The 71862-nt window shown below is 41.2% G+C and overlaps 1 protein-coding gene and 3 non-coding genes across 11 annotated transcripts; all 4 read left to right on the forward strand.

Annotated features, from left to right (window-relative positions):
* Positions 1 to 1011: 1011 nt before the first annotated feature.
* On the forward strand, positions 1012 to 1121 carry LOC114111886 (U6 spliceosomal RNA). The gene has a single exon (XR_003587616.2). It is a non-coding gene; the product is annotated as a U6 spliceosomal RNA (small nuclear RNA).
* A 7277-nt stretch (positions 1122 to 8398) lies between these two features.
* Positions 8399 to 32200, forward strand: PABIR2 (PABIR family member 2). Of its 8 annotated transcripts, none has more exons than XM_012107295.4 (11): positions 8399 to 8783; positions 9304 to 9441; positions 11584 to 11662; positions 17132 to 17188; positions 17492 to 17535; positions 17620 to 17674; positions 17925 to 18026; positions 18329 to 18414; positions 18951 to 19015; positions 21483 to 21579; positions 29482 to 32200. In XM_012107295.4, exons 1-11 carry the CDS (start codon positions 8671 to 8673, stop codon positions 29624 to 29626), a joined length of 981 nt encoding a protein of 326 aa, XP_011962685.2. In that variant the 5' UTR covers positions 8399 to 8670; the 3' UTR covers positions 29627 to 32200. The 8 variants fall into 8 exon arrangements, with proteins under 8 accessions (XP_011962685.2, XP_027818749.1, XP_027818746.1 ...); XM_027962948.2 differs by having other exon boundaries at positions 30439 to 32200; XM_027962945.2 differs by having other exon boundaries at positions 18954 to 19015.
* LOC114111847 (small nucleolar RNA U109) lies at positions 21257 to 21346 on the forward strand. Its single transcript, XR_003587584.1, has one exon. It is a non-coding gene; the product is annotated as a small nucleolar RNA U109 (small nucleolar RNA).
* LOC114111846 (small nucleolar RNA U109) lies at positions 25098 to 25237 on the forward strand. The gene has a single exon (XR_003587583.1). It is a non-coding gene; the product is annotated as a small nucleolar RNA U109 (small nucleolar RNA).
* Positions 32201 to 71862: the final 39662 nt, after the last annotated feature.

Genomic DNA, 71862 nt, shown 5'->3' on the forward strand with positions numbered 1-71862 from the left:
CTAAGAAAATAGGTATAATCAAACAAGGAAAGAGCAACTAAGAGAAAGTTTTGAGAAAAGGGATTAAGAATATGAAATGATTAAATACATGAGATAACAATAGTTTCCAGCTACTACCAAAAAGGAGGGATTCTCTTTAACTTAAGTTCAGCTATATGACAGGAACCTAAAACCTGTAAAAATAGAAACAGGACATACTCAAGTTGGAAAGTCAAAAGGAACAAGTACTACAAAAACAAACATTTCTATATACTATAGTGGCAAACACAATATTTAAAGAAATTATTTTTACTTCCCATTTTTACCCACACATTATTATACCAACCTGGCTGTGTTCCCTGATCAATATTTGCTGTTCTGCAGTCATGTGCCATGATCTTGAGTTGTTGTTTTGCTTAGATGTATACCTTGACCCTTGTGGTGCTCTTCTCTGTGTCCCAGTCTGCTGCCATCTGCCCCTTGCCTCTTTCCTGTGAAAGGTGTCCCACAAACATGTCATAATCAGTTCTTTATTTTGTCCGTTGTCATGGCAACTTTAAAGCAACATGTTAGCCTTTAGTTATCACAAGACCAATACAGATTCAAGTTGATCCCAAGCCCACAAACCACAAACACCAAAACCTTTCAAAAGATTTACATAAAGAGTAAAAGGAACTAGATAGAATGATATGAATAATGAATAAAACCTGAAAATGATCGTCAAGACAGCATCTGTCTTCTCACATATCCTTGAATTTCTCCTAATTGTTCAGCCCCAGAAAGTTAAGGATTCTTTTAAATTGTTTGGCTCTTCAGAGTTAGGGACTGTGTACTTGGTCAATAAATGATTCTTTGGTAGCTATTGTGAACAATAAAATGTACTATAATTTTTTTTGAGCAGATTGATGGGGAGTGGGGTATGGCTGAAACACTGAGATAAAAAGAGAAACATAAATTGATTAAAAAAGAACAGAGCTTGCTTTTATAATCCAGTTGGCAGGAAAATATAGGCAATTTAAAAGAAACTATCTTGTGCTTGCTTCAGCAGCACAAATATCCCAAATTGGAATAATAAAGAGAAGATTAGCATGGCCTCTGGACAAGGATGACATGCAAAACTTTGTGAAGTGTCTGATATTTTTTCATCTCACACTGGTCAGAATCAGTTCAGTTCAGTTCAGTTCAGTCACTCAGTCGATTCTGACTCTTTGTGACCCCATGAATTGCAGCACGCCAGGCCTCCCTGTCCATCACCAACTCCCGGAGTTCACTCAAACTCGTGTCCATCGAGTCCGTGATGTCATCCAGTCATCTCATCCTCTGTCGTCCCCTTCTCCTCCTGCCCCCAATCCCTCCCAGCATCAGAGTCTTTTCCAATGAGTCAACTCTTCCCATGAGGTGGCCAAAGTATTGGAGTTTCAGCTTCAGCATCAGTCCTTCCAATGAACACCCAGGACTGATCTCCTTCAGAATGGACTGGTTGGATCTCCTTGCAGTCCAAGGGACTCTCAAGAGTCTTCTCCACCACCACAGTTCAAAAGCATCAATTCTTCAGCGCTCAGCTTTCTTCACAGTCCAACTCTCACATCCATACATGACCACTGGAAAAACCATAGTCTTGACTCTACGGACTTTTGTTGGCAAAGCAATGTCTCTGCTTTTGAATACGCTATCTAGGTTGGTCATAACTTTTCTTCCAAGGAGTAAGCGTCTTTTAATTTCATGGCTGCAATCACCATCTGCAGTGATTTTGGAGCTCCCCAAAATAAAGTCTGACACTGTTTCCACTGTTTCCCTATTTCCCATGAAGTGATGGGACCAGATGCCATGATCTTCGTTTTCTGAATGTTGAGCTTTAAGCCAAATTTTTCACTCTCTTCCCTCACTTTCATCAAGAGGCTTTTTAGTTCCTCTTCACTTTCTGCCATAAGGGTAGTGTCATCTGCATATCTGAGGTCATTGAGATTTCTCCTGGCAATCTTGATTCCAGCTTGTGCTTCTTCCAGCCCAGCGTTTCTCATGATGTACTCTGCATAGAAGTTAAATAAGCAGCGTGACAATATACAGCCTTGACATACTCCTTTTCCTATTTGGAACTAGTCTGTTGTTCCATGTCCAGTTCTAACTGTTGCTTCCTGACTTGCATACAGGTTTCTCAAGAGGCAGATCAGGTGGTCTGGTGTTCCCATCTCTTTCAGAATTTTCCACAGTTTATTGTGATCCACACAGTCAAATGTCCATCATCAAAAAACAATCTACAAACAATAAATGCTTAAGAGAGTGTGGAGAAAAGGGAACCCTCCTACTCTGTTTGTGGGAATGTAAATTGATATGTCCACTATGGAGAACAGTGTGGAGCTTCCTTAAAAAAACTAAAAATAGAACTACCCTATGTTCCAACAATCCCACTACTGGGCATATACCCTGAGAAAACCATAATTCAAAAAGATACATGCATCCCAATGTTCACTGCAGCATTATTTACAATAGCCAGGACATTGAAGCAACCTAAATGTCCATCAACAGATGAATGGATAAAGATGTGGTACATATGTACAATGGAATATTACTCAGCCATAAAAAGGAATGAAATTAGGTCATTTGTAGTGATGTGGATAGACCTAGAGTCTGTCATACAGGTGAAGTCAGAAAGAGAAAAACAAATATCTTATATTAATGCATATATATGGAATCTAGGGGGCTTTGCAGGTGGTGCTAGTGGTAAAGAAGCTACCTGCCAATGCAGGAGACATAAGAGACCCGGTTCTATCCCTGGGATGGGAAGATCCCCTGGAGGAGGGCATGACAACCCACTTTAGTATTCTTGCCTGGAAAATCCCATGGATGGAGGAGCCTGGCAGGCTACAGTTCTTAGGGTCTCAAAGAGTCAGACATGACTGAAGTGACTTAACACACACACGGAATCTAGAAAAATAATACAGATTAACCTATTTGCGGGGCAGTAATAGAGATGTAGATGTACCGGACATGTGGACGTGGTGGAATGGGGAAGGGGAGGGTGGGATGAACTGGAAGAGTAGCACTGACATATGTATACTGTTGCTGTTCAGTCACCCAGTCCTGTCTGACTCTTTGCGACCCCATGGACTGCAGCATACCAGGTCTCCAAATCCCTCACTATCTCCTAAAGTTTGACCAAATTCATGTCCATTGATTGGTGATACATCCGGCCATCGCATCCTCTGATGCCCTCTTCTCCTTGTGCCCTCAATCTTTCCCAGCATCTGGGAAATTAGTTAGCTGTTTGCATCAGATAACCAAAACACTAGAGCTTCAGCTTCAGTATCAGTCCTTCCAATGAGTATTCAGGGTTGATTTCCCTTAAGATTGACAGGTCTGATATCCTTGCTGTCCACGGGACTTTCAGGAGTCTTCTCCAGCACCAAAGTTTGAAAGCGTCTATTCTTTGGCATTCTGTCTTCTTTACTGTCCAGCTCTCATAACTGTACATGACCACTGGGAAGACCACTGTTGTTCAGTTGCTCAATGGTGTTCCAATTATTTGCAACCCCATGGACTACAGAATGCCAGGCTTCCCTGTACTTCACCATCTCCTGGAGTTTGCTCAAACTCATGTCCATTGCATCAGTGATGCCATCCAACCATCTCATCCTTTGTTGTCCCCTTCTCCTCCTGCCTTCAATCTTTCCCAGCATCAGGGTGTTTTCCAATGAGTCAGGTCTTCGCATCAGGTGGCCAAAGTTTTGGAGCTTCAGCTTGAGCATCAGTCCTTCCAATGAATATTCGCCTTGACCTTTGTCAGCTGAGTAATGTCTCTGCTTTTAAACACACTGTCTAGGTTTGTCATAGCTTTCCTTCCATGAAGCAATTGTCTTCTGATTTCATGGCTGCGGTCACCGTCTGCAGTGATTTTGGAGCCCAAGAAGAGGAAGTCTGTCACTACTTCCACCTTTCCCCCTTTATTTGCCATGAAGTAATGGGGGTGGATGCCATGATCTTAGTTTTTTTTAATATTTAGTTTTAAGCCAGTTCTTTCACTCTCCTCCTTCACTCTCATCAAGAGGCTCTTTAGTTCCTCTCTGCTTTCTGCCATTAGAGTGGTATCATCTGCATACCTGCCTGCAAGTTAGGAAACCAGGGTTCTATTCCTGGGTCGAGAAGATCCCCTGGAGAGGGAATGACAACCCAAACCAATATTCTGGAGAATTCCATGGACAGAGGAGCCTGGCAGGCTACAGTCTATCGGGTTGCAGAGAATCAGACATGACTGAGCGACTAACACACACACACGTGCATGCACGCACACGCGCGTGCACACACACACACATATCTGAGGTTGTTGATGTTTCTCGAATCTATCTTGATTCCAGCTTGTAACTCATCCACTCCAGCATTTCTCATGATGTGCTCAGTGTATAGGTTAAACAAACAGGGTGACAGCAGACAGTTCTGTCGTCCTCCTTTTTCAATCTTGAACCAATCAGTTGTTCCATACAGGGTTCTAACTGTTGCTTCTTGACCCACATACAGGTTTCTCAGGAGATAGGTAGGATAGCCTGGTATTCCCATCTCTTTAAGAGATTTCCACAGTTTGTTATGATCCACACAGTCAAAGGCTTTAGCGTAGTCAATGAAACAAAGGTATATGTTTTTCTGGAATTACCTGGCTTCCTCTATGACTCAGCGAATGTTGGCAACCTGATCTCTGGTTCCTCTGCCTTTCCTAAACCCACCTTGGACATCTGGAAGTTCTTGGTTCATATAATGCTGAAGCTCAGCATGCAAGATTTAAGCATGACCTTACTAGCATTGGAGATGAGTGCAATTGTTCAATGGTTAGCACATTCTTTAGTATTACCCTTCTTGGGAACTGGGATGAGGATTGACCTTTTCCAGTCCTGTGGCCAGTGCTGGGTCTTCCAGATTTGCTCACATATTGAATGCAACACCTTGATGGCATCATCCTTTAGGATTTTGAATAGCTCTACAGGAATTCCATCGCATCCACTAGCTTTATTTCCTAAGGCCCACTTGACCCCAGAATGTCTGGCTCTGGGTAACTGACTACACCATCGTAGTAATCTAGTACATTAAAATCTTTTTTGGACAGCTCTGTATATTCTTTCCATCTCTTCTTGATCTCTTCGGCATCTATTAGGTCTCTACCATTTCTGTCCTTTATTGTGCCCATCTTTGGGTGAAATGTTCACTTGATATTTCCAGTTTTCCTGAAGAGCTCTCTAGTCTTTCCCCTTCTGTTGTTTTATTCTACTTTTATGCACTGTTCACGGAAGAAAGCCTTCTCCATGCTGTTCTTTCGAACTCTGCCTTTAGTTGGATGTACCTTTCCCTTTCTCCCTTGCATTTCACTTCTCTTGTTTCTTCACGTATTTGTAAACCTCTTCAGATGACCACTTTGCCCTCCTGCTTTTCTTTTTCTTTGGGATGGTTTTGTTCGCTGTCTCCTGTACAATATTATGGACCTCCGTTCATAGTTCTTCAGGCACACTGTTAACTAGATTTAATCCCTTGAATCTATTCATTACCTCCACTGCATATTCATAGGGGATATGATTTAAGTCGTACCTCATGATTTTCCCTGCTTTAGTTTAAGCCTGAATTTTGCTATGAAAAGCTGATTATCTGAGCCACAGTCAGTTTTTGCTGACTGTATACAGCTTCTCCATCTTCAGCTACAAAGAATGTAATCAATTTGATTTTAGTATTGACCATTTGGTGATGTCTATGTGTAAAGTCATCTCTTGTGTTGTTGAAAAAGAATATTTGCTATGACCAGTAGCAATATTTGCTATTGCCCTGATTCATTTTGTTCTTCAAGGCCAATCTTGCCTGTTACTACACGTATCTCTTGACTTCCTACTTTTGCATTACAATCCCCAATGCTGAATAGAACATCTCTCTCTCTCTTTTTTTTTTTTTTGGTGTTAGTTCTAGGCAGTCTTCTAGGTCTTCATAGAACTGATTAATTTCAGCTTCTGGGCATAGACTTGAATTACTGTGATGTTGAATGGCTTGCCTCGGAACCAAATCGAAATCATTCTGTCATTTTTGAGGTTGCACCCAAGTACTGCATGAAATTAAAAGATGCTTACTCCTTGGAAGAAAAGTTATAACCAACCTAGAAAGCATATTCAAAAGCAGAGACATTACTTTGCTGACTAAGGTCCGTCTAGTTAAGGCTATGGTTTTTCCAGTAGTCATGTATGGATGTGAGAGTTGGACTGTGAAGAAAGCTGAGCGCCGAAGAATTGATGCTTTTGAACTGTGGTGTTGGAGAAGACTCTTGAGAGTCCCTTGGACTGCAAGGAGATCCAACGAATCCATTCTGAAGGAAATCAGCCCTGGGATTTCTTTGGAAGGAATGATGCTAAAGCTGAAACTCCAGTACTTTGGCCACCCCATGTGAAGAGTTGACTCATTGGAAAAGACTCTGATGCTGGGAGGGATTGGGGGCAGGAGGAGAAGGGGATGACAGAGGATGAGATGGCTGGATGGTGTCACTGACTCAATGGAAGTGAGTCTGAGTGAACTCCAGGAGATGGTGATGGACAGGGAGGCCTGGCATGCTGCGATTCATGGGGTCGCAAAGAGTTGGACACGACTGAGTGACTGAACTGAACTGAACTGCATTTTGGACTCTTTTGTTGATTATGAGGGACACTCCATTTCTTCTACGGGATTCTTGCCCACAGTACTAGATATAATGATCATCTGAATTAAATTTGCCCACTCCCATCCATTTTAGCTCACTAATTCCTACTAAAAAGTCAATGTTTATTCTTACCATCTCCTGCTTGACCACATCCAATTCACCTTAATTCATGGACCTAACATTCCAGGTTCCTATGCAATACTGTTCTTTGCAGCATTGGATTTTACTTTTATCACTAGACACATCCACAACTGAGTGTCGCTTCCTCTTTGGCTCAGCCGCTTCTTTCTTTCTGGAGCTATTAGTAGCTCTCCTCCACTCTTCTCCAGTAGCATATTGGACACTATCATGTGTAAAATAGCTAGTGGGGAGCTGCTGTATAACACAGGGAACTCAGGCTGGTGCTCTATGATGACCTAGAGGGGGACTCAAGAGGGAGGCAATCTTCTTATCACTTATTTTTATTTATTTATTTATTTTTGGTTGTGCTGGGACTTTGTTGCTTCACGAGGGCTTTCTATAGTTGTGGTGAGCAGGAGCTGCTCTCTGGTTGTGGTGCAGGGAATTCTCATCGCAGTGGCTTCTCTTGTGGTGGAGCATGGGCTCAGTAGTTGTGGTGCATGGATTTACTTGCCCTGTGGCATGTGGGATCTTCCCGGACCAAGGATCAAACCCCTGTCCCTTGCATTGGCAGGCAGATTCCTATGCACTGTGCCACCAGGGAAGTCCTAAGAGGGAGGAAATATACGTATAACTATAGCTGATTCACTTTGTTCTACAGCAGAAACTAACACATTGTAAAGCAATTGTACTAATAATAAAATTTTAGAAATAAAGGAAACTATCTAAAAGTGGTTTAAAAACTCCCATTTTATAAACAGAACATATAAACATTGAGGAATAAAATGACAATTTGGCTTGGCAAGTTTAGTATAGTACAACTAAGTTGAAGAAGTAGGTAAAATTATTTCTGCAAAATATAATTTCTTTTTTTAAAATTTCCTGTACTTTCTAGGTATGTATGATTAACACAGTACAGTAGCCATCTCTCTCTCAGGGTCCTTCAAGTGGTGAGGATTAAATGAGTTAATATTTCTAAAGCTCTTAGAATATTGCCTAGTATGCAGTAACTGCTATGTAGGTATTTAATAAAATAAGTTTAACTCCAGGTCTCACATAAGCTGAATCATGACTTGACTGTTAAGTCTCTATAAAGCCTAGAAAGAACAAAGGAAATTCTGATTCTCTTACGGTTCTTCAGGAGTTTCCCTGATATCACTGAAACTAATGGTGCTTGCATAATGGAGGCGAGTGCTTCTCATTAACTACAGGAACTCTCATTGGATTCTCTTTATTTTTATCTCATTGCTTTTGTCCATTCACTTCCTTTGGTCTAGTGCACCCAAATGGATGATCTAACAAATGTGCTCCAGACAAATACCAACAAGGTTGCGGGATTTAAGAAATGAGCGGGGATAACAGACGTCAGGGCATGCAAACTGGGAACGAAAAAACGTGGAAATCACGTGTTTCTTTTTTCTCTTGAAAACCGGCCCAAACTCCTCCAGAAAGATGATGCTCCAGTGTCTCCAAAGGATTGGTTCTTTTCAAAATCCGGCGCCAGGTTCCCGGGACCAATGCAGAGGAGAAAAGCACCCTGCTCCCTGGAAACGCTCCTCCCCTTTGAAGGAAGTTTGCGGGGCGGGGCTCGCACGCATGCTCCGTGCCCGCAGGCCCATTGGCGCCGCTTGTGGGCGCATGCGCAGGACCCAGTGGGTGCCCGGACGCGGAAGACCTGGCTTTGCTGAGGTTCCCGCTTCGGCAGCGTGGGAGGAGTGAAAGGCTGCAGGTTGTAGATATTGGTCTTGGCCCCGAGGGGTTCCCCCAGGCCATTAGAACCCAAGAAAGGAAAAGCAGGCACAGCGGCGGCGGCTGGCCAAACCCCCGACCTGTCTTCCAGGCAGGGAGGGGGTGGCGAGGAGGGGGAGCAGCTCGGATAGCAGGGCTGAGGAGCCTCCGGAACCGGGTCACGGACCATGAAGGGCTGGACCGGCTCCCCAAGCATGGGGAGCTGGAGCCGCCGAGGCCGCCCGGCCGGGCCCTGCCCGACTGTCAGCTCCTCGGTGCTAGTGCTGCCCCGGCAGCTCGGGTATCTGTAGCGCGGCCCCGCTTGAGGTCGTTGGCCAAAAGAGCAGCATGAGTTCCCCTGCTGCCTAGTTTCCACACCCCTCCCTTGTCTTCTCCCTCGTCCTGTCTCCTCTTTCCCAAACCCCGTCCTTCTCTCCCTCGCTCCCGTGCTCCTCTTTTCCCTCCACCCTGCCCTCCTCCTTTCCCTCTACCTCCTCTCCCCTTTCTGTCCCCCTCCTTTACCCTCTTTGTCTTCCTGCTTTTCCTTCTATCCTTTTCCCCTCCCTCTTGCTCTTTCCCCCTCTCTCTTCCTTTATTCTGTCACCCACCACCACCACCTCTCCATCCTCCTCCCCTCCCTCACTCTCAGCCTCCCTTCATCATCCTCATCCTCTTTCCCTCCTCCTTCTTTCCAGCTTTTCTCCGCCCCCGCCCCCGCCCCCGCCCCCAAGCCTCCGCCCCTTAGCCCCCGCCCCCAGCTGCCAGTCCCCAGCAGCTCAGTCCTGCAGTGAGAGTCTTGGGAGTCCTTAGCTAAGCACCAGGAGCAGAGCACTGTCCGCGTGCTGCATGCAAGCCTCCGACATGGCTCAGGAGAAAATGGAGCTGGACTTTGAGCCTGACACATCTGATGGGGGCACCCTCAGGAGATCCAACAGCGCTCCCTTGATCCATGGGCTCAGGTGAGGACGGTTGGGGAGGATGGAGTGCAGGGTTCAGGAGCTCCTCGACCCGCTGCAAGCAGTCTTCCTTTCCTCCAGTGAGAGTTGGAGCTCATATGAGTTCACCACGCTGAGGGGGTGGGGACTTGTCTGCTTGACAGTGACTTGGGTCCCAAGGTGGAGTGAAAGTTTGACCCTAAACTCTGGGCAGTGTGGGGAAAATGGGACTCTCTCTACCTGTGGCTCTGTTGGCCCCTCTCAAAGGAACTACAACAGGCTTCTGGCTCTTCTAACAGGTTGCTTGCCCTGCCTAATTTACACCACTGAATGTCAGACTGAAGCCCCTGGAACTAGGATTGCAACTTGACACCTGTCTCTAAGAGCTGCTATTTCTAAGCTTAGTTTAGGAACCCTGGCGTTAACAGAGGTTTACTTCGATAAATCACAGTTTATCTAATAACTTGTAATTAAATGCCACATTCATGTCCTATTAAGTGATTCAGATTTGTCATAATGTTTTCAGATCCTAAAAATGCCTGAAACACATTCCAGTCAATAAAAAAATGAAGGGTGGCATGTAGCTTAGGTAAGTGAAAGTGCAGGTTTTCAAAAACAATAGAAAGAATCGACTCTTGAATTTTAGTGGTAGGTTCTTGTGTTTTCCTGCCAGTAAGTCACCAGAGGGTCTATTTTAAGGCGGACTCTTGTGATAGTGAAGGTTAAGTTGGCAGACCTCTTGAGCCTATTACATTTCACTTTTGTAATTAGACAATTCATTTTAAAGCCAATTTGTGAGACCCTGTAGAAATGGAATGACTCCAAAAAAGGAGGATGGAAGTAGAATTAGCCAAAACACTAATCAAGCACAGTGAAGGCAAAGAGAAAGGTAATCCTTGTCTATCAAACTGATTATGATATCCTTATTTTGGGGAAAAAGCAGACTTACCTTTTGTCTTTTATTATATTTCAACATTGAGGGAATGGTGAAGTGACTCTTTGCTTTCCTAATTGTGTCCTCAGCTCTACATTAATTTTTGATACTATAAAAATAAATTGGTATTTTTTGGAATCTTGTAAGCCGGCAGTTGTTGGGGACTGGGGAGATCCTGTTGACCTGCATTTAGACTGTTGCTGCTTTTTTGCTTCATGATTTAAGTAATTATTTGAAAGTAGCATGATGTGACAGGAGAAAGAGTGAGGTGACCAGGCCTAGTCCCAATTTTCTCCCTAACTGGCTATGATTAGGAATGAGTCACTTAGCCTTTCTGAGTCTCTGTTTTCTAATTCAAAATTTCAGAGAGCTGGATTAGGTGATCTCCACCATCCAGGTGATCTCTACCATCCACCAAGCCCAATCCAGTTCGGCCTTGAAAATCCTTCTTCACCTCTTGTCCTGGGCATGGGACTCTGCTCAGGACTGCAAGGGTGACCAAAACACCTCTCCCAAGGGGTTTAAAACACATGCACACTTGCCTTTAATAAAAGGTGAAGTTGGTGTCTCAAGAAGCATCTGGTTTCCCATTGTACTCTTTGGGTGCAAAGAGGGGAATGATAGCATTAGGTCTGTGGAATGAATATAGGCTTGTGGAGGGTCTGACATCTGAGATGGCTATTGAAGGATAGGAAGGGTTTTGACAGAGAGTGGTGGGAGGGAGGGCATTTGAGGCAGAAGAGGCAATGTGAGCAAATCTCTAGGTCTGTTGATGTAGTTGAAAAGCAGGGTTACAGAGTAGCACAGGTGTTTAGGGCAACGGGGAGATGTGCTGATAGGGTTCCTACTGGGCACGAGGGCTCCCCAGCTCTACTCACGTGACAGCACACGTAGGCAGTAACGTTTACAGGTAGATCCTCTGGGGTAAACAGATGAGGCTACTGGTGTCTGGTGGTAACTGGTTTGGGGGCGTGAATTCTGACCAGAAGGAACTGGAGGCAACCAGTCTGGAGCTCCGCCCCATACCTCTTCTAGCTGTCCCCCAGCCCAGAGGAGACTAGTATCTCAGCCAGCCTCTCTTCCACAGCACACCACTGGGGACTTTCTGCAGAGGACAGTGAGGAGTTGAGGGGCCATCGAAGACTTCAGTGTTAACCAGAGAACTGGCATTCATACAGCCGAAGGATATCTTATATGAGAAGACATAAATCATTTTATTTTTTACTTTCCAGTGACCTTTCACAGGTTTTTCAACCTTACACGTTTAGAGCTCGGAGGAATAGTACAACTGTCATGAGCCGTCACAACTTGGTAAGTATAGGAGTAAGTATCCTTAGTGGTTGGGATTGGAGGCGACACTTTCAAATGTTGGTTTTTTTTGAAGTGGTGTGCTAGGCACCACTGCTTATGAAAGAAACAAATGATTTTACCTGTCTTGTTTACTGCTTATGCCGTGGCCATTTTCAGTTTTTGGTGCAAAAAGGAAATCTGGTTAAAAATTTTTCTTGACTGTGGGACTTGGTATTTTTAAACACTGTTCATTGTTTTTTGTCAATACTTGCATCATGGTTGTGAGGTAAGAAAGTGTTAGTCGCTCAGTCGTGTCCAACTCTTTGCGACCCCATGGACTGTAGCCCACCGGGCTCCTCTGTCCATGGAATTTTCCAGGAAGAATACTGGAGTGGGTTGCCATTTCTTTCTCTAGGCAGTCTTCCCAACCCAGGGATCAAACCCTGGTCCCCTGCATTGCAGGAGGATTCTTTACCATCTGAGCCACCAGGGAAGCTCAGGGGTAAGTCAGGATTAACTTCTAATTATATCTGAGAATAGGTCTTTATTTGTCCTAGGATGCAAAAATCATGTATATGGTAGCAGAGTATTTATTTTTGTTGGACAGAGCTATCTATTTAAAGTAAAGTCTACTTGAAAATGCTTGTATTTGCATTCCCAGTAGAGGTGCTGATGGTGACTGGTCTATATAGCCAGAGCCATCACGGATCACCTTTTTAGTTGGTCGTGGTGGGAGAAATTATGAAGAGGTTTTTATATAGTAGCCTTTCACATGTGGAGTCCACTTATCCAGTAATTGCAGTGCCCCGGAAGGTATGAAGTGTAAGCAAATAGGCCTCTAAATGGCTGAACCAGATTTCCATAGTCTGTGCACAAAGGTTCATCATTTTATTTATAGGAGAGGCTCTCTGACCTCTGAATCATCTAAAATTTATGCACAATTATAATAAGCTTCGAACTCAGTAGTGTGTGAGAAACAGCAAATCGGAAGTAGTACATTTGGGTTAAAGGTGTATTAGCAGCTGCTAGCAAGGGAGGAGAGGGGAAGACTGAAAAGCAGATAGAGGTTTTTACAGAATTAGTCTGTGGCTTAGTATTAGAGCTGAGAGCCTGTTGATAGACCCTGAGGGTGTCACTGGCATCAAACTGTAAAATAATTGATATTCCTACAATATCTGGGTCATTAACCTTTTCTGAAATTGTAGTAATACTTACACTTATATGGTATTTTACATGTTACAGAGTACTTTCACACATTTAATTCTCATAGCAACCCCTATGAAGTAGGCAGGGCAAAAGATGTTTTTCCCAATTAAAAGAGGCGGCAGCTAAGACTCAGCCGATCAAAGTGACTTGCTCCGAATAAGTGGCAGAGCTGGGGTTAGACTAGACATCTTCCAGTGCTATTCTGTTTGGTAAAATCTGTTTAAGAAAGGGACGGAGGATAGAACACTTTTAAGATTCCCAGCTAAAGTGTCTACAGATACTTCAAGGGGGAAATGATAGCTCTCTGGAGGTTTGGTTTCCTGCACCTTCTTCCCTGAGGATACTAGAAAATAGAACTACTCGTTTTTGCTGTGTATGTGAAAAATCATTCTACATGTTCTACAGCTGTGTTCCTGATATCAATAGCATAGCAAAGAAGCGAAAATGATTTTGCCCCTCTGCACTTCACTTGGCTATTTTCTAAGATGTGAAGATTCTTAGCATCTAAGATTCTTAGATGATTTGGGGCTCATCTCACTAATAGCCTTCCTTCTGGCTGCGCTAAAATGCGTGAGTTTGCTGAAGGGATGTGTGGATGCACTCTTCTTTATTGATCCCTATGCTCTCTTCACTCTTTCCCCTTCTCCTCTCTGGTTTTCTGGTTTAGGACACCTTCCCCAGCACCCTTTGGCTACTTTTTTCATAATATTGATTACACCATATGTATTATGTCACCACAAGCTCTACAGATCTTAATATACTTACCTATGTCCCATCTTGGCTCAGACGGTAAAGCATCTGTCTACAATGTGGGAGATCTGGATTTTTTTTTTTCATATGTACTCTTATTTTTTAATTTATTTTATTTTATTTTTTTATTTTTTTATTTTTTTAATTTTAAAATCTTTAATTCTTACATGTGTTCCCAAACATGCACCCCCCCACCACCTCCCTCCCCATAACATCTCTGTGGGTCATCCCCATGCACCAGCCCCAAGCATGCTGTATCCTGCGTCAGACATAGACTGGCGATTCAGTTCTTACATGATAGTATACATGTTAGACATTAAAACTGTGGTTTCGACTCACTGAGAGACCTGGATTTGAGCCCTGGGTTGGGAAGATCCCCTGGCGAAGGAAATGGCCATCCACTCCAGTACTATTTGCCTAGAAAATCCCATGGACAGAGGAGCCTGGTAGGCTACAGCCTATGGGGTCACAAAGAGTCAGATACCACTGAGTGACTTCACTTTCACTTTTCATGTGCCATCTTAACCTGCACAAAGTGAGGTATTGCAGACTGAAATGGAAAGAGGTGCGGTTGGGGGGCTGATGAAAGAGACATGCAGAAGTAGGATCTGATTTGCTGATTAGATAGAAAGGCAGAGGGAAGGTGTACTCAGAGTGACTGATATTTTATTTCTTGGTGACCATGTTTCTTCTTGCCTTTATTCCAGATAGGAATTGAGAGGAATTAGACATTTGAAGGGCAAACAGTACATTCTTCCCTGGAGTGTTGGGTTCAAGGAGTGTTGGGTCCAAAGCAATATTCAAAATCTTCTCAAAAATGGCAGTCCTCCTGTCTCACCTCCTTGCACTTTCAGCAGACGACCTGAGCCTTTTCACTTTGCAGAGATGGCAGACACTTCTCTTAGATAACCAGTGACCTTCTTCTCCTGGGAGTCTTGCCCTTCACATGGGGGACTTTCTGCTAACGGTTGGGAAGTTGTTGGACTCCCCTGGACCTTTGCTCAGTCTGTTGTCTCTGCTCTATCTTGTGTCCTCTGTCCCTTCCTTGCTGGCTCTTTCCCTCCTGCCTTCTCCCAACTCACACATCCCGTATCTGGAAAACAAGCCTCTTTCTTCATAGGTCTGTCTTTGCCTTTTTCCCTTCCTCTCTCCGAGTTTTTTCAAAGCTTAATCCACACTCAGTTCAGTTCAGTTCAGTCACGTCTGACTCTTTGTGACCCCGTGAATCGCAGCACGCCAGGCCTCCCTGTCCATCACCAACTCCCGGAGTTCACTCAAACTCGTGTCCACCGAGTCGGTGATGCCATCCAGCCATCTCATCCTCTGTCGTCCCTTCTCCTCCTGCCCCCAATCCCTCCCAGCATCAGGGTCTTTTCCAATAAGTCAACTCTTCTCATGAGGTGGCCAAAGTATTGGAGTTTCAGCTTTAGCATCAGTCCTTCCAATGGACACCCAGGACTGATCTCCTTCAGAATGGACTGGTTGGATCTCCTTGCAGTCCAAGGGACTCTCAAGAGTCTTCTCCAACACCACAGTTCAAAAGCATCAATTCTTCAGTGCTCAGCTTTCTTTATGGTCCAATTCTCACATCCATGCATGACCACTGGAAAACCATAGCCTTGACAGATGGACCTTTGTTGGCAAAGTAATGTATCTGCCTTTTAATATGCTATCTAGGTTGGTCATAACTTTCCTTCCAAGGATTAAGACACTCAACTACCTCTAATTCCTTGCCAACAATTCATCCAGTTTATAATCTCAAGACACTTATCACAACTCCATTCAAAAACCATCCTGTAAAATCCCCCAGCACCCACTTGACCACCAGTGTCAGGGACCTCTTTTCTGGTCCCACTTGAGCTCTTTGCTCTATTTCACACCATTAACTGCCACTTCCTTGAGGTTCTTGGCTTTTTCCTCAGCCCATCCATTGCTCTCATTGCTGGTACCAGACACAGCTCTGCTGTTCTCTGTCCCTCTTCTGGGTCGACTTTCTAGTCCTGTCTCAAACTGACGAGTTGTGTAGGATGTAGACCTACCATCTAAACTGGTGACTTTCTCTGCAGTCAGCTTCTGGCAGTCCTTTGGCTTTCCTGATTATTTTGCTGCCTTTGGGGTTTGTTTTGTTCCCCGATGGACCCGTTCATGCTCTCTGCCCTACTGTCCTGATAGAGTCTTGCCTGCCTTATTTACTGGCCCTGTAGTTTAGCATTTTTTTCAAATGGCCTTATCAAGAGTTCACCAACAAACATGTATTACTTTCGTAATGGAAAAGAAATACTTGTGAAAAGAATTTTACTGGTAAAATTTTTCTCTTTTTAAAGCCTAGGAGAGGAAGAAATAAAAGAAAGGGGTGGGAAATGAAGGGATCTCTTTTGAGGTAAAATCTTATTTCAGTGGATAACTAAAAAATTTTACCTGAATTAGCTTCTGCCTAAAACACTTAGTTTTTTAGTTTATCACTCCTTTATAATACTTGCCACAGTTCAGTTCAGTTCAGTTCAGTCACTCAGTCGTGTCTGACTCTTTGCGACCCCATGAATAGCAGCATGCCAGGCCTCCCTGTCCATCACCAACTCCCGGAGTTCACTAGTATTGTTTAAAGTTTTGATAGGATAGGGGCTCTTGTAGCAGGATAATTGTCGTATTTCGCTTTATAGTATTACAGATTCATTCACCTTTCATCATCCCCCTGCTGTTAAGATGTTAGTATGAATTTTACTTCACATTTCATGATCAGATCATGATGGTTTTTGAAGGAACATATTTTGGTACCCAAATCATTTCGTCTTTGTGTTATTAGAAAATGATCTAAAGGAAAGCAACAGTTATCTTTAAAATGTACCTTGCCTCTACACTGATTTTTTTTCCTGAACTAGTAAGCTTTGTGGTGATAGCATTAATGATCAAATTTTAGAATTGACTTAGATCATGCAAGTAAAATCTCCTTATTGCAGTTTTTTAAAGTGTTTCAGTAAACATTAACTGTAAATAAAATATTATTGTTGTTGTTCAGTTGCTGTGTTCAACTCTTTGCAACCCCATGGACAGTAGCACACCAGGCTCCTCTGTCCTCCACTATCTCTCAGAGTTTGTTCAAATTAGACAAAATATTTTATTGGGCTTATTTGCTCATCTTCCTCCATTGGTGCATTGGTAATAAAAATGAATAGAATCAGGGTTTTTGCTTTCCCCTCATACAGAGTTCCTTATTTTAGTTAAGTGGGGTAATGGCTATTTCTAAGACCTGGAGTCTTTTTTTACATAAATGTACACAGCTCTGCATTCATTTGGGAAAAATGTTAAAGTCAGTGCCTGTCTAGCGACAGATGGTGCTTTGAGGTTGGACACCTGGTGTACTTTCTAAAGACTGAATGTACTGCTTCTCTAGTGCATTAATGTTCAGTGATTTAAAGAGCTCGATTTCTCAGAAGAATATGAGAAATTATCTAGGAAGAGGTTGTACACTGGCACTGACAGCAGACCACAGCTTTGTGGTTCAAAAAATAGTAAATGTTGACTTTTTCTTTCCAGTTGCTGTCAACCTCACCTAATCGGATTCCTAGCAGCAGACTGCATCAAATCAAAAGGGTAAATTTTACTTACTGGCTCAGATCTGTAATTTTCTGCATTTTGCATTTTGATTTTATCTTCACCTTGCAGAATTAGGTATTAAAAGTGAGTCAGGCTGCCACTCTGGTTAGTTATAGACAGGTTAAAATTCTTCTGAGTGGGCAGATAAAATACAGATGTGGCATGGGTGACAATCTTAGAATGTCAGTCCTGCTGTACTCTGATGATGTCAAATGAAGTAGAAAAGTCCTTTTCGTTTCCTTGGAAATAGAGAACTGTGTGGATAAATATTCTGTTTTCAGCACATGTTTGTCTTTGTAGGAGGAAGGCATGGACATAATGAACAGAGAAACTGCGCACGAAAGGTTAGTGCTTCACAAGAACAGGGTGTGGCCTAAGGTATGTCTTGTTTACAAGCTCTGATGGCTGTTCATTTTTGTCTGTTTTAGAGAAGTGCAAACTGCAATGCAGATAAGCCAGTCATGGGATGAGAGCTTGAGCCTGGTAAAGTTTTCACATATCTGCTTGTTTTTTTAATTTTCTAGAGCCCACTGTATTATTTATTGGCTTCATTCACTTTTGGCCCTCCTGTCTCCAAATCTGAATTCAGCATTTGTTCTCTGCTTTCCCACCAGAATATGAAATTACAACTTTTAGGAGTGTATATCTGTAAAAGCGTAGGTGTGTTTGTGTAGTAAAGAACAGTGATGTGTTGACTTGTGAATTATGAGGAAATAACACTTTCTTTTTACAGAGTGATAGTGATTTTGACAAGCAGGAGAAATTATATTCTCCTAAAAGGATTGACTTCATTCCTGTTTCTCCGGCACCATCACCCACCAGAGGATTTGGAAAGGTAGGTTCACTGATGAGATATTAACTCTCTTTCACACATTGAGCTGATCACTTTCTAAAATGCACAATACACAAACACAAATCACCTAATTTTTGATGAATTCAATGACTGGAAGGAAAATTAATTGAAGTCTATGGTAGTAATTTGAGAAAAAAATCTGTTACTCTATCTATCCATCCATCTGTTCTCTCATAAACATATATGAGAGACAGGTAAGTAGTTCTAAAATGTTTTTGTCATTTTGAGAAGAATCTTTTGAAAACTGGAACACTAGAACTATTTTAATATATGTTTTTTCCTAGCAATGTTTTTCACCATCCTTGCAGATGTTTGTGAGCAGCAGTGGGCTACCACCAAGTCCCGTTCCTAGCCCAAGACGCTTTTCCACGTAAGTAAACCTGCTTTTTCAATGTGGATGAAAGGCTGTTCATTAAATTTGTCTCTCTGGTGAACTTTTTCTTCAGCATTTTATTATGGAAATTTCAAACAGCAAAGCTGGAAGAATTTCACAGTGAGCGTCTATATACCTACCACCTATATATTCAACTGTTAACATTTTACCATATTTAATTTTTGAGACATAGTGCCAGTTTATGTTTAGTTTACATTTCACGCATATGGAAATGTATTCTTTATAAAAGTAAGGAAAAAAATGTTAGGCCAGTCAAAATCCCAAATAACTTATTTATAAGATTTATCTTTAAAAAACAACAACTGTTGTGGATATTTTGTCTTAGGAAATGAGTTTTTAAAAATGGCTTAAAATGCCATGTTATTCCAGATTGTCATATGCCAGGTCAGATCATGTATTGGCATTTCAATTACTCAGCCTACAACACAGATATTGTCCATTTCTCCCTATATGGCTATAAACTGTATTGATTTGCCAAAAGTACTTACTGTTATCCTGTTTGTTCTTTAAAGCAGGAGAAGCCAGAGTCCAATCAAGTGCATTAGGCCCAGTGTTCTTGCTCCTCTTAAAAGAAAAGGTATGCCTCACCCTTCTGCTGTTAAACATAGTCCAGCTTGAATTACAAATTAACAGTTTCTGTCTGAAATTAGTTCAAAGCTTAACTCCTTTTTTCTAAAGAAATAGTGCAATGTTCTTTTCCAATGTATGCTTTAGTGATTCTAAATTCTGGGAATTAGTTGTTTGATACCGTCTGTATTTTTTTTACACTTCATAACTGAGTCTTATTCATGTATTCATATAATCAATACATGTTTGAGAAATTTCGCCTCTCAGCAATCTGAATATAAAAGAAATATGTTGATATGTTGCAGAAGTATGTGTTAATGTCATAGCAAATAAGTCCATACACATACTGTATGCTCAAATATAAGCCACCACCAAATGACAGCTTGCCAAACAGAACAGCCTCCCATTCAAGTCTCTGTAGGGTTTTTGATAATAGAGTGCTCTGTGTGTGTGGTTTATAAGAAATACACTTTCTTTTTTTCTTCTTTTAATTTATGCTTTAATTGAAGTCTAGTTGATTTACAGTGTGTTAATTTCTGCTGTACAGCAAAGTGATTCAGTTATACACATACATATATTCTTTTTTATGTTCTTTTCCATTATGGTTTATTCCAGGATATTGAATGTAGTTCTCTGTGCTATACAGTAGGACCTTGTTGTTTATCCATTCTATATGTAATGGTTTGCATCTACCAACCCCAAACTCCCAAGGGGTGCTCTTTTAATTACATTATTTTAAACCACAAAGCACTAAATGAAAATGATCTCACTCAGTGCTAGTTTTAGATGCTTATAGAGGGCACCCAATGGAGTCTATTTAAAGAAAGGCAAAGAAATTTAACACGAGTTTAGTCGTTATTCCTGGGGATATAACAACATGATTGCAAGTGTTGGATGTCATTTTAAATGAAAGTTTTAATGATAATTCTAAAAAAGCAATTTAGTAAGTTTTTGTGTGTGTGTGCAGATCACCTTCAGGGCTAGTAAACAAATCAACTCTTCTAATGTTAGGTAAAGTGATACTTGGGGCTTTGGTGAAAACTTTCCAATAGTAGTATCATACACAGATTCAAAAGTGCTATATTTCAGACAACTTAAAATTAAAGATGGTGTGCTCTGGGGAATAGATGATACAGTGACAGGATTTGTATTTAGTGAATAGATTTTACTTTATAAATAAATAGTCTTTTTCCTTAATGCTGCAAGGAATTATTTACAGTCCTAAGAACCTTCTCAGGAGCTATGATGTGAAAGTAAAGCTTAGAAATTAAAGCTAGTATTGTTAGTAGTATTAATTTTAAATATATTATAGGAAGTTGGTGGAGCTTAATATGGTTGTTCCATTTCAAAGCTATTCCAAAATATACCAGCAGATGGAGGGATTCTTTGCTCAAAAGGGCTAAAGTCTTTTGCTAATGAAGTGTTAAAAGCCTGGCAGCAGCTTTGAAAAGCTGCATATTAAAGCATGGAAAAAAGCAAATGAAAATATAACCTTTCTTGAATTTCAGTAATTTTCAGGATAGCTCCAGAGGAAAGATAATATGAATTAATTAATAATATGGGGGAAAAATGAATGTTGTGTTTGTTCTTCCTTGATCTTTTTCCATCATAAGACTCTTGTAGAGGTTTAAGTTCATGGTTGCTAATTTCCTAATGGAGTATAGATAAGCCCATTAATTAAATTGTCTTTAATGTTTGATTTTAAAGCTCAGATAAAGAGCTTTGAAACCAAGGTGTGTATGTGTTTTAAATCATAGCTTATTTGGAAAGGAGCTTTTTCTGTCTAATTTAGAGTTGTTAGTCTTTGGTCTCCCACGGCAAAATGTTAAGTGTTTTTTCTTCCAGTGTAAAGTGTTTCTATCCGCAGTTCTGAGAAAATCTACAGGATTGAAGTAGCCAGTACAGCATTAATTTTGTGAACTAATTAATAATTGCTTTTAATTACACATGTGCTTTTAAACTTGTATATTTTCTAATCTTCATTTTCACTAAGTAGCCTAAAGCAATCTTTGATTTGTATGTTCTTTATCAGCCTGCATACTTTAGAGTCCATTTGACTTCATCTCAGGAAATGTTTTGATATTAAAATATATAACATCAAGAGTCTTTAGTAATCATCTAGCATAAATTGTTATTCACTGGGAGCTTCGGCTATTAGGGGATACTTTTTTTCTCTTGTGGTTAGTCTTGATTCATTTTGCCTAATGAAGTCAGTGTTTTACTCTTCTATTAAAGAAATTGACTGTGTGGACAGCATGGTATGTACAATAAATGAGAAGGTATTTTTAGGGCTGCTGACTTTTTAGTTGAGCTTATGTGGCAGTGTATTTCTTCTACATTAAAGCACATAGAAAAATAGCTTTCAAGTAACAGCCTGAAGTATTCTGATCTTTGGTCGCACAAAGATCACCCCATTTTAGCAGCAAGCCTGTATCTGTAAAGTCACATTATGGTAGTATCACCTCTTTCTGTTTTAGGTGAAATGGAGACTGAAAGCCAGCCCAAGAGGCTCTTCCAAGGCACCACCAATATGCTGTCTCCGGAGGCTGCACAATTGTCTGATCTCAGTTCATGGTAAAAAATGAAATAAAACCCCAAAGATATGAAGGGATGATGTATTTGAAAAGAACCACAGCAAAAGTATATTGGAATGATGTAAAATATATTCAACTTTTTATCCATGCTCCCTAGAGGTGAAATCTCCATGGAGGTATAGGCAGTGTAAGAAACTAGATTGTTTGAAAGTCAGTACTACCTTTGGAAGTGTGTGTACCTTTTTGACATCTTCACTTTCCTGCCTAGCTCCTGTTAGGTCAGCCTCTCGATAGTTGCTGTTGATCTCGGAATGTGTCGGTAGCTGGATGGCATGAGAAAGAGTTTCTGGGCTGTCCTGGGTAGTGTGCCTTGATTATAACTGCTCTGCCTGTATTTTGTATTGGATTGCCCAAAAAGTTCATTTGGGTTTTCCCACAAATTGAAACAAAGTTTTTGGCCAAGGCAATATTGTATCCTTTTAACTTAGCAGAGACCACCAGCATTTCTTAAGCAGGTCATTTTCTAAATAGCAACTATCTGTTGATATAAAATCTTTTTTGGATATTTTGGGGTATTCTGTCACAATCCTAAGGTTTCACTTAAATAGTAACATTTCCAGATTCCTATGGTCTGTTCACATAACGTCTTTTTTAGCTTGACTCATCTGAGTTTAGAAGTTTAGCTTAAGGCTCTTTAGTGTTTTTATGCAAAGTTAACTTCTTTTCCTGTACCCAAAGTTGAGCACTTGGATTCCAACCTGTATTGGGAGGAAGGGGAAGGGATTATAGCAGTGGCCAGGTGATATTTGGAAATCTTTGAGTACGTTTCCATCAACTTGTGTATATGTGTGTGTGTGTGTGCGCACACACACATGTGTATGTGTGTTAGTTGCTCAGTCATGTCTGATTCTTTGTGACCCCACGGACTATGGTAGCCCACCAGGCTCCTCTGTCCATGGAATTCTCTAGGTAAGAATACTGGAGTGGGTTGCCGTGCACTCCTCTAGGGGATCTTCCCAACCCAGGGATCAAACCCAGGTCTCTTGCATTGCAGGCGGATTCTTTACTGTCTGAGCCACCAGGGAAGCTCCTTTCCATCAACTTGCTGAGTACCTATGTTGTAGATGCAATTGTGTAGAGCCTTTCAGAACTTTTTGATTTGAGTTTTATGGCTAAGGATTTTTTAAAAAGAGTCCCAGAGGGCATTCACTTTAAAAAGAATGATGTCCTCTAAATGGAAGATGTATGTAAGCCACTTATAAGTTATACAGACTGACAATTATTGCTTTCCAATCACTTATTCATTGTTTTGTCTAAGATAACCCCTGCTTCTTGTTCACCAAGAAGTCACAGATTATTCTGGCTGATTTGACTCATTGATCAGTACTGTTCTAACCTTGGAACACATGCCTTTTAGATTGTTCTAGCTATTTTCAGCCCCACACTCTCTCTTCTCTCTCATCCCTGTCTGTCCTTGGTAGCTTAGTGTGCTAATTTTGGTATAGAGTGCCTTTCCAGGTATGTAGATGATTGCAAAGAGAAAACTTCAAAAGCTTGTTGAGAGGACTAGCAGGTGAAATTCTATACTGAGTGGAAACTGCGTATCACTTTTATGGTAAAGTAGGTTTTAATATAGGCACATGACATTATAAATAGATTTGCTTACCCAGTTACTAACCAAGTAACCAAGTTCATGTTAAAAGATAAGAAAGCATTCACCAAGTTAAAAACATACAGGGTGAGGTGATTTTTTTTTTCAGTATTGTCATACGGTGACTGTGCTCAATGCCATGAAATAGGTTCACACAAGTAAGGAAGGAAAAGAGAATGTATGTTATTTACCAAGGGTCCTCTCCTTTTGTTCAGATGTTTATTCCTCTGAGTAGCACAATCTAAGCTGTCTATGATGGTGACTGCTGTGAGGCTTCTGTGTTTGTTTGGCTGTACCACAGGGCTTGTATGATTTTAGTTCTCTGACCCGGGATTGAACCCAGGCTGCAGCAGTGAAGGCCCAGAATTCTAACCACTAGGCTACCATGGAACTCCTGTGAGGCTTCTGTTTCTATTGCTACCACCTCTGTCCTCTGGACGTGTGACTGGCTGTGGGAGTCTTGGGAACATCAGCACTCTTGCTCTGTAAACACAAAAAGTACTGCCTCTGGATGCCTGTTTTCCTTTATTAACTGACTTTGTTAGAATGTCAAAGAATAATGTACAGGCAAAAGGGAGAAGATAAAAAAGAGATAACATAGCAGATCATTCACAGCTAAAGAATAAGGAGTGGAACAGGCTGTTCCTAGAATATCCATCTATAGAACTAAGATTTTTAAAGAACAATGCACAATGCTGTATTTTATTAATGCCTACCTATATAACACAAACATAAATAAGTGACAATGATAGTAAAAAAATTTAACTGCAAAGTAAATGAGCATATTTGGGACTAATAAGAATATTAATGAAAACAGACCCAATACAATTTTGCTACAGGGAATAGTAGTAGAAAATTTCTGGTTAATAGACTGTCATAAATTTGGAGTAATCAAATTATCTAAAACAGTAAAAAAAAAAAGTGTCGCCTCACATTGGAGAGGTTTGCTTTATTCATGGCTACTCATAAAGTGCTAATAAGCCAACATACAGCTCATGCAATTTTTTCAAAGAAATTTAATACTCAAAATTCATAAAACTCAGTGTCAAAGATATTAAGGTAATTAAACTTTCCAAATGGTGTTTTTAGTAAGTTTGTAGCATCTGGACTTCTGAGGATATGAAAGCTGACAATTGCACTAAGACTTCTGGAACACCTTGTATACTGGGATTGCCGACATTTATGTCGATAGTTAAGAGAATTTTAAAATGAGTTATTCATATGTAAAAATTAGATTCTGCTTTTGCAGAAAATTTTTTATTCCTGTCTCTTAAAAGGAGTTTCATTGATCAGACATATTCTTAGAAATGAGGACAGAGACAGGAACTAACTGTGTTCTTGTTTCTGCTGCCAAGGATAACAATCTACTTGATAGCTAAAGGAAACCATTCTTATACATTTTAGGGAAGAAATGGTATCAGATTATTAGTAGGTATTATCTCAACATTTTAGTCATTATAGTTTGTTCCCTGCCCCATTCCACAAAGAAAAGATAGGTTTTAAAACTTTAAAGTTTATATACTAGTAATGATCTGTAAAATTTTACACTTTTGAAGTATAAATTAAATGAGAAGTTTGAGTATGGACCTATATGGTATATTTATTTATTTATTTATTTTTAATTTTTTTTTTTTTTTTTTTTTTACTTTACAACACTGTATTGGTTTTGCCATACATTGACATGAATCTGCCACGGGTGTACATGAGTTCCCAATCCTGAACCCCCCTCCCACCACCCTCCCCATATGTACTTTTTACTAAAGATTCTGTAGTCTTTGCCGACCAAATCTGGGGAACTTTGCCCACCACAAGGCAAGGATTATGTCATTTTGCATTTAGTCCTTATGAACATCAAAGAGTTTGACTGTACCTCGGAAGTACACCTTTGCATGGTGCTTTGATTCTTTTTGCATGCTGGGGACTCTTGTTCTGCTCCTCATTCTTTTGAGAATAAAACTGTCTGTGGCATGCTGTGTAAAATAAAGGCATTTTCAGAGCTGCTAACCATGTAGTGAAGATTATGTGATACTCTGTTTCTCCTACAAAAAGGAAAACGTCTCCCATGAAATTTCTTGCCCAGTGCTTTAGTGTTAACATGACTGCTGACTTACCTCTATGATTTTTTAAAAAAATATTTTTCATTAGATTTATCTTAGTAATTTTTGACAGTATTTTTAATGTTCTATGTGTCATGGCAAGAAAATTTTAACGTGAAAATATGGCATGTGCAAAGAATAAGTTTTAATTGTAATTTGATGATAGAAACGTTTACATTATACTTGAAGATTGTTTATGTGAGTAGCTTAGACTTCTGTGCTGATACTTTTTATTTGGGGTGTTTAAAGAGTATTTTTAATTAAAAATGTTTTTTTCCCATTTTACTGAGTATTACTCATATACAGCACTGTATACATATGTTTAAGGTGTACAGTATAATGATGTGGCTTACATACATCATGAAATCATGACCACGGTAGGTTTAGTGAACATCCATCATCTCCTATAGATACAAAATTAAAGAAAGAGAAAAAGAAATTTTTCCTTTTGATGAGAGCTCTTAGGATTTGACTCACAACAACTTTTATTTGTAACATACAGCAGTGTTAGTCATCTTTATTATGTTGTACATTACATCCCTATGTGCTGATATTTTTAAACTCCTGTCCCCAAAGTGACAGTGGAAATGATCATATTTAAATGATCTTAAAAATATAGAGGTTATATAGCAAGATAATGCTGGGTCTTCATGACGTAAGCTAGTAGAGACCAGAGAACATATACTATGGACCAGGTTAACCCCCACCAAGGGGTCAGGGGCTGCCCTGTAGTCTTACTTTATGCTAAAATCTGTGCTGGGCTTGATGGGCTATGGCTGATTTCTGACACATTTACCTACCTGCCATTCGTCTCACAGAATCCAGTTTACTGACTGGTCAAGGTTCAGAGTGGTTCAGCCAGATGGATAGTAGCATGAGTCACACTGGACAACCCAGTTTTGTTGTTACTTTATCATTGAATGCTTTGATGATTCCCTTAGCTTTTTCACTTTCTTCCTTAGCTTTTCCCCTTTCTCCCTTAGCTTTTTTAGACAGAGAGCACTACTTTAACAGTCATAAATATTTTTGGTGGTATGGTTCAAATAGTGTCTCAATTTGTATAGTCAGTGGCTGGAATGAATTAGTTTATTTTTGTTTCACGTATTCTTATATCCAATTTGAATTATTTAGGTCCTTTGCTTTCCTGCCGTTGTTTGGCTTTGGGCCATTAGTCTAAGGCTCATTAGCACCTCCACCAGAGCTTAAACTGGGGAATAAAAAGAGAAATTTAAATTGGACCATACATTTTGCTTCTGAAGCCCTAGTAGAAGGTTTAACAGCAGACACTGAAAATCACTTTTGTACAGTGATCTCTTTGTGGCTTGCAAAATCACATAAGCCTTGCTTGTGAATATATTAATAATGTGTAACCTGTGACCTATAGCCACTGCTTCTAGGACCATGTATAGTAGTGCCAGGCTACTTAGAAGAGAAACTGGATTTTAGTTTAGTGAAAATATCTGGTTAAAGGTTTACCAGGCTCTGAATCTAAGTTGCACTGTAGACAAAATGCAAGTATGCTATTCTTTGTCAGTGAAACATAATTATATATGTTTATACTTAATACCAGAGAAGAAATTCCTAAAACTAATATATGAAGTGAAATGTTCAGACTCTTTTTTTTGTAAACGTCCCCGTTACCTTATTTCTTTAAGGTAATCAACAGTGTCAGAAGACCAGATTTCACAGCATGAGTCATGTTCTGTGTTTTTGAATGAGTACAGATTCACCAGGCAAGCAGGTTTTATTGCAAATGGAATCTTTTAACCCAGGGCACACCATCAGTCTGCTTAGAATAAGAAAGTGTTTATATTCAGATTATCTGCTTGGTGGCCAAATGTTAATCCAAGCCTGTTTCTTCCTGCCAACTAGCAGAGAGCGTGTCCTTCGGCTTCCCAGCCAATATGTGCTTTAGGAAAGTAAATTCATTTTAATATTAGTCTAGGCAAAATGCTGCAGGAGGAAAAATCACATATGTTCCAAAGGCAAATATAAAGGTCTTTTGATTTTCCAGTGTCTTAGATTATCTGTGCAACTTTTTTCAGTACTTTGAATAATTTCATATTTTAGACCCGTTTTGCCGTTTGGTTGAAAAAAATACTAGAGCCAGCTAAATTTTCCAAACTTCTTACTTAAAAGTGGTATTATTAATGATGCATTTGACAGCAGTAAGCATAGAGTAGGAGGACTGTGGAATATACTGTTTCCATTTTTATTTTTACTTTTCCAAAGGCTATTTGTATTCTGTTTCCACCTGAAAACAATCCACAAGCAATAGAAAAAAAGGACATTTTGAAGGAAACTAGAAGAGTAGAGAAACTGGGTTAGGGAAAGTTACATTTTATTAAGGGTGGTACAGAGCCCAGAAACTTCCAAATGAACCATAGGTTATTTAACAATGGAAATATATTAATTTGGAAATTTATAGAAACATTACTATTAAGGTCATAATGCTTAGTCTCAGAGCAATTAGATCAGGATGGGCAAAGGAGCTAGTGATCAAACTTAAACTAGAATCCATACTTGCTGATTCACAATTCCTTCTCCAATCCTTTGCTTTGTTTCCTTTTCAAAAATAAAAAAGTATGGGAATTCCCTAGTGGTCAAGAGGTTAGGACTGTGCTCTCACTGCCAAGGGCCTGGGTTCAATTCCTGGTCAGGGAACTAAGATCCCACAAACCTCGTGGCAGGGGCAAAAGTTAAAAAAGTAAAAAGTATGTCTGTGTAGATCCTAAAACTGCCTGACTCCCTCGCCAGCTTTCTCTCATCATGTTCTTGCTCGTTGTGCTGTAGCAACAGTATCCTGCTTTTGGCTCCTAGGCATACCCATGCTTCTTCCCCAACTTTACCCAGTTAATGCCTACTCATCTTTCAGACGACTGCTCAAATTTCACTTTGAGGGAGCCTCATTTCTCCGTATTCCTCCAAATTAGATCTGGTCACCCATGTTATATACTCTAGGAACCCCTTGCATCTTTTCCTGCTTTGATCACAAATTCGAATTATATATTTATTAGTATGGTTATTTAAGTGTGCATCTCCTGTACTATACTATAAATTAGTGCAGGCAGGGATCATGTGTGTCTTATATCCCTTTTTATTTCTAATATCTAGCATACATTCTGCACTTGGCAGGTACTCAGTAACTATTAGAAGAAGTGAATTGAGTGAATTCAGGCCAAATCTAGAGCATAGAGATTACATGTTGGATTGATAGGAGTCACAGCTAGGAGGGCAGCCTGAGGTCAGATTGTGAGGGCTGTGAATTGTGGCTGCTAAAGTCTGAAGCTGGATTCATGACGCAGGTGAGCTTGATTGTTGGGACACATGGTCGCCTGGACCGGATGGGTCAGGTATCCCCAGACTGGGTTCTGGAGGCTCTTGATGCCCAGAACAGGAGTCTTAATGGAAGGAGAGGAGCAGAAGCCAGTTATCAGGATGAAAGGGGCAAATAGTCTGTGAGGGTACCCATGTAAATGCTTGACTGGATGGTAACTGAAGGAATTAAAGAAAGGAGCCTTTTAGGAATAGGGGGGAGACGTTTGCATTTTGAAAGCGAGAGGAAAGGAAATAGTCTAAGAAACTCATAAAATCAGAAGAACATAAAAGGCAAATGATGGAGGAGAGTAGGAAAAAAAATGTGTCTTTGAATCTAGGACCTCTTGGGAGCGGGGAAGTGTCAAAATCCAGAGCAGTTGAAAGATGGTTCGGGAATGGAGGGACAGTGAAGCAGTATACTTGCTAGAATACTTCCAGCAGTCCAGGGTACCTCCAAGAGTAACCATTCCTGTTACTCGAAGGCTGATAGAAAGGTAAGAATATTAATATAAAGATAAAAATAATTTTAAAAAGAAATACAAGGGTAGAAATCTCTTGAACTGAAGGTAGGGGAACTCCCTCACAGAAACCATGACACATCCAGAGGAACATTTACTGGTACATCGGACCTTCCAGTGCCTCCAGGAGAGCACCCAAACAATAAAGAGCCTTGAGTGTCTGACTCGGGCTGTGACGTTGTCCTCTCTCAGGTATCTGAACATAGGACATTCTGTAGTTTTGCTGTTGCTTTTATGCTTTTTATGATTTACCAGTGCTGTACTGACCCATGAGTTCTTGAAACCATGTCGTTGCATGTTATGTTTGCCTTTACCCTGATAGATGCATCTGCTTATAATTCTTTTTGCTTTGTCCTCAGTTCAGATATTTTGGATGGCAGTAATAGCGGCAGTGGCTTGTCCTCAGAATCGCTGGCTAAAGGCAGCACAACCGCAGACGCTCCAGTAGCATGCTCCAATTCATGCTCTCCGTTCATCTTGATGGATGATCTCTCACCCAAGTGACTTACCCATTTCTGATTCAGTGTTCTAACTGCTGTTTCCTGCATAATATATTCAGGGAGGAACGCAGAGAACTTTGATCCATAATGAGGATTAAAGTGTTACTGATCTAAACCACTTTAATGCCGTTATGTTTTGGCACCACTTTTCTCTAAAGTTTGATTTTACAAGTGTAGTAACCTTACTTATGTTTCTTTACGCTGATCTCATTTTGAGCTAGTAATGAAATCTCAAATACTCATTTTTGATTGCTTAGAGTATGTATATATATATATATATATAAAATTTCTCAGTGCTTCAAAGAGCACCTATTTTAGAGTCTATAGTTTAAGGAAAGCACTAATATGTATTTTCGATAATGGTTCTTTTCCCCAGCAGTGACATGACAGCTGGAGTTGATCAGAAATTCTCTTGCTTGAGAGATTTTTGTTGTTGTTGTTCTCTTTGACTACATAAGTCTCAAATCTCTTTACCTCACAATATTAGATTAATTGCTTTTGATGATATTAAATTTTTATTTTTCTGCATCAGCTTAAAGTACATTATTTTGTTTCCCTTTCCTGTTTGACCCGCTTCCTTGCCATTTCTCACAGAGGGGGAAAAAACATGTCGTTGCTCTCATTACTATCCATATCGCTTCTTTGCTATTGGAGTATAGGATGTGAGGATTGATTATAGTGCTGAGAATGTAAACAGACTTACAGGATGCTGGATTTAGTCACCACAGCTTCTTATGACTTATCTACCCCAGTTGATATTGCTATCCTCAAACCTGTTGCCCTAAGGAATATATAAAATATTGTTAATGTTTCTAGGTGGTGTTTTCAAGGAGAAGAAATTCCTGCCTTGACCAGATGTGTGGAGCATCTACAAATGAATGAATAATGTTATTTACATACAAACCACTATGTAGAAAAGCATACATGGAGCTTGACAGCTTGTCTCTGGTGGTGTAAGGAGGCCTGAAGGGCCTTGGCGTTCAATGTTGTGCTGTTATAAGCTATTTATCATAAGGTAGGCTAGAAAAGGGGCTTTATGTGTCTGATTGCTACATATTGATTCTATTGCTGCTTCTTTCTGACTACTTTTTTGTCATTAGAGTCGTTTGTTTTTGTCGTGTGGTGAGTGGTCCTGTTGACTGTATTTTGATTGTTGTGTTGCCACCAGAATCCGAATCCAGTTCAATAAAAGGTCAAGGAAGCTTTTAGGAGCTACCAAAGTCAGTGTCATTGTGCATTCTGTTTTTAAGAAGCTGTTTGGGCTGTCAACAGTGTACATGATAGTAAATGTGCAGTACCATAAGTTATTTAACATTTAAAAGAGGAGAATCGCGATAGAGCTGTTTTAAAAACCTGAGTGTAATCTATTGCTGTTTTATTTATTATTTAAAACTGTGCAGAATGTCTGTAGATTGCTTACAGTGTTCAGACACCGTGGTTGGGTTGTCGGTATTTGACATGCAAATTTGCCTGCTAGGACCATAATATTCCATTTTTAAATGAATGTAAGAAATGAAAACTACTGCATTTGTGTCTTTTGAAGGCAAAGATCCTTGAATTTTAAAGGAAGATGATGTACTTTGAGGGTGCTCACAGACTAATAATACCGTAGGGCTCGAAGGGAAGCCTGTTCTCTCTGAATTATAAGAAACCATCACTTAGCTTGCAGTAAGTAATTTTGTTACAGCATCAGCTGTGTTGTTTATTTTAAATTGTGATAACCACCATCATGGCCATTAATGGCTTTATCTCTCATATTGGCTTTCACCTGTGCAAAATCCATAATCCTTCAAACTTAACATGAATGTATGTATTATGAAGATTGTTCTCTAGGATGCCATTTTAAAGAAAAATTACTTCAATGGTATGCAGTATGTTTATTCTGTTTATGAAAGAACCATGTTAAGAGTTTCTGCCTATATAATACTGAGAGATGGTTTTCTCCTATAGGATATTTATCCACCTTCTCTCTACTGTCTTCTTTGCCTTAAGGGACACTTTTAGCCATCATTTTTTGGCTCTAATTTAGGACTCTTGAGACGTAACCTTTAGAATGTAATGATATTTAAATTTGTTTCTGAAATTCTGTGGTGGGGTAGACTTGGGATAGGAAAATGAAATTAATTGTTCCACTGGTTTGAGAACTAGGAAGGAAGATGATTCACTTTACTATTTAAGCCAAGGTTCATTTTTATCATTTAAAGTGACTAGAAAGTTAAGTTTCTGCAGGGATTGTTTTGGAATAAATAAGAGATAGAGATGCTAGCCTTCAGATGAGCTTTGGTGACAGTACTTTATTTTTATATATAGTCTAATATTTGGAAAGTCATCATTGTTATAAAGTAAAATTCTCTCTTCCTATTCTAATACTATATCATGTTTCAAGCTTCTATTTGAAAACAAGTATAAGAGATGACATGATAAGAAAATTTAATAGATGCTCTTTTTGCTTGATTGACTTATATAATCACTGTGTTTCATGATAACTGCTTTTGGAATAATAATAAGTTTTGTGAAATGCTGACCTTGTGTATATCTTAGAATGCAAAATTAATAAATTGTGTACACATGCATAAAATTCTGTAAAATTTTTAGCCTATTTCTTTTATTCTTACTATTCTCTGCCTCCATATCCCAATATTGTGTTCTCTGTGTGTGATTGCAGAGAAATTTGTAATAAAAGGATATCAAGAATACAAAAGAACTAATAGCTGTTTTGAAATTTGGGCTGTTTCCCAAAACAAAGAGAAACCTCTCCACATAATCTGTCAAATTTTCAAGAGCATTTTGTAGAATTTGACAATTTAGAAGGCTCTTGCCAAGGCCACACATATTTCTTACTTGTTTTGGATTTATTTTATCTTATGTTTTTTTTACATATTCATAAGACTCTGCATTGTTTTTGGAACAAGACTGGGGGTGGGAAGACAGGCGAAAAAATAAAAGCCTTTCATGCATGACTCGGGTTTTAAACACTCAATTTTCTTTTCAGTATTTAAAAAATATTAATATATAAAATATTTTATTTCACATTTAGAGAAAAGCTGCAAGAGTATCCCAAAGAACTCCAATATATTTTTCATCCAGATTGCTTGGTTGTTGATATTTAACCACATTAGTTTTTATTCCTCACACTTTATGTATGTGTGTGTGTCATACATTTTTTTCTGAACCATTTGAGAATATTATAGACAGGATACCCCATTACTCTTAAGTGCTTCAGTGTAAATTTTCTGAAGATGAGGACATTCTATGTAATCACATTGTACTTTCAAAATCATGGCATTAGCCTTGATACAAAACTATCCCACTTAGTGTATAGACCCTGTTCATATTTTGCCTTTGGGCCCAGTAAGGCTCTTTTAGCGAGGAAAAAAGTTTTCTTCTGGCCTAGGATTCAACCGAGGGTTATGTGTTACACTTGGTCATTATGTGTCTTTAGTCTCCCTCAATCTGTAAGTCCCCCAGTCTTTCCTTGTCTTTTGTGATCCTTATAGTTTTGAGAAGTACTGGCCAGTTATTTTGAAAAATGTCCTTCAATTTAGGTTTGATATTCCCTCATTATTAAATTCAGGTTTATGCATTTTGGGCAGAAACAATCACAGAAGTGGTGGTGTGTTCTCAATAGATCATTGCAGGAGGCCCATGGTGTTGCTTTGTCCTGTTACTGGTCAATCCTTTGGTGAAGGAGATATCTGCTGTATTTCTCCACTGTACAGTTAGCATTTTCCTTTTGAAATTTGTAAAATATTTTGTGTGGAGGTACTTTGAGACTATATACATATACAATTTTCTCATCAGACTTCCCCCCACTAGTTTCAGTATCCAGTGATGTTTCTTGTGTGCTGGTGTTATGATCACTACCCAGTGGTGACTCTAATTCCATTATTCCTTCTACACTTAGTTGGCATTTCTAGTGTAAAGGAGAACTTTCCCTTCTCCATTTATTTGATCTTTGTGGACTTACCTTTTAGTCAGTGGGTTTTTATTCATAGCCATGATTATTTTGATATTCACATATCAGATTTGGACAGTGAGAGTCCTTCCAAGCTGGCTACTATGTCCTTTTGGCAATCCCTATCATTTGAGGGGCAGCATTTCACTTTCCAGCGTAAGATGTCCCAAATTTATACTTGTCCCTGCCTTGAGATTAGCCATTTCTCTAAGGAGCCTTAATTCCTTTTAATAGAGGATGGTATTTGGTACAATTACCAAAGTATAGGCACTAGGTATAATCACTACTTCTTGGATGTTATGGTTTAAAGACCCTCTCTGGAGTTCCCTGTGGCCTAGTGGTTAGGATTCCATGCTTTCACTGCCATGGCCTGGGTTCAATTCTTAATGGGGGAACTGAAATCTGCAAGCTGTGCAACATGGCCAAAAAATAATATAAATAAATAAAGTTCCTCCCTACAGAGGGAATCCCAGGTGGTGCTAGTGGTAAAGAATATTTCTGCCAATGCGGGAGATGCAGGAGACAACAGGTTCAATCCCTGGATCGCGAAGTTCCCCTGGAGGAGGAAATAGCAACCCACTCCAGTATTTTTCCCTTGAGAATCCCATGGACAGAGGAGCCCAGCAGACTAAAGTCCATGGGGTCTGAGAGCACTGAGCACTCATACATGCAATACAGAGAAAAGAATGCATGTGTATTTATATATACACACATATGGGTATTTGATCATCTACTAAAGGTCACAAGTTCAAACTAGCATCTCAGATTCCAGTTCAGCACTACCGGGTTCATTCCAGTGTCTGTCCTATCCATATTTGTAACTGTTCTCAAATAGTGACAAACCTGTTTCCTCTTATCCTCAATTTAATTGCTCATTTCTTTGTATGTAACCAATTTCTGACCCTGCCACCCTAATGCCCCCTCAGCCCTGCCAGCCCTGGCTGCCTCTATGGGAGAAAGGGAAGAGAATTCTAAATACTCAAGTTTTAAATCTCCCTTTCTCACACCCACGCCAAGCATTGTTCCCTAGCTCCCCTTCCTCTGCGTTTACCTGTTCACAGCTCATGGAATTTTTTTTTAATATTCATCAATTTAATAAGTATTTATTGAACCCTGTGGTAGGAACTGTAAATGCAGATTAAGTCAGTATTGAAGATGACCAGGCTAGTGGAATTAAACAGAAGTACACTAATGTACACAGTCTGGATGGGAGGGGAGTTTGGGGGAGAATGGACGGATATGTGTATATGTGTGGCTGAATCTGAATCCCTTCGCTGTTCACCTGAAACTGTCACAACGTTGTTAATTGGCTATACCCCCAATACAAAATAAAAAGTTTAAAGAAAAAAGAAGAAAACCTAACAGCAACCAAAAAAGTACACTGACCACTAAAAGCACTGATTCAAGTGTGTTGGGGAGTACAAAGGAAGTAAAAAGTGTGTTGGGAGCATAACCTGGTCTGGGCTTTCTGGTTGCTTCCCAGGAGAGGTAACACTGAAGCTGAATCGAAGAACAAACCTAAGGTGGAGGGAGAAGTGAGAGGAAAATAGGCAAGAAGAGACCAAGGCACACTCACAGTCATATGGGTCATTTGCTAACATGAGAAATGGGGGTGGAGAGAAAAACGGGCACCTCTTGTCTTTTAGGATTTGGGAATCTTTAGCTTATTTAGCGGAGAAGGCAATGGCACCCCACTCCAGTACTCTTGCCTGGAAAATCCCATGGACGGTGCAGCCTGGTAGGCTGCAGTCCACGAGGTCGCACAGAGTCGGACACGACTGAAACGACTTAGCAGCAGCAGCTTATGTAGGGGGAAGCTATGAAAGCGAAAGTGTTAGTCACACAGTCGTGTCTGACTCTTTGCAAACCCATGGACTGTAGCCCACAAAGCTCCTCTGTCCATGGAATTCTCCAGGCAGGAGTACTGGACTGGGTAGCCATTCGTTTCTCCAGGGGATCTTCCCAACCCAAGGATCAAATCTGGGTCTCCAGCATTGCAGGCAGATTCTTTACCATCTGAGCCATCAGGAAAGCCCTAGTGTAGACATAAGAAGGGAGATTTATGGAGAAGAGGGTTGGTTAAGGACAAAATCCTGACAAGCATCAACATTTAAGGGGCAGGTTGAAGGAAAGCTGGGGTGGCAAGAGGGGTAGGAGCAAACACTGGAGAAACTAGCTAATGCTCTCAGCAAAGCTAAGGAGGGAGTCATCTCCAGAGTCACTGAAGATGAGGATGGAAAACTTCCCATTGGATCTGATAATTAGGAGGTCCCCTAGAGACTTTCGTGAGTGTACTTTTCACGAGGTGAATGGGACAAAACTCGGATTGCAGTGGCTTGAGTATATGGGGGTTTAGAAAATGGAGATAAACAATATAGTCTGTGCCCAAATTTTCTAACTTCCTCTTTCTTTTCTTTCCCCATCCATGCTCAATTGCAATACAAAATTGTTCCCATTTGTTCCCTTGTATATATACAAAGAAGGCAATGGCACCCCACTCCAGTATTCTTGCCTGGAGAATCCCGGGGATGGCAGAGCCTGGTGGGCTGCCGTCTATGGGGTCGCACAGAGTCGGACATGGCTGGAGCGACTTAGCAGCAGCAGCAGCATACTCAGAGCTGTATCTAAAACATAATAATCACTCAATAAAATTTTGTTGCATGATAACCACCCCCCCCACCTCTAACCCACAGAGGGAGCTGTAAGAAAATCACTTCAACCTGTAGAGAAAGAAAGTCATAGGAGTGGGGGTAAGGGGAAGGGTTAACCTATAGAAAGAGCCAGAAGAAACTCCTAAGGCGATTAACCACACACTCTCACCTCTAGGAGGAGCATCAAGCTTCTTGTCTTCCAGGCATTCCCAAGGAAAACTTGTATGAGGAATCTTCATCAAGGAGTACTCTGCTTAGGTAATAATTATTCATATATACCTAATATAGACCTTCTGTTTGTGGCATGTGATACCAACTTTCCATTTATAAAAGCAAAGTGAAGATTTCAGTTAACATAAACTTAGCAAATAATATTTTTAAAGACATGTATTTTAAAGATAAATATAACAAAGAAAAAGTGAGTTCACTTAAACATCAAAGTAAAATCATAAATCAGAACTTAGATCCAGGAATGGATTGGGTCACAGTGATGTGTGGAATTGTTGGTATGAAGAGGTTAAACTCTATTGAATCTGTGGGAGGGGTGCCTCTTTGGAGCCTCTTCTGGGATTCTGATTCTGCTCACTCTTCTGTGAAGTGTGGAAAGAGAAGTCGGGCATGTCTGTAGCTTCTGAGAAGTTACCTCCCTCTCACCTTGGTCTCTTCTTGCCTGTCTATTTCTGTCTCACTTCTCTCTCCACCCTAAGGGGAACTTAGTTGGGGTTCTGGGAGAAGAAACCTAAAGAGTGCTTGAGGCCTGATTTCCTAGGTCCTGGTTTGCTTGGAATTGAGGGGTTTTCTGGGGACTTTCAGTGCTAAGGCAAGGAAAATCCTGGGCAAACTGGGACCAACTGGTCGCCCTAAATGGTTTCTTGCCTGGCCTCGATGTGGTTTTCCTTCAGTTTGTTTCCTTAATGATCTCTTCTGACTGAAGTAGAGGTGAGTGTTCCAAAGCTAAAATCAGAATGTTGCCCTCAGAGAAAGAAGCTTCTAGACTGGGTCACTGAGGTCTACTTGCTTTGGGCAAAAAGAAGTTTTGGTGTAATCCTTTTGGTGACTACACTGAAGTTTGAGGTGAAAGACAGAGCTAGTAAAGTGTTTATTTGTCTGAGTCTATTCTTCAGGCATTTATCTCCCTCTGGAACCTATGGGGTTGGATTGAGAGGAGGGGGGATCTTTGGCTGTTGTAAGTAGTAGGTCAAGAATTCTACGATTTATAATCCTAATGTTGTATATTTCCTCCTCTAAGACAAAATTAACATTTCATAATAGTGTTTTAAATTATTTTCTTTTTTAAGAAGTGTCTTTCTTCATTCATTTAAAAATTATAAATTATGAGAGGAAAAGTTCATTATAAACAGTTTAAACCTTATAGAGGTATGTGAAGTAAATAAATGCCTCCCCCCAGCCTTTTCACTTATAGTTTGATTTGTATGCCTAATTACCTGTTTCTATATATATGTGAACATGCTTATAACATACATGTGCATATTTTATAACTTTTTATTGAAGCATAACATACGTAGAAAAAAGTGTTCGGCTTGATGAATTATTACAACTGGATGGTCTGTGGAATGCTCTGGCATGTTCTGTGTGACCTGGGTGATGGTTACATGGTTTTATTTGTGATCATTCATAGAGGGCAAGTGGCTAGAAGTGGGCATTCAGGGCACTTCAAGTGTTCTGGAATGTTCTGTGTGATCTAGGTGATGGCTATATGGATTTATTCCGTTTGTAGTAACTTATAAGGGGGTGAATGGCTAGATACAGACATTAGAGAGTACTTCAGAATGTCTTGAATTTTCTATGTTGACCAGGATGATGATTTATGGGTTCATTTTTAGCAATTGTGTAGTATTCCCATATAAGAACATTCCATAATTTATTTAATTAACCTTTAATTGATGGTCATTTAAGTTCTTTATAATTTATTAGTATACACAAATAATACTATTTTTGTTTCTACAAGTATTTCTGCAGAAGAGAGTCTTAGAAGTGATAAATTATTGAGTCAAAGGGTATGTGCATTTGTTTATTATGTTCCTTTTGAAAAGATAGTACATTTATTTGTTTAAAAATTATACAGGTACAAAAGAGTGGACGATGAAAAGTCTCTCTCCTGTCTTCATTCCCCAGCCACCATAGCTCCTCTTCCCCATAGCAACTATGTTTTTATTTTCTTGTGTATCCTTATAGGGAAAGTTTGCATATATGCAAACAAATTAATCAATATATTCCTTTTTTCCAAAAATTTGCATATATAATAGCATATTTGTATGAGCTATTACTGTGTAATCTCCCCTTCCTTCCCCCTGAAACCTTAGTGACTTAAAATAGTTCATTTATTCTCATGAGTCTACGGGTAAGCTGAGTGGTTCTGCTGTTCAGGCTCAGCAGATCAAAAAGAAATTACTGAGACAACTTGGGAAGTTTGAATATGGACTGTGAATTAAATAATGTTATTTTACAAATTTTTTCAATCAAGGGTTCAAAATTCAGGGTCAGAATTCATGCAGATTCATTTAGTTGTCATGTTTCTTTAGTTTTCTTTAGACTAGAATAGCTCCCCTACTTTTTTCATCTTTTTTTAAATATAAATTCATTTATTTCAATTGGAGGCTAATATTCATTTCAGAGAGTCTGGGCCAGTTGTCTTGTATAAGGTCTTGTATTTGGATTTGTCAGATTGTCTCCTCATGATTAGATTCAGTTAAACATTAGATTAGTTAAACCTTTTTGGCAGGAATACCACAGGTGATTCTCATTGCATCACATCAGGAGGTACATGACGTCAGTTGTCCCATTCAGTTCAGTTCAGTTCAGTTCAGTCGCTCAGTGATGTCCGACTCTTTGCGACCCCATGAATCGCAGCACGCCAGGCCTCCCTGTCCATCACCAACTCCCGGAGTTCACTCAGATTCACGTCCATCGAGTCAGTGATGCCATCCAGCCATCTCATCCTCTGTCGTCCTCTTCTCCTCCTGCCCCCAATCCCTCCCAGCATCAGAGTCTTTTCCAATGAGTCAGCTCTTCACATGAGGTGGCCAAAGTACTGGAGCTTCAGCTTTAGCATCATTCCTTCAGAAATCCCAGGGCTGATCTCCTTCAGAATGGACTGGTTGGATCTCCTTGCAGTCCAAGGGCCTCTCAAGAGTCTTCTCCAACACCACAGTTCAAAAGCATCAATCCTTCGGTGCTCAGCCTTCTTCACAGTCCAACTCTCACATCCATACATGACTACTGGAAAAACCATGGCCTTGACTAGACGGACCTTAGTCAGCAAAGTAATGTCTCTGCTTTTGAATATACTATCTAGGTGGGTCATAACTTTTCTTCCAAGGAGTAAGCGTCTTTTAATTTCATGGCTGCAGTCACCATCTGCAGCGATTTTGGAGCCCCCCAAAATAAAATCTGCCACTGTTTCTACTGTTGCCTCATCTATTTCCCATGAAGTGATGGGACCGGATGCCGTGATCTTCGTTTTCTGAATGTTGAGCTTTAAGCCAACTTTTTCACTCTCCTCTCTCACTTTCATCAAGAGGCTTTTTAGCACCTCTTCACTTTCTGCCATAAGGGTGGTGTCATCTGCATATCTGAGGTTATTGATATTTCTCCCGGCAATCTTGATTCCAGCTTGTGTTTCTTCCAGTCCAGCGTTTCTCATGATGTACTCTGCATATAAGTTAAATAAGCAGGGTGACAATATACGGCCTTGACGTACTCCTTTTCCTATTTGGAACCAGTCTGTTGTCCCATTGGTGATGCCAAATTTGATCACTCAGTCAAGGTAGTGTTCTCCAGATTTGTCCACTGTAAAAGTACATTTCCCCCTTTGTAATTAATGCTAAATTAGTATTTAAAAAACATGTCCAAGCAGTACTCCCAGCACCTGATAAACTAAGTCAATTGGTCACTGTAACTTTCATGAGCACCTTGCTATTTGAATATAGAGCATCACCTGTGAATAAAGTGCAAGATTTTTAAAGGAAAAAAAAATAAAATAAAAAAAATAAAAAGTAGATGTGACCATGTACATGTCCTGTTCCCCAACAACTTTCACCCAGTAGTTTCAGCATTCATTAGTGATACCTACCTGGGTCAGTTTTTAAGATGGTGGCTGCAAAATATTCTACTAATTCTGACATTCCTTCCATATTTATTAGCTAGCATTCTTCTGTAAAGAAACCTGCCCCCTTTTTTGCATATCAATGTGTTATAACCCATTACCTTTATTTTATTATACTGTTGCATGAACAGACAGATCATTGGAATGAAGCAAAAAGTCCAGAAATAGACCCAAGTATATATGAAATTTTAACATATAGTAAAGCCTTACATTGTACACTGGAATAAACTCCAAATGGATCTGAATGTAAGAGATGAAACCATGTAAGTACTGTAAGAAAACATGGATGAATTCCTTTATGGTTTTCTCCTGGATGTGGAGAAAGTCTTTCTAAGAATGACTCCAAATCCAGATACAATGAAAAAGATGGATAATTTCAACCTCAAAAAATAGAAACCTGTTACATGGGGGAAAAAAGCATGGTCAAAAGAAACACGACAAAACTGGGAGAAATACTTATTTAAAGGGCTAATATCCCAAAAATATATATAATGACGTCTTAAATTCCATAGGGATGGAAAGGCTAAAAATCACAAGAGGAAAATGGACAAAAATATGAAGACACAGTTCATAGAAGAAAATAAACAAATGACCCTTAAATATATGAAAAGATATTCAACTTTATACACAGTAAAGTGAAAGTGAAAGTTACTCAGTCGGGACTCTTTGTAACCCCATGGCCTATACAATGCATGGAATTCTCCAGGCCAGAATACTGGAGTGGGTAGCCTTTCCCTTCTCCAGGGGATCTTCCCAACCCAGGGATCAAACGCAGGTCTCTCACATTGCAGGCGGATTCTTTACCAGCTGAGAGATGCAAATATGCTTTTTAAAGAAATATGTAGTCTACTTGACTATCTGGGTCATTTGGGGAGGAGGGTGAATGAATGAATGCACTACTGGGTCCTTATATTTACCAGTCGGGCCTGCCACTTAATAGTCAAATGAATGAATGAATAATTGAATGAATAAAGTGGCTGCTGCTAAGTCGCTTCAGTCGTGTCTGACTCTGTGTGACCCCATAGACGTCAGCCCACCAGGCTCCCCCGTCCCTGGGATTCTCCAGGCAAGAACACTGGAGTGGGTTGCCATTTCCTTCTCCAATGCATGAAAGTGAAAAGTGGAAGTGAAGTCGCTCAGTCATGTCTGACTAGCGACCCCTTGGACTGCAGCCTACCAGGCTCCTCCGTCCATGGGATTTTCCAGGCAAGAGTACTGCAGTGGGGTGCCATTGCCTTCTCCTGAATAAAGTAGAGGCAACCTCTATGTTTTCTTTAGTTTCCTCTCCCTTTTTTTGTTTCCATATCAAAATTCCTTTCCAAATTTTTCTCCCTAATTTCCCTCTTGTGTCTATTTGTTAACTAAAGTAAAACTTTAAGTATGGCCAATAGCATAAAATAAAAATTTTTAAATGTTGTAAGTTTTAAAGGAAACTTAAATGTTAACATCTAAAGTACTAGAAAAAGTCTGGCTTTCTTATCTTGCTATAAGTATTCTCTCATGTACCACAATAAGGAAATTGAAAAATAATTTATCAATGAAATCATTCCAACATTTTTGTGATCTTATTACTAAGACTACTTCTAACAGTCTTGTTGCAAAACTGCAGTGTTTTAACTTTACTCTTGTGAATTGATTTGGGACTGTAACCGTCATAACTTTGATTCCTCAAGAAAATGTATTCCAGGCACCCAAAAATGAATATCTCAATAAATGTTTGAAATATAACACACTTGAAAGTTGAAGGTCTGCATGTTTCTGAGTGCCTATTGATTGAATTTGTTAACAAGACCTTAAGCAGTTGTTTTTTTTTTTTTCCTACCACTAGAAATTCTGGGTATATTTTTCTATTACAGTTAATTCTCAACTTGTAAAATAAGACGTTCTTCAAATGTTGATTTTTTATCTCAGAACTTTAATGAGTCACTTGATTTTACAAGCCCAGAAAAACAGCCCCCCCCACCAGACAGTCTTAGAAATCGATCTTGTTTTCTTTAATACAGTAATTATAAATTGATACAATAAATATTACTTTGAAATTTCCCTCAGTTGAAAGACACTATAGAAAAATCTACAGATCTGCTTTCTCCTTATCTTTGTGCATCTTTAGGAGTTTTGATAGCCTATGTAAATAAAGATTCTGATTAGAAGCAGTTTAGAACAGAAAAACATTTTGCAGGGCCTTTTTTTTTTTTAAGGCTTTGATGAATGTGAATACAAATTGAACTGGGACAACTAGGGGTTTGAGGTTAAAAGTGAGGTTTCAGCCTTTCAATAGCTTATTGTAAAAGGACTATACACTAACTGGAGAATACCTGAAAAATAATGGGAAACAGACAAAATTTCAAGTGAAAATGAAAATCACCATAATTACACCAGGTGGAAATAACTATATGTTTGTGGGTTTTTTCTAGATAATTTGAGTTAATACTCTCTATATAATATATTTTAGTCTATGAAAGCACTTAAACATTGAGAGTATTTTTTAAAGAAATGATCTTCCAGGGTATTTAGGCTTTATGGGTTCTCATACTGCTATGGTGAATGGTTTAAGAATCTGCATCTTGAAATCAATTCATAGAAGTCCTGTTTTGATTACCTGCAGATGTCAGTGTGGATCTGAGTGTGATTCAACAGTTTGTTCCAGGATGTGGGGAGACAGTTGAAGTCCAGTTGTGAACCAGTTGCTTATTAAACAAACACTAATTTAGTTTGGATGAGAGATGTGAGTTGCAAGGGCCTTAACTCGCCAAAATTTCTTTTGACACAATTTTAATAAGCATGGATATATTCTCTAGTTACAGAGGTTCACAGAAAATTATACCCTCTTGTTCCTGCTTCTGATTGCTTGACCAGTCTTTCTGAAATTTGTCATAGTGCTAGAGAAGTGGAGTTGGTGTTCTTGGGCTTATTCAATTTGACTTCAACCCAGATGGCAAGTCTAGGGGATATATTACAAGCTGTGTTGGTTTACTTTCTACTGTTATCACATATTTATACACAAAGTTTAAAACCCATAATTTCTACTCTCAAAGAGCATCGTCTCTACCGATTGTTCCTTTCTTTTTTTATGTTATCCCACTCTCATCCAACTTCATAACACACAAAATCAAGAGTGTTTATTAGGCTGGGAAATTGTCAGAGACTAGCAGGGGTTCATCATGGCAAAACCCTGTTCTTTCTTGAGTCACAACAAATTACCATCTGTTTCATAAGCTAGCAAGCTTCCTCTCAGCTATAATTTGCTATATATATTGGTACATAAATTGTTGGTAGCTTCTGTTTACCTAGCAACAGAATCTGTTTGGCAGAAGGTGGTGGGAAAGAAGGCTTTTCTTTTTTTTTTTTAAGACAGTTTCTTCATCTTCAAATTTTTTTCAAGTGCAAGAAAGGCAGATGTACTGGCCCAAACGATCTGCCTTTTTTTTTTAATCATTTTAACCCAACTTGCCTAGTAAATGCTGACTTTGGAGATCATTTTTGCTACTTTGATTACCTCAAATATAACTGAATGCCCTCCTAAAAATTCTTTTTTTTCTGTTATATGTAAATTTTGTACAATCACTTTGAAAAACTGCCTTGACCTTATAGCTATAGCTGCTTTCGAGTGTTTTAACTTCACTTGTGGGTTTTGCATGCTAAATTTACATGTCAAGAGCATTGGTCAGGAGACAGAGAAAGAGAAATACTGTATGGCATCGCTTATATGTGGGATCTAAAAAAAAAAGTCAAACTGATAGACACAGAGAGTAGAATGGTGTTTGTGAGAGGTTGGGGGAAATAGGGAGGTGTTGGTCAAAGGGTACATACTTCCAGTTAAAAGATGAGTAAGTTCTGAGGATCTAATGTACAGCCTGGTGACTATAGTTAATAATACTGTGTTGTATACTTAAAATTTGCCAAAGAAGAGATTGTAAGCATTCTAGCCAGGAAAAAAAAAGGAATTAGGTGATGGATATGTTTATTGTTCATTAACTTGATTGTGTAATCATCTCACTGTACCAAATGTACCAAATCATCATGCTGTACACTTTAAATACATTGCAATTTCACTTGTCACTTGTACCTCAGTAAAGCTGGGAAAGGGCAGGAAGAGCATTGGTCAGGGCCTGGTGGTCTTTAAATTAAGTGTAACTAAATCAAGCACTATGATGTCTGCATTACTTTAATTTTCCTTTGATTGAATAAGTTCTACATTCCTATCTGTTCACTTTCTTAGCTTTCTAATCAGCAGAGCAATGTGTCTGCTGAAAGGAAAAAAAGACAGAGGGAGAAAAAACATTCTGACATTCTCTTCATGTTAGTTATAGATATCAGATGCTGTTAAAGGCCAGAGTGTATTTTATGCATTCATTTTGAGCAGGGAAGGAAGTGTTGTCCTGTCAACTTCCTTCACAAAATTCCAGGCTATAATTTGCTGTGGGCTTACTGCAGGCTCATGCCTTGTTGCAAATGACTGGTTTTCCATTTTGATCTGCAACTGTTGTAGAGTTTGCTATGAAAAGGGAAGGTGGAGGTTACTAACCTACTCTTCACTCCAAAAGAAAAAAAAGAAAAGAAAGAGGAAGGGATCAAAAGGAAAAAGAACTTCTGTATCATCCTGAGGTTTTGACACTGGTTATAAGAAAAGGATATGGCAGAATTGTTATATAGACAGAGTTCTTTTGACCAGAGTGTCTCCATGTCTTCCTTTTGCAGTCTTTGTTTCTGCTCTCTTCAGTCCCTGATTCTGCACTTGCCCAGTGTTGCAAGGGACATGGGAATTAACTGGGATGAGGAGATAGTTTTTCTGCCTCCATTGTTAATACAAACACTTATTCTTGCCTCTCTCCCAGTAATGCCAGTCAGGTAGGTGAGGAATTATCCATCTTAAGCCATGAGATTGAGACCCATTTTTGTAGAAAAGATGTGCTTAGTCACTCATCTCTTTGTGTCCAACGCTTTTCTTCTCCATGGACTGTAGCCCGCCAGGCTCCTCTGTCCGTGGGGATTCTCCAGGCAAGAATACTGAAGTGGGTTACCATGCCCTCCTCCAGGGGATCTTTGCAACCCAGTGATCAAACCCAGGTCTCCCGCATGGCAGGCGGGTTCTTTACTGTCTGAGCTACCAGGGAAGCCCATAGAGAAGACAGTGAAAGGCAAATAAGGGAAGATGAATTCACCAGAGAGGAGCTGGCAGAAGAAAAGCAGAGGACTGGGCTTTCAGGACATGAGGGAGACATAAGAAGAATCTGGGAGTGAATGATCAATGAGGGAAGCTCATTGTCTCACCTAAGCAACACTTCTTAGGCAGTGGGATGTACTAGGGACAAGAGGTGGGAAAAACAGTCCTCTTTAGAGAGGAGAAATTTTAGATGGTAATGACTGGGGGGAAAATGGTGGAGGAGGCCCCAAATGTCTTTAGTGGCTTCTTAGCTATAAAGAAGGTACAGAAGCCAGATTGCCGAGGACCAAGAAAGCAATACAGGCATGTAAGGAAGTTTTTATTCTAAAAGTTTGCCAGCATTTAGATACTGGTAGCAACAAGGAGAGCAGGGTTACTTGTAGAGTAGTTGTTACTGTTGTTACTGATTAGATTGAAGAGCCCATGGGACAAGTGAGAAATCAGAGGATCCTATTGAGTACTGCTATCCAATAGAACTTTCCATGGCAGATTGTATGTCGATGTATGGCAAAACCAATACAATATTGTAAAGTAATTAGCCTCCAATTAAAATAAATAAATTTATATTTAAAAAACTAAAATAAAAATTTTAATGTACAGAATAAAATAAATAAATAAATAAAAATTAAACAACAACAACAAAAAGAACTTTCCGCAGTGATGGAAGTGTTCTGCATCTGCACTGTCCCATCAGGTAATCTCACATGGCTATCGAGCACTTGAAATGCGGCTAGTGCGATTATGGAACTGAATTTTTCATTTCATTTGATTTTAATTCATTTACATTCAAATAGCCACACATGGCTAGTGGCTACCATACAAGACCGTGCAAGTTTGGAGGGAGAGGATAAATGTGGGAGTAGAAAGGTAGGAAAGGGTGAATTCTGCAGCAGAGAGGGAGAGAATAACTTAGAGAGTACTAAGAAAAAGAATCACATCTCCAGTAGCTAAGGGAGTTACACCCATAGCTTCAATTTTTTCAGCAACCTTTCTCAAGCTCATCTACTAAGAATGGGGGTGTTGGGATAAAGAGGACTTGGGGACCTGAAGAGAAAGACTGGAATATTCACAGTGTAAGGTATATAAGGAACAACTGGGCAGTGATGAGAGCCAAACTGTAGTTGACAGTATGAATTAGTGGTGGGCCAAGTCTAAGGGGCTCAATATGGTGAAATTTTTACTGGGCCAAGTGTGTGCAATTCCATATAAGGTTCTTTTTGGAATAAGAAATGAGCTAAAAGGATCTGGAAAAGATTATCATGCAGTTTAAGCTTTGGAAGTTATGTTTAAGTGTATCTCAGCAGCTCTATTACTCTACCATAAACGTTTCCTGGTAAATTTCATTTTTTTTCTTGTGAATTTAAGCCTTGATAATATAAAATATATTTGAAAGAATTTCACTAGATATGTTGGGCTTCTTCTGCCTAGGTGGTGTTTGGTTATCAGGTGACCAGCCGGATTCCATTGCTTGTTCTCCTCATGATAGAGTTTGTGGGTAGATCACCCATCTCTAGTATGGGGTAAAGGTGGCAGGAGGCTTCCTCATAGCTATAAAAATTATAGCACTGTGCAAATCAATGGCTAGTTGATTAACACCTTTTCCAGATGTCCTAGGGGCAGAGGAGATGCTTATTGCAATAAAGATCTTATTTGTGGGAAGGGATAAAAATTAAAGGAATAAGCAGATAGGAATAGAAACTGATCAGCTGGAGTTTTTCTGTATGTCAACAGCATCAAAAGAATTATGAACCAAAGAGGTTTTTTTTTTAAGTCAAAGTACAGACAGATGTAGACAGCAGTTTAAAAACTTGGTTTTAAAATGGAAATCTCCAAGCATAAAATTTTAACTTCAGAAAAAAAGTGTGCACTTTGGCTAACTAATCAACCCTGTGGATGTTTCCAAGTAAGTCTTTAATTCTTGTTTTTGTTGCAGCCTAACACTCTTGGGAAAGGCTAGTTTATGTCAAAAGCCCATGACTAATAACACTCATCAGAACTCCTCCTCTAACACTAAAAAAATGAGCACAATGTGTCTCATTTAATACATTCCAATGGCCAGAAATGGAGAACATGACCTCTCCATTCTATAGCGTTCCAGCCAAGGCTTTAAAGAGAAATAAAACATATATTGAATCCTCAGCTTGCCAATATCACACCTAGGCCATTGACTTGCCAGTTGTTTTATCCATCGAGACAGAGAATCTGCTATATCAAACATTCCCTCATATAAACCCTGATACCAGAGTATGTCAACCTGCCTAAGCAATCTCAGTAGCTCCAACCAAATGAAATTTCCAAAGATGAGAACCCTTCCCTGGTGGCTCAGACAGTAAAGAATCTGTCTACAATGCAGGAGGCCCAGGTTTGATACCTGGGTTAGGAAGATGCCCTGGAGAAGGAAATGGCTACCCACTCCAGTATTCTTGCTTGGGAAATCCCAGGGACAGAGGAGCCTGGTGGGCTACAGTCCATGGGGCCGCAAAGAGTTGGACAAGACTGAGTGACTAAAATACACACACATACACACACACACACACAAGCAACCTGAATAGCTCCAACCAAATGAAATTTCCAAAGATGGGAACAAAATCATGGAAAGTAGAACCTGGTGTGCCTCTAAGGTATAAGGAATAACTCAGAAATTCTAGAATTTTAATCTGTTCATTCAGGCATTTGTTAGTTATCTTCCAAGAACCCCTAACATTGGGGTAAGGTGGGAAGAGGATGGAGATTCAAAGACAGTATGAGATCTGTCCCGCAAAGATCTTGGACAAAGCAATTTGATAACAATTAGGTAATGGCAACCCACTCCAGTATTCTTGCCTGGAAAATCCCATGGACAGAGGAACATGGTAGGCTCCTACAGTCCATGGGATCACAAAGAGTTGGACACAACTGAGCGACTTCACTCACTCACTCAGGTACTTAGTAAAGGCCAGAAGGGTGACTAGAAGCTGTCCTCTTAAATATAAAAGAGATATGTGATAGCATGGAAAGAACCCTGGACTAGTGTGTCTAAAGCCAGTTTTGTCATGAATTGAATGAATCATCTTGGCCTGAAACGAAGTCCTTAGTTGTTGTTCAGTCACTCAGTCGTGTCTAACTTTTTGTGACCCTGTGGACTGCAGCATGCCAGGCTTCCCTGTCCTTCACCATCTCCTGGAGCTTGCTCAAACCCATCCATGTCCATTGAGTGAGTGATACCGTCCAACTATCTCATCCTCTGTTGTCCCCTTCTCCTGCCTTCAATCTTTCTCAGCATCAAGGTCTTTTCCAATGAGTTGACTCTTCACATCAGGTGACCAAAGTATTGGAGCTTCAGCATCAGTCCTTCTAATGAATATTCAGAATTGATTTCCGTTAGGATGGACTGGTTTGAGCTCCTTGCAGTCCAAGGGACTCTCAAGAGTCTTCTCCAACACCACAAGTCCTTAGCTGGTCTTCCTATAACATGAAGATGGTGCTACTTGGTAAGCTGGCTTCTGCAGAGGGCTTCTTAGAACATCAAATGAGAGAGATCATGGTGGTGAGAGTCTTGCCTGGGTGGGGGGCCATGCTGGCTAATTCCTAAAGCCCTTTCCCACTCATAAGATTCTAGGATTTTGTGGTAGCAGAGGTAAAAGTGCTTTAAAAAATGTTAAGAACTCTAAAATGTGACATTTGTGTCATTCTTATCATTATAAATGCTCCTTGTGGACTCCTGGTGGCTGATGCTCTCCCTCTCTCTGCTGATGGGCCCACCCCAAGGTGCACTTCCTGACTTCCAGGCCAGGGTTCTCTTTCTGACCCTTTAACATCTCTCAAAAATTAATAAGCTGACTGACCAGCAGAGAATTTCCCAAGGAAGTCCCTACTATTTTCCCACTCCCACAGACATTTATTTTCTCTTCCCTGACAGAGTATAAACTTCACTACAGGCCACTGAACAAAATAATATCTTCTTTTAAAATCATTAAGCTGAGTGACCAGGCAACTTGAAATATAGGAAGGCTTTTCCCGGGAAGGTCAGGTCACCACCATCCCCGCGGCCTTAAGCATTTATCTTCCCTTCCCCATCAGAATGCAAGCAGTGTTATGTGGCAGCCTGGGTGAGAGGGGAGTTTGGGGGAGAATGGATACATGTATATGTATGGCTGAGTCCCTTTGCTGTTCACCTAAAACTATCATACCATTGTTAATCAGCTATACTCCAGTACAAACTAAAAAGTTCGATTAAAAATAATCAAGTCTGCCTTTGACCACAAAAAGGAAAAAAAAAAAAAAGAATGCAAACTGTCATATTACCCACTGGACGGACACTCTTTGGGCCTCCCAAATAGGCCACATTTAGCTACAGGAAGCAAGAAAATAAACAGGGAGCTCTTGGTGTAGGTTAGCCATGGGTTAATGAGAGGTTTCATTTAACTCTAGGTGGTCAGCAGCGTTCCACCCCACCTCTCCCAGAGTATGCTATTGTCCTAAGTGAAAAGGCCCAAGGGTAATGCTTAGAAATGAGTTTAAGCTGTTATACATCAACTAAGGACAAAGTCTCCCATGCTTCTGTGCTTACAGCCTTGCTCTATACCATTTCCTTTTGACCTAGCATGTATTACCTTGGATTGTTTATAATTTTTCCAAAGCATATAGCACATATTCCTTACCAGAACCCTTGTAGTCCCTTGAACATTGAGCAAAATGTTCTGTACACAATAGTCACTAGATTTGAAAAACAAATTCCAAGGAATGTAGAAAATACGATCTTTCAAAGTATTTACAGTCCAAAAGAAATCATACTGATACTAATCCAAGAAACTTGGAAGTCTGTTTGCTTCCACACTTTCACCTCAAATAATGCAGATTGGTTTAACAGCCCACCATGTCTCACTAATGTGCATGTCTGGTTACCTCTGGCAGTCAGTGCTGGGATCTGGGAGTGGAGTTTGGGCATTAGTTAGCTTTGCCAGTGACTGTGATATATCATCTATAATATATGATACGTGATATAGCCAGCACAGCCAAACAAGTCACTCTGAGAGTGAGTTATTGGCTTTCTGGACAGAAAAGGTATTGGGTCAAGTCCAAAAACAGCACTGAATTTTCCTATTCTGTGAGCAGCAAGAAAAATGAGGGCCAAGGTGACCACAATCCTATCTAGCCCCTACATCTGCATTTACTAAGATGTTTTTAAAGTCCTTTATGTTAACTCCAGAGAGGCAGTAAAAACGGACCCAAACTGGAGAGATGTAAAGGGTGCCTTCCTGTCTCTTGGGACAATCAGGCAGCCTGCCAGCCTGGCCAGCTGAACAAGGCAACCTGCCTGGGGAGATCAGACAGAGGTTAGGCAAGGAACTGAAACCGTTCTGCAAGAGGGATGCTGCTAAGTCACTTCAGCCACGTCCGACTCTGTGCGACCCCATAGACGGCAGTCCACCAGGCTCCGTCATCCCTGGGACTCTTCAGGCAAGAACAGTGGAGTGGGTTGCCATTTCCTTCTCCAATGCATGAAAGTGAAAAATGAAAGTGAAGTTGCTCAGTCGTATCCGACTCCCAGAAATCTCATGGACTTCAGCCTACCAGGCTCCTCCGCCCATGGGAGTGGGTTGCCATGCAAGAGGGATAGGAGTTTTGAAAAAATAATAGGGCAAGGAGGAAGCCGGTGATGGGAACTGGACCCTGAGGCAGAGGCCTATGGTCGAATACCATCCGGAACTGGATATCACCCTGAACTCGGCAAGTTCAGCCTGACCAGTCAATGGATGGCACCCTCAATCTCAGCTTGGATGAATCTTAGTTTTTCCAGTTGATTCATGTTATATTCAACACAAACTGTAGAGAGGTAAGGAGGAGAACAGATTTTCAGGCCTCCTTACCTCCCTCTGAAGCTGCAGCTAGTGTGTTTTTTTTCACCCAACACCTTCAAACAAAAGAGAGCCACATTAGCTTCCTTCTGGGAAAGGAAGGAACCAGACTCTCTGGGGTTTGGGTCATGCTTGCTACTGAGGCATTAATCAGGGTCCTGACATCACTGGAAAGGGCTGGTTTCCTCTTCACATATAGAATCATAAAGGGGGCACAACAGTCAAACAAAAGGCCAAGGAAACCTCTCCCAAAGATCCTATCAACTGCAGTTATGGACCAAGGAGTCTGGCCAAAAGGGAAAGCCCATTTTAGAAAAGGACCCTGTTTTTCCAGGCAGTGACATTCCTGTTACTCCGGATATGACTATAGTTCCAAAGAGGTCACTGGGGTAGAACTTAACTTCAGCTGGTGTTTCAGGAGTGGCCAATTACTCAGCGTATGGTTATTTTTCATTCTCTCCAGCTTAAGGAGCGTGGATATCCTACACTTAAGGTGGTGGCCATTACAATTTGATATCCTACCATCATGTTTAGCACAAGTATAGTTTTGAGAACTGCTTCCAGTTTCAGTGGGTGGAGCCTAATCAGTCTTAACAATCTTGGTAATGCTGGATATTTCAGATATACCTCGCTGCAAGGATTTGTGTAGAAATGGGTGAGCAACCCAGTTCACATTAATGAGAGATGAAGGAATGTTTGCTGTGAGGAAGGGTTCCTCATTGCTAAGAAAGCAGTCTCTCTCCCTCTAATATGTTGTCCTGTGTGGATCTGAGGTCTGAAACTGCCACAAACATCTCACTCAAGCTTGAGGATGAAGTCATTTTGGAGAGAATATCAGGACACAGAGAAGAGCAGGAAAAAGAAACTGGGGTTACAGTTATAATATCAGCCCTGAAGCTACCTGCCTCAGGACTTCCAGTTTTGTAAACCAAAACCTTTCTTGTTGGGGGTGTAGATGATGACGAAGAAAAACTGGCTAGTCACTGAGACTGGAAACTCCCGGATCATGCAGTGGGGACTCTGGAGGACTGGAGTCCACTTAACTAGACTCAGAGGAGCTTATAATTCAGAGGCCAGTTTATTCATTAACGATGGAATGTATGCCTTTCCAATGCCTGGAAGCCTTATGTCCTCTAACTTCCTTTCCCAGTATAGAGGTACCTGGGAGACCAAGTTGGTAGTAACAGTAGCCACAACAACAAATAATAATAATAACAAACAGCCTAATTTGCCTGAAGTTACATAGCTAATAAATAGAGCACAGGATTTGGACTCTGTTCTATGTGTGTCCAAAGCCCAAACCCTTTTAATAAAGTTTTTATTGGAGTATAGTTGATTTATAATGCTATATTAGTTTCGAGTGGACAGCAAAGTGAATCAGCTATACATGGGCATATATCCACTCTTTTTAAGATTCTTTCCCCATATACAAAGCCCAAACTCTTAACTATTAATTTGTCTAGCCTTGAGTGGCAATCAGGAGGTTTTTATGACTCAGTTCAGTCACTCAGTCATGTCCGACTCTTTGTGATCCCATGGACTGCAGCACGTCAGGCTTTCCTGTCCTTCACCATCTCCTGGAGCTTGCTCAAACTCATGTCCATTGAGTTGGTGATGTCATCCAGCCATCTCATCTTGTCATCCTCTTCTTCTCCTGCCTTCAATCTTTCCCAGCATCAGGGTCTTTTCTAATGAGTCAGTTCTTCATATCAGGTGACCAAAGTTTTGGAGCTTCAGCTTCAGCATCAGTCCTTCCAATGAATATTCAGGACTGATTTCGTTTAGGATGGACTGGTTGGATCTCCTTGCAGTCCAAGGGACTCTCAAGAGTCTTCTCTAACACCACAGTTCAAACGCATCAATTCTTTGGTGCTCAGCTTTCTTTACAGTCCAACTCTCACATCCATACATGACTACTGGAAAAACCATGGACCTTTGTTGGTAAAGTAATGTCTCTGCTTTTTAATATGCTGTCAAGGTTGGTCATAACTTTTCTTCCAAGGAGCAAGCATCTTTTAATTTCATGGCTGCTGTCACAATCGACAGTGATTTTGGAGTCCAAGAAGATAAAGTCTGTCACTGTTTCCACTGTTTCACCATCTATTTGCCATGAAGTGAAGGGACCAGATGCCATGATTTTTGTTTTCTGAATATTGAGTTTTAAGTCAACTTTTTCACTCTCCTCTTTCACTTTCATCAACAGGCTCTTTAGTTCTTCTTCACTTTCTGCCATAAGGATGGTGTCATTTGCATATCTGAGGTTATTGATATTTCTTCCAGCAACCTTGATTCCAGCTTGTGCTTCATCCAGCCCAGCATTTCTCATGATGTATTCTGCATATAAGTTAAATAAGCAGAGTGACAATATACAGCCCTGATGTACTCCTTTCCTGATTTGGAGCCAGTCTGTTGTTCCATGTTTGTTTCTAACTGTTGCTTCTTGACCTGCATACAGATTTCTCAGGAGGCAGGTCAGGTGGTCTGAAATTCCCATCTCTTGAAGAATTTTCCAGAGTTTGTTATGATCCACACAGTCAAAGGCTTTGGCGTAGTCAATAAAGCAGAAGTAGATGTTTTTCTGGAACTCTCTTGCTTTTCCGATGATCCAACGGCTGTTGGCAATTTAATCTCTGGTTCCTCTGCTTTTTCTAAATTTTATGACTAACAAAAATAATAGAAACTTTTACTGAGCTCCTGTCTTACGGCAGGCCCTGTGCTAAGTGCACCATATGTATTACCAAATACTCCTCATACTATTCCAGTGAGGGTAAATATTATTAGTATTCCCATTTCATGAAACTGAGGCTTGGAGAGATGGGTAATAAGTAGTGGGGTCACCTGGCATGTCTTTAAAGGAACCACCATTTTTTAGGGAATCATAACCAAGGGAGGGAAAGAAGGGGAGCACTTGGGTTGTCTCCTCTGTTCTGATCCAAAATATATCTCTCTGATGGCACAAAGAACTTAGGTCCACTTCCATAAACAGTACTGCAGACTAACAGACAACTTCTTATTATCCAAGTCTCCTTATTCAATACAGGTAGACCTCATTTTATTGTGCTTTGCAGATTTTTCATGTTTTACAAATTGAAGGTCCAAACAGATGTATTGGCACCATTTTCCACTGGCATTTGCTTGCTTTGTATCTCTGTATGACATTTTGGCAATCCTCACAATATTTCAAACTTTTTCATTATTATTTGTTATGGGATCAGTAATCTTTGATGTTACCACTGCAAGAAAAAATTACCAATCTATGAAATTTCAGATGATGGTTAGCGTTTATTAGCAATAAAATATTTTTAATTAAGGGATGCACACTGCTTTTCTTAGCTATAAGTGTGCCATTGTACACTTAATAGAATACAGTATAGTGTAAACACAGCTTTTATATGCACTGGGAAACCAAGGAAAAGTTTCATGACTTGCCTTATTGCATGCAGTATTTGCTTTGTTGTGGTGGTTGTGAACCAAGCCAGCAATATCTCTGAGGTATACCTAGATTCACACACCAAAAACTTCTGTGACGAAAGTTAACAGACTGATGCCTTATAGCTGAGATTTTAGAAGCTGTTCTCACAGTCCCTTGTTGATTTTGGGACACTACCCTCATCTTAACAGCACCAATGGTTAGAGTTTTTCTTGTTAATGTCAGTTTCAGAATGTGATGTGGGCTGGCCTTCTTCCTAGAGCCCAGAAGTCTACCTTGTTGATATCCTGTAGCCCTCTCCTTATTATCTTCAGCTTTTTTTGTGGTGTTGAATTGCCCATTCTTGCCTCAACCATACATCTTTGCACTAAACTCTGTTTCTTTTGGCTCTTTGCTATGTCTTTATTTTCTAATTTAATTGTATTAATTGGTCTATGTTTAGAAATCCTCTCTCTCCTGCAAAATGGCCAACTTCTTGTAGGCACTGACTGTGTTTTCTACTTCCTCCACATTCCCCACAGCACCAAAGAGAATGTTGAGCACGTAGTAAGCATTCAGTGAATGCTGATGGAATTGAATTATGAACTATTGTCTCATGTTCAGTCTTTCCTCAAGGGCTTTTGGTTAGAACATTTGGCCGGAATGCCACACAGACAAAACTGAATTAGGAAAAAAAACATGCAATATATGTTACAGTCAAGGCTCAGAATTTCACATTACCTAATATTTTGACTTCTTTTGAAATCAGTTAGTTATTATCTGGTCTCACAAACATCGCCTTTCTTTTCACATCTCCTAGGTAGGATTTTTCTTCTCTTTGCCCCCTAATTTCACATTTTTCCCTCTCAAACAAATCCTTGAGTGAGGTTTTTCTTCTTGCTGAAAAAGTCACTGTTGTGACCATCCCAGAGTGGCCTAATTCGGAACCTGTGTCATTTTACTTCTGTCTTCACTTTTCTTTTTTCTTTTCCTTTCTTTTTTTTTTTTTTTTTAACATTAACATGTAGACATCATGTAGACAACAACAGCTCAAAGGCAACATGTAGACAACAGCAGCTCAAAGGTGACAACAGAAATGGAGGGCCCAGCCCCTGCTGTCCTTGACAGAGCATCTGCACAAAATAAAGCACACAGTTTGAGAATTCCAGTGCAGGAGAAAACATAGAGGAGTCATCAATTTTAACCTAATTTGGCCCCTTAAAGAAGTCAGCACCCAAATCATTGCCAAAACTTTGCTTATTCCTACTGAAGAGTTCAAACCCCCTCTCAGAGTTGCAAGACCACTGTAGTCTCCTGTACTTTGTCCTCCATGCTCCAGACAATGCGGCCACAGTCCTGTATTCTTGGTGCCTGGGCAGAGCTATCGGGGGACAGTCTTTCCATCATGTCCTGTCTGCCACCTTCAGTGATGGGGTCTCCTTGAATTGACAAGTTCAGTAACTGGATTTAGGCAGCAGTGACCCCTCTTTAAGTAAATATGCATGAGAACTGACTCATATGAAGGTGGAAAAAGGCCCTTCCCCGGCACCCCATCCATTGCCCTGCACCTTTCTGCACCTGTGACTGTTTGCAATCTCCACCCTGCCAGCTTTGTTCCTCAGTAATCCCTGCTGAGGGAATTTGGGCCTGCTCTCCACAGTCACTTCCATCTGCACTTGGCTTTCGTCTTGAGTCCACAGTTCTGGCAAGTCCTGACTTCTTCAAAGCCAGTGTGAGGAGAGTGCACGTTCAAAATCATCTGCCTGGGTTGGAGCAAGTGGAAAATGGAAAACATGCTCATTTTGGAGTCATCTCATTCTTGTGGAAAAAATCTGAAATCTCTACTGGCTTATTGTTTGTAGGCTGCCAAACGTGTCTTTTTTTTTTTTTTTTCGCCCAAGGCAGAAGAAACCATCTTAGAATCTCATTATTAGTAACACAAAAATTATATGTAAAGCTTCTCCCACCCACTACAAAATTGCCACATAAGGTAGGGTTAGGGTTTGGCTTCTTCTTGTTGATCACAAACAGTTCCCAACTGATCCACTTTGAGCAAATGCAAGATGTTGATCACTGTTTTGTTACCCCCAACTTCTAGAGAGTTTCTGTCCTGGAGATTTGTTAGCCCTCACCCACCCTGCTGCCTACTTCAACAACAAAAAAAATATATATGAAAAACCTCATAAAACCAGCCTCTATTTCCTCAAAATGGTGGGTAATTGGAAACTAGAATATAGAATCATAGATTTAAAAAAAATCTAATATAAAGCCATTTTATTGTCTAGTACCATTCAGGATGAGAATCTAGTGTTTAATTTTTTCATTTTTGGCTGTGCTGAGTCCTTGCTACCACACAAGCTGTTCTCTAGCTGTGGTGAGCAGGCTTCTCATTGCAGTGGCTTTTCTCAGGGTAGAGCATGGGCTCTAGAGCACAGGCTCAGCAGCTGTACAACATGGGCTTGGTTGTTCCATAGCACATGGGATCTTTCCAGATCATGGATCGAACCCACGTCTCCTGCACTGCAGAGACACCAGGAAAGCCGAGAATAGTAGATTTTTAAAATAAGTTTTTATCAAAGTCTAAAAACACATGTGATCATCAACGTAGAGCCAGACATCCTGAAATGTGAAGTCAAATAGACCTTAGGAAGCGTCACTATGAACAAAGCTAGTGGAAGTGATGGAATTCCAGCTGAGCTATTTCAAATCCTAAAAGATGATGCTGTGAAAGTGCTGCACTCAATATGCCAGCAAATTTGGAAAACTCAGCAGTGGCCACAGGACTGGAAAAGGTCAGTTTTCATTCCAATTCCCAAAGAAAGGCAATGCCAAAGAATGCTCAAAATACCACAAAATTGCTCTCATCTCACATGCTACCAAAATAATGCTCAAAATTCTCCAAGCCAGGCTTCAACAGTACATGAACTGTAAACTTCCAGATGTTCAAGCTAGATTTAGAAAAGGCAGAGGAACAAGAGATCAAATTGCCAACATCCATTGGATCATTGAAAAAGCAAAAGAGTTCCAGAAAAACACCTACTTCTGCTTTATTGACGATGCCAAAGCCTTTGACTGTGTGGATCACAACAAACTCTGGAAAATTCTTCAAGGGATGGGAATACCAGACTACCTGACCTGCCTCCTGAGAAACCTGCATGCAGGTCAGGAAGCAACAGTTAGAACTGGACGTGGAACAACAGACTGGTTCCAAATAGGAAAAGGAGTATGTCAAGGCTGTATATTGTCACCCTGCTTATTTAACCTATATGCAGAATACATCATGAGAAATGCTGGGCTGGAAGAAGCACAAACTGGAATCAAGATTGCTGGGAGAAATATCAATAACCTCAGACATGCAGATGACACCACCCTTATGGCAGAAAGTGAAGAGAAACTAAAGAGTCTTTTGATGAAAGTGAGAGAGGAGAGTGAAAAAGTTGTCTTAAAACTCAACATTCATAAAACTAAGATCATGGCATCTGATCCCATCACTTCATGGGAAATAGATGGTGAAACAGTGGAAACAGTGTCAGACTTTATTTTGGGGGGCTCCAAAATCACTTCAGATGGTGACTGCAGCCATGAAATTAAAAGATGCTTGCTCCTTGGAAGAAAAGTTATGACCAACCTTGACAGCATATTAAAAAGCAGAGACATTACTTTACCAACAAAGGTCCATCTAGTCAAAGCCATGGTTTTTTCCAATAGTCATATATGGATGTGAGAGTTGAACTGTAAAGAAAGCTGAGTGCCAAAGAATTGATGCATTTGAACTGTGGTGTTGGAGAAGACTCTTGAGAGTCCCTTGAACTGCAAGGAGATCCAACCAGTCCATCCTAAATGAAATCAGTCCTGAATATTCATTGGAAGGACTGATGCTGAAGCTGAAGCTCCAATACTTTGGCCACCTGATGTGAAGAACTGACTGATTGGAAAAGACCTTGATCCTGGGAAAGATTGAAGGCAGGAGGAGAAGGGGACGACAGAGGATGAGATGGCTGGATGGCATCACCAACTCAATGGACATGAGTTTGAGTAAACTCTGGGAGTTGGTGATGGACAGGGAGGCCTGGCATGTTGCAGTCCATGGGATCACAAAGAGTCGGACATGACTGAGTGGCTGAACTGAACTGAGTATACATGTAAAAATACACAAACTATTCGGATACAAATTGATGAATTTTTATAAAATGATCATACCCATGTAAGCAGTACCTAGATCAAGAAACAGAACACATTTCCTACATTAGTTTCCTAGGGTTGCTGTAAAAAATTACCACAAAGTCAGTGGTTTACAATAATAGAAACATATTCTTTCTCAGTTCTGGAGGCCAGGAGTCTGAAATCAAGGTGCCTGGAGGGACATGCTCCCTCCAGGAACTCTAGGGGAGAATCCTTGGCCTCTTCCAACTCTGGTGGCTCCAGGTGTTCTTGGCTTGTGGCTACATCACACAAAATCTCTACCCCTTCTTGACAAAGCTCTTCTCCATCTTCATTCTCTTCTCTCTTTTCCTCTTCCATCTCTTATATAAGGACACTTGTCATTGGATTTAGGACCCATCCAAATAATCCAGATGATTTCATTTTGAAATCCTGGATTGAATTACATCTGCAAAGACCCTTTTCCAAGTAGGGTTATGTTCACAGGTTTTGAAACATATATAAATCTTTTGTGGGGCCACCATTCAACATATCACACCCCTCATTTCCTGACCTCTCACAGCATGGATTAGCTTTGCTTGCATTTGTACATTATATAAATGGAGTCATATAAGATGCACTTCTTTGTTTCTGGCTTCTTTTGCTCAATATCACACTTGTGAGATCTATGTACATGTTAACTTTTAGCCATAGACCAGCCTTTCTCATTGCTGGATAGCATTCCATTGAATGGGCATACATTTCTGTCAAGTACCCTGAGGAATAGAATTACTGAGTCCTATGTTACTCGTATGTTCAGCTTTGGTAGATAATGTCAATGAATGACAAGAGTATGAGAGGGAGAAAGAGTTTTTGAGACCAAGACCAGCTGCCTTACTTAAAATAAAACTCAAGTAACCCCAAATCCACTAAATTAAAAGTCTACTCTTTCTCCTGCTATGACCTTTGGAATTGGGCAAATTTTACTGTGCATTTTCATTCTGGCTCAGTACTCCATTAAGGTACTGGGCCAAAATCACACTACCTTACTTTTGTCAGATCACACAAATGAAAGGGAGCTTGGTGGTACTGGCCATGAGGGAGGATAGAAGCAAACCATGTGACCAAGTGTGTTGCTGCTGCTGCTGCTGCTGCTGCTAAGTCGCTTCAGTCGTGTCCGACTCTGTGCGACCCCATAGACGGCAGCCCACCAGGCTCCACTGTCCCTGGGATTCTCCAGGCAAGGACACTGGAGTGGGTTACCATTTCCTTCTCCAAACCAAGTGTGTTAGCTGGAGTTAATTTGCTTCTTCCTTGTATTTAGGCCTCCCATTTGCTCCAGGACTCAGCCAGCTCAGTAAGTGTCTCAGGCAGGCTCGTTCATCCTGGCTTGTGTAGGTAGAGGAGTGCTGTGTGCTAAGAAAGAGCATTACTCATGAAACTTTCATTGCAAGAAGTTTATGTTTCAGAAAAGAGTCCCATATTTGGACCCTGAGCTGTGGAAAGCCAAAGGCAGCTCAAAGTCAAACAAACAATCTAACAAGATAGCTACTACTCCCACCCCCCACTCCCACCCTGCTGTGTTATTTTTTAAAAGCATTTAGTGTAATTAAGCCATTGCCTCATAAAGTTGTTTAACCAGGAACTTCAGTTTCCCCAGGAAGAGATGAAAACAAACTGAATGCTTCATGTCACTGTTCCCACGAGTCTTAAAAAATCATGTTTGTCTTTAACAGCCTGACATGAAACATCTCTTGTCGATAAAGCTGTTCTACCTCAGGAGAACAAGGCAACAAAATTTACAGTGGCAATTTTTATGCACATTTTAAACATGAATTCTTCTTATAGATTACCAGGCATGTTTGACTCCAACTGTATTTTCCCACATAATTATTTCTTTTAAATCTCCTAATTATTCCATTCTGTTGAATACCATCTGTCCTGCTGAGGGACAATTGTGTCTAAACAAATCAACAGGTTTTACGTCACTGTCTAAATATGAAGGAGAAACGACCCCCAAACTATACTCTGGTGCTTTGGTGGAAAAGAAGAGTTCTAAATCCCACACTGGGAATGCCTCATCTCTTGCTCTCCTGGAAGCTAACTTTCAGGACTTGTGGAGCCCCAAACAAAGCCAAATGAATTTTGGAAAGGTCAGTGGGAAAGGGATTGGGTGGGACTTTCCCAGAGAATGTCTGAGCCTTTGCTCTGCGAGCTGTCCAGTCACCCGGACAGTTTGTCCTTCTCAGAAAGGGTGGAGGAGAGGACAGAAGCCATCCTGTCCTGGTACCTGGGACCAGGGGGCCTGGACATGGGACATTTGCACAATTTGCTTGGAGGCAGCCATCTCACCCTGGGAACCCCAGGAACAGTGTAGTTACGTCAGGAACCTTGGAGAACGAGCCCAGCATCTGTGGGAAGAAAACTGCCAAGGACTGTCTGTCTTGTGTCTTGTTATCTACAGAACTGTGTTTCAAGTAATCAAATACTCTGCACTGGGAGAGTGCTTCTCCCTGCAGCCTATTCCAGGCACCCCAGAGCCCCAGTGCTTCTGCTCCAGGCCTGCCCACGTTGCTTTTAGCACTCCACCTTCCAACAATAAATGACCTTTCTCCTTTTAGATTGTTTTTCTCATCCTCTCTGTCTTGCTCTCACTACTTACCCCTACCCCCAACTTCGTTTGGCCTTTATATGTTGATTTCCTTCCTCAAAGATGTGGCCAAGAAGCCCGATGGCTCTCAGGATTAGAAAGGAGGATACATTCACTGGTGTGTGGCTAGCCAGTGGCTCTGAGTGATCAGTCAGTCCCAGGAGATTCTTTTCCTATCTCTGTGATCATATCAGCCTCCCTCTCCCCTACTGGCCTAGATTATCATATTCTCTTCTTCTAAATGCTCACTTCTAAACCAGTTCATCTAAAGACAGTCAGCATCTGCCTTTAGCTAGTGAACTCTGATTTGGCATGAAGCCCAATCCAAAGGGATAAAAATGAAGAAGTAGGGTAGACAGTCCTTCAGCACCTCTGCTTCGTTTCCCATAGACCCGATTGCTTCCTTCAGAGAGACCTACATGCAATTAGAGATTCTGTCTCCTCTCCCTGGGGCCCCATGCACTATCTGGGGAAAGGCTAGAGGAGTTCACCATTACAGTGCTGGGACTCGGCAGTTCCCTCAGTCAGGTGGTGTCAACACATATGTACTTCCCGGACTCTCCCCTGACCCCAGCCCAGAACCCCAGCAAGCTAATCGCCAGGAAAATGTCTGTGCACAAACATCAGAAGTGAATGGGCAGGTGGCTTGCTTTGGAATTAGCCTGCAGCACCTCTTTTTCTAGCTGCCCTTCAGCACTGGACGTGGTAACCACACCAGTTAACACCCCAAATTGGCTTGGGATTATGAATGGAGGGAAGGGAGATCCCCATGCAAGCAAGCAGCTGTCCCTTTGGTTAATTATTGGGATCCACAAGCCCGTCCCTACTGCCAGGGCTCCAGTGTCGAGATGATGAAATAGGTGATTAAAGGACTTGGAGGCCAGTCCACACTGCAGCTTTGTCTGGAGTGTTCCAACGACAAGTGTTATTAGTCCACTAATCATAACATTGCCTGCAGTGGAATTTCCTTGGGAAGGAATGGGGCAGCGCCTCCATGCCAGAGGGCTGCACTGCATGAAAATACTAACACATCACAATTGGCTGTTCTTTGGGAAGGCGATTCCAACAGCCAATTCAGGAAATAGGTCACCAGGCTTCTAGATGCACTGTTATTTTGATTTACTTCCTTAGACTCTTGCAGTTTTTATACAATTCTCTCTGGGTAGAATCAAACTCCTCCAAGTTATTTGGCTTCTGGAGTGCCACACAGGGAAAGAAGTGAGCTGCTTCTGAAAAGAGACAGGGGTTTTCTGTGCTCAGGCCTGCAGGGTCTGCTTACTTCTAAGAATTAGGTGCGATATCCTTCAGGTTGACACTCCTCACCTTGACCCCTTTACTGGGGTCTCCCAGAGGTCTGAGGCCATGGCTTTGAGGAGCCTGCAGCTGTGCCTGCCAGACAACAAATGTTTAGAGAGAGAGGATAAAGAGATACAAACAGGTTTGAGAGTGCCAGCACCCTCTCAGTAACGAGCATAGCAAAGCTTCCATTTCCAAGGACCTTGGGAGGACGAGCTGTACTTAGTACCAGCTGTTGGAGTCTGGGACCACCCTGTTGGTGGGGTTAGGGGCCCAGCCAACTCTTTCTTTTACTCTATATCTCTGTTCATTTGGGCCTTAATAAACAAGAGTCAGGGGAACTCTGGGTCTCTGTCACCAAGCAGCTGCCTCCTCTTTCCTGGATCAGTCTAGAGTTGCCCTGATTTTTCCTAAACCCAAGCAGTTGTCTATTGCCTTGCAGTGTCAGCAGAGGGTATTTGCGGGTCCACTGGTATTTACAGATTTCACATCAGGCAAAAGCTTATATTTCTTTTTTTTTTTTAAGGTAGACAGATGGTCTGACACTTGGGCCTGTGAACTTACCCCTGCTCCCTTTCTGTTTTTAACCCTTCATCTGTTGGATATTTCTAGATTCACAACATCTTTCTTGGTGCTCAGAGACATACTGTATTTTATTGGTACATAAATTCTGGGCTCTAGCTCACCTGCCCAGAGATGCCATCACAGTGCAGTCTTTTAGTAGATGAAGACATGTGCCAATAATTCACTAGGGTATTGAAATTCCATGGGAGGGTTTGAAGAGGTCTCTCAGAGACTGAGACTTTGCTCAGAACTTCTTCATCCCCTTTCTTCTTTTCTGTAGCCCTGTTAGTCATGGCCTATCTTAGCAAATAGGAAAGGGTAATCTTTATCAGAAACTCCCCTTTGTTGTTCAGTTACTCTGTCTTGCTGACTCTTTTTGACCTCCATGGACTGCAGCATGCCAGGCTTCCTTGTCCTTCACCATCTCCCAGAGCTTGCTCAAACTCATGTCCATTAAGTCAGTGATGCCATCCAACCATCTCATCCTCTGTCGTCCCCTTCTCCTCCTGCTTTCAATCTCTCCCAGCATCAGGATCTTTTCCAGTGTTGTTTAGTCTCTAAGTTGTGTCCAATTCTTTTTCAACCCCATGGACTATAGCCCACCAGTCTCCTCTGTCCATGGGATTCCCTGTAAGAATACTAGAGTGGGTTGCCATTTTCTTTGCCAGGGGATCTTCTCACCCAGGGATCGAACCTGCATCTCTTGCATTGGCAGGCAAATTCTTTACCACTGAGCCACCAGGGAAGCCCAGAAACTCCCCTAGCATTCACCTATTTCTTTGGGCTCTGGACTTGAGAAGAGTTTCACTGCCTTTTAAAATTCTCAGTAATCTTCTGAACATTATCTCTGTACTTCAGTTTTGCTTGCTAGTTGTATAAATCATTAGAGCCGAAGCTGCCTACTTAAGTAGCTGGAATCGAATGCGCAGTCAGCCCAGAACCACCACGTGGCTTCTGCGTGTGCTGTAGGGACACGGAGAAGAATCACAAGCACAGGTGCAGTGCAGTGACACAGCCTCAGTGATGCACCTTGGAACTCAGAGCAGGACACTCTTGGAGGCTGGCCCGCTCTGATTCCCATTTGGGCTCCTTCCTAGCTGTGGAAGTTCCTGAGCTCCTGCTTCCTACACTCCAGGTGAAAAGGAGAGTTCTTAGCATGAAATGGTTGGGAAGGTGAAATGAGAAAATGTAGGTCATGTGTTTTGTTAGGTCAGTCCTGGAAATTAGCAAAATGGCCACTACATGTGACTCTTCTCATTATGAAAATCACTTCCTTCACTGTGGAGTCCTGGTTCCTATGTAATAGCAACTGCAGGAGTCACAGGAGCTACCACCCCCCGCCCCCCGCCCCCCGATCTGAGTCTGGCTATTTTCGAGGCTCCCTTTGGAATGGGCCGGCCCCTGCAGTCCAGGGGGTGGGAGGCGGAGAGGGAGCAGGCATTATTCTCTGGGTTGCAGCTGTGGCAGCCAATACAGTATCCCCCACATGCCAGATGAATCAAGCCGAGGGCCAGATCTGGGCTGTGGGCCAGAGTCTCCCCACCCTGATTTATAGTGTGGACAGAGATGTGGGTGTTTTGTGAATATATTTTGATGATGATAAAAAAAAAAAAGAGGGGGGAGAGAGGGAAAAAAAAATACCCTTCCTAAAAAATGTGCTGAGGGAGGGAGGTTTGGGCCTATCTGTGAGATTAGAGCAGCCTGACTGTGAGCAGCAGCAACTCGTTAGCAGGAGGCCCATGGAAGAGCAGCCTGTGATAGGCAATGTCCCTGGAACATAGTGAATTGTGAATGAGGTCCCTGTATGCCAACCACTGGGGCAGAGCCGGCCTGTAGCCCCTCTGCAGGTGTGCAGTAGGGGACTAAGCCTGCATTTTAACTCCTGCAGAGCCCCACAAGCAAAGGGGCAGAGCACTGGACCTGCTGGGCTCTTGGGAGGCTTGCCTGGTGCTAATACTTCTCCAGAAACCAGCCAGGCGTTGCATTTGGGGTCAGGCCTAGGTCATGGCCAATGGGCTGGGGACAATAGGCTAAGTGTGGGAAGGCTGCCCTGGATGGAGTTCCAAAAGAAACAATATCCAGGATTTATTCTCAACCTTCAACCCAGCACATTTGAGAGGGCTCCCAATTCTGGGGCAGAGTGGGAACTGGAGTCGGGGCTGGAGGTGGGGGCTCCCGCGGGAATGTTTTCCCTCCCAGACAAGGCAGAGCCAGGCACAGCCCTCCTTTTTTTACTCATGAAATGTCAGGCACAGCTGTCCTGGCTTACTGTATTTCATCCGAGAAAGACCCTCAACCAGGTTTCCTGGGACCCATACAGATCTTTCAAGAGAGCAGATTTATTCCCCAAAGGTGAGGCCACTAGGCAGACATCGATAGGGCTGAAGTGCGCAGCACGTAAACTCACATTGGTCTGCAAACATTTTTTTCCCCTGAAGGAAGGGCAATGAACACTCTTATGCCAATAACCTGTAGTATCTGACAAGTACAATCTGGTGTTTTGTTTTGTTTTGTTTTTTTCATTTCCTTACCTCTCAGCGCTCCCGGCCTGGGGCCCTCTCTGCAAGCCAGGCCTCATTCCTGGCCTCCAGCACCCCTGCCACCCTACCATGCTCATTTTTGCTTTTAAGTTTTTGCTTCATCTGAAGTCCTCTTGCCCTTTGATGATTCAAAGCCTCCTTATCCTTCCACATCGCCAGTTCTCTGAGAAAACAGCCCCAGGCACCCCTATTCCCCCATTATTGCCTAGCCCAGGGCTTTGGGGCACATGCTGCCTGCGTGTACAAGCTCATGAACTCCCTGTTTGTCCACCAAGCCAGAGGACAAAGATGTCTGAAGGAGAAAAGTGAGCCTCTCTCTATTTGGCTGCCCCTTCAGACTCCGCCACCAGAGCTTACCTGGTGGCTCAGACAGTAAAGAGCCTGCCTGCAGTGCAGGAGACCCAGGTTCGATCCCTGGATTGGAAAGATCCCCTAGAGAAGAAAATGATAACCCACTCCAGTATTCTTGCCTGGAAAGAAAGACTGGAGCCTGGCAGGCTACAGTCCATGGGATCGCAAAGAGTCGGACACGACCGAGTGACTTCACTTTCTTTCACATTCTTTCTTTCAGACCCAGTTCAAGTGGGTTTTTGGAGCTTTTCCTGTGATTTTCTTTTTCTTCTTCTTCTTCTTCTTTTTTTTTTTTTTGCATACATTCACCTCTTTTACATGTTCACTCTACTGAAACAAACCCACCACACCCATGGGGCCAACCCCAGATTACAAAATTTCAGCGCCTGTGGAGATTTCTTCCATCAGGCGAAGCCTCTCCTGCCCTGAGCCCTGGGAGTTTTTGCTTTCTATTGAGGATGAGAAATAACACTCCATGAGAGGGGCTCTGGTCTGTGTCACTTGGGGCTGGCTCCTTTGCAGAATGGTGAGAAGCCCCCTGAAAATGAAATGGAATGGCTTCTCAGGCACTTGTATTTGAATTTCCCATTTCCTGCCTTGGAGCTCAACAAAGGACTTGTGTATGGAGTGTGTGTGAGTGTGTACCATGGCAAGAGAATGCACACAGGATCCTTGTTGTCCATTCACTTTTCTTGGGAGGAAACAGAAGTGGGTGTCTATTCCCAGCGGTATTAGGAAGCAGTGGTGGGGGCCCCCACCATCTCCCCTTCCAGATTGCTAGAGATGTCTTTCACTCACAGTGTGGTTGGATGAAACCAACAAGTTACATCTCTCACTTCTGACTACATCCCATTCCGCACTGGATGCCTGTCGAAAAAACATGTTAAGTGAATGTTAAGGGAAACTGTACGGATTCTTAGCAGATAAGGGAGGCTGGGGCCATTCCTGCCTCAGAGTGCTGGCATTGCCTGCTAGCAGATGGCAGGGTTTTTCCACCCCTACAGTAGTGCTTTTTGACGATCTGGCAACAGCCTAACTTGAGTCACTGCTTGGATGGCCCTACCTCAGCATTTGAAAGCATCTGCTGGGGGCTGGGCTTCATAAAACTTGGGTTTTCTTTAAGACCCTGGAAAAAATGGAGTAAGCATTGTGGGTACATGCTCGTCATGACCCTGGGAACAAACTGTTGGCTAGGAGTATAGTGGGGCCCACTTACAGACCAAATGTGCTAATTATAAATGGTTCTTATCTTGTCATTAAAACAGATCTGGCAGGCCTGGGACTTGGCAGCCCTCAGTGAGCTATTAGTTCCATGCTACTGTACCGGCTGGGCAGTCATAAAACTGTATCTCTTTGAAAAATGGTCCATAACGTAGACCAGCCTCCTCTGCACCCATTAGCCCAAATTGGTCTGACTTGATGGCCCAGTCTCGGGTTGCTCCGGCGCTGGGTTTAATTTCTGTCTGGAGCTGTAGGCAGAGTGGAGGGAGGGACTCAAGGGCCTTATGCAGTGAGACTGGGTCAGAGGCTCTGACCCCCGCTCTCCACCTCCTTTGGCACCACTTGGCTTCCTGTTGTCAGGCAGCCCTCTAGTTCATGTCCTTGTCTGGTGCCCCACTCGGTCAAGCCCTGTTAAGGAATTAACTGCAAGTTAGGAGTTAGCTGGTAAGAGCCCGGGGCATAACAGGCATACTTGCATATTAACAGGAGTCTCAAGGAGGCTAAAAGTCTCCATGGATGGAGCCGACAGTGCTGGTATAAAAACTAATAGGGTAGATATTTCTGGACTGAGTCTCCTTAGAAGACACTGTGAGCATTTCAAGCATCAGGATGGAATGACTGGGAAAATGGGGTGAAGGAGTTACTTCCCAGTGCCCCAGAAATCCCACCAAATAGACCACACTGTCTCTGTCAGATGGTGCCAAAGTCTCTGCTCCACCCTGGCAGTGTGGTTGACAGCGTTTGTGAAGTACCAGGTGGCACGTGTACCTTTGTAAGTTTAGAGCCAGGCTCCTAGCGGTGGCTTATAGTCTAGACAAGAAGGCTCAAGGCTTTGCCCAGTGCTTCTCAAACTCAAATTGGTTTTCATTTGATTTAAATGTTTCAATATAGAGAAAGGATTCAATCTTCTATTGACACCTGAAACGTGAATTTGGAAATCAACTCCAAGCATGGCTCGTTTCTTCACTTTTCAAAGCACATATTTAAATACTTGCTTTAATTGGGTGAGATTATTAACAGGTGCATCTTGCCTCTAAGAGTAATTTCAATTATCCTATAAAGGAAAATATATCTGCTCAGGATGTTGAGGAAATGACTATTAACCCTAATTCCATACAACAACAAAAAATGCTATTAAAAAAAAAAAGCACACATTGAACACTTAATACGTTCCAGGCACAGTGCTTAATATGTAACAGGTAAGTAGGATTACATTGCCATTTTATAGACCAGGAAACTGAGGCTCATGCATATTAATCGAGTTCACACAGTTCTGAAGTGGTGGCACTGGAATTAAACACGGTGTAGCATAGAGCACAAGTTCTGCAGTCAGGGGGGAAGATTCTTTGTCTTATAGACAGATGTGTATAATTAAGTGATGTTTCTTCTTGTGAGTGTTCAGTGGACCGAGGACAACAGCTCCAGCTCGGCGGGGAGGTTCAGTATAAAGATATAAGCGTGGGAGCCTTCAGCATACAGAAGGCAACTGAACTTCAGTGGAGGGGAGAGCACCAGCCAGAATGATTTGCTCAAGGTCGTGCAGTCATCAAGGGCAGAGCCCTGCCCTGGCAAGAGCCTCTCCCCCATCACCTCTCAACTACAACCTCCAATCCGGGAGGCTACTCCACCCTCCCCACATCATGTTCCTCAGCCCCTTTCCTCTTGCTTTAACAGGCAGGAGTTGTTTCCCAGATGGCAATAATGGTACTGACAATCAGAGGAATTTGTGCTGAGTAATATTTCAGAGATAACAAGAAGGGAATTCCAGGATAAACAGATGACTCCAGGGTTTTCAGAACCATTTCTCCTGAAGACCCATCCTCCAAGAGTGCCACAAGAAAGACTGTCCTTCTTGGGAACTCAGTGCTGTCTATGAAGATGTCTCCAGAACAATGACTGCCATTTGACACAGGCTGGTCCTTTCCAAAACGATGGCGTTTGTCTCTTGACACTCTTCACCTTGTTGCTTTCTCTTCCATGGAGAAAAACATGCTTTCCTTCATGCTCTTGTGTTTTCTCCCTTCTCCAAGTATGATTATATCTGACCTTGACTTGTCTGCATGTGTGCAATAAAGGCATCTCTCTGGAAAGAGTATCATAATACTTTTTCCTAGATCTTTGCTTCAGGGGAAAGTTAAGCCAAAGGAATAAATCTCTAAATGTGAAATTTCAGATATCAGCCAGCAAGTGGGAGATAAAAGGATATGGCGAAAAGCCACCTTTCTTGTACTTAACCTCTGAGATCATGCTAGTGGCTCTGAAAGTCAGCTCCTTATATGGAAACTAATATCTATAGCTTGAAAAATCTCCGACACTCCTGACGTGGTTGAACAAAAAGAACATGGCATGAGCCCTGCAGCCAGACTGTAAGGTTGCATTCGAGCTCTGCCACTTCCCAGCTGTGGGACCTTGGGTAAGCTACTTAAACACTTGGTGCATCACCTTCCTTATTCTATAAAACAGGATAGTTATAGAACCTAATTTACAGGATTCTTATATGGGTGAAACTAGACTTGAATACATATAAACACTTAGCATGGTGCCTGGCAGTTAATGAGAAGCAGTTAATGAATATCTAGTCTTGCCATTTCCTTACTAAACCTGGCTTTTCCTTGGGTCCTTCAGCCATGTAGGTCACTTTAGAGGAACTCGATTCAACTGGAATTTTTGAGTATCTGCTGTGTGCCTAGCCCCATGCTGGGGACACTGTGAGGACTACAGTAGAAATCTACAAAGGAGAAGCTAATCTCAGGGATCTTTTTTGGTGGAATATTTTGAGCTTCTTCCAAAAAGCCCCATCTGACAGGTAGGTGAAGAGGCCCAAGGCTCTTCCTTACATAGCGTAGAAAGGGGTTTATATCCATGGGCTCTGCAGTCAGGCAGGCATGTGTTCACCTCTTGTGTCTGCCTCTTGACTGTGGTGTGACCTTGGCAAAGCACACTATCTCCCAGTGCCTCAGAGCTTCATCTGTAAAATGCGTGTCATCATTACATCCTTTCCCATGCTGTTCCTATCAACATAGATTTGTAATTATTGCTTTATGCAGTTGTCTTTTCAATGAAATGGAAAAAATGTTACAAAGATACAAAATTACAGATACATTAATATCTTTAATATTTATAGATAAATATTATATTTACTGCTGCTGCTGCTAAGTCGCTTCAGTCGTGTCCGACTCTGTGCGACCCCATAGACGGCAGCCCACCAGGCTCCCCCATCCCTGGGATTCTCCAGGCAAGAACACTGGAGTGGGTTGCCATTTCCTTCTCCAATGCATGAAAGTGAAAAGTGAAAGTGAAGTTGCTCAGTCGTGTCAGACTCATAGCCACCCCATGGACTGCAGCCTACCAGGCTCCTCCATCCATGGAATTTTCCAGGCAAGAGTACTGGAGTGGGGTGCCATTGCGTTCTTTATTTCTTTGTGTGGATTTGAATTACTGTATAGTGTCCTTCCATTTTAGCCTGATGGATTCCCTTTGATATATCTTTTTTAACACTCTTTAAAAATTGAAGTATAATGACATATAACATTGTATTATTTTTGTATATAATTGACATAATATCAGGTGTACAACATAATGATTCAGTGTTTGTATACATTATGAAATGATCACCACAATAGTTAACATCTATCAAAAGACATAGTTACAATTTTTTCTCTTGTGATGAGAACTTTTAATATCTACTATGTGGGGACTCTTTATGACCCCATGGATAGTATCCTGTACCAAGTTCCTCTGTCCATGGGATTTTCAAGGCAAGAGTACTGGAGTGGGTTGCTATTTCCTTCTCCAGGGAATCTTCCCAACCCAGGGATCGAACCCAGGTCTCTCACATTGTAGACAGATGCTTTACCATCTGAGCCGCCAGGGAAGTCCATCTACTATGTTAGTAACTTTTAAATATACACTGCAGTATTATTAACTATAATCACCATGTTGTATATTATCTCCCCAGGACATATATTTTATAACTAGAAGTTTATACCGCTTGACCTACTTCATCTATTTTGTCCAACTCCCAGCCCCCACCTCTAGCAACCACCAATTTGTTTTTTGTATCTATGAGCTTGTTTTATTTTTTAAGATTCCACATGTAAGTGAGATCATATGGTATTTATCTTTCTCTGTCCAAGGGCATGATGCCCTCAAGGTCAGTCCATGTTGTCACAAATGGCAAGACTGCATTCTTTCATTTTTTATGGCATAATACTATTCTCCTTCATTTTTAACAATAGTTTTGCTGGATATAGAATTCCTAGTTGATGGCTTTTGCCTTTTAGTACTTTGATTATATCATCCCACTGCCTTTTTGCCTCCTTGGTTTCTGATGAGA

This window comes from Ovis aries, chromosome X, assembly GCF_016772045.2.
Source record: "Ovis aries strain OAR_USU_Benz2616 breed Rambouillet chromosome X, ARS-UI_Ramb_v3.0, whole genome shotgun sequence".
NCBI classification, from domain to species: domain Eukaryota; kingdom Metazoa; phylum Chordata; class Mammalia; order Artiodactyla; family Bovidae; genus Ovis; species Ovis aries.

What these genes read in the sequence shown, in the direction of transcription:
- PABIR2 (XM_012107295.4), top strand. Translation starts at nt 8,671, where the DNA reads ATGAAGGGCTGGACCGGCTCCCCAAGCATGGGGAGCTGGAGCCGCCGA. An exon ending in CCCTTGATCCATGGGCTCAG is followed by an intron (nt 9,442 to 11,583) that starts GTGAGGACGGTT and finishes TTTACTTTCCAG; the next exon opens with TGACCTTTCACAGGTTTTTC. An exon ending in CCACCAGAGGATTTGGAAAG is followed by an intron (nt 18,027 to 18,328) that starts GTAGGTTCACTG and finishes GTTTTTTCCTAG; the next exon opens with CAATGTTTTTCACCATCCTT.